General features: G+C 41.2%; 2 protein-coding genes across 3 annotated transcripts; one reads left to right on the forward strand and one right to left on the reverse strand.

Moving 5' to 3' along the window:
* Positions 1-4,442: 4,442 nt before the first annotated feature.
* On the reverse strand, positions 4,443-18,613 carry C8H10orf143 (chromosome 8 C10orf143 homolog). The gene is made up of 4 exons (XM_072869624.1): positions 18,216-18,613; positions 13,392-13,532; positions 13,196-13,261; positions 4,443-9,441 (listed from the first exon to the last, which is right to left on the reverse strand). The coding sequence occupies exons 1-4, from the start codon at positions 18,294-18,296 to the stop codon at positions 9,412-9,414; spliced, it is 318 nt and encodes a 105-aa protein (XP_072725725.1). The 5' UTR covers positions 18,297-18,613; the 3' UTR covers positions 4,443-9,411.
* Positions 18,614-27,252: 8,639 nt separating this feature from the next.
* GLRX3 (glutaredoxin 3) lies at positions 27,253-52,926 on the forward strand. 2 transcript variants are annotated; one of them, XM_072870654.1, is made up of 11 exons: positions 27,253-27,386; positions 33,119-33,227; positions 36,223-36,297; positions 36,924-37,125; positions 44,848-45,020; positions 45,115-45,176; positions 47,898-47,955; positions 49,827-49,879; positions 51,072-51,111; positions 51,192-51,284; positions 52,781-52,926. In XM_072870654.1, the coding sequence occupies exons 1-11, from the start codon at positions 27,316-27,318 to the stop codon at positions 52,829-52,831; spliced, it is 987 nt and encodes a 328-aa protein (XP_072726755.1). In that variant the 5' UTR covers positions 27,253-27,315; the 3' UTR covers positions 52,832-52,926. The 2 variants fall into 2 exon arrangements, with proteins under 2 accessions (XP_072726755.1, XP_072726756.1); XM_072870655.1 differs by lacking the exons at positions 49,827-49,879; positions 51,072-51,111.
* Positions 52,927-71,367: the final 18,441 nt, after the last annotated feature.

The following is a 71,367-nucleotide window of genomic DNA, read 5'->3' on the forward strand; positions in this document are numbered from 1 at the left end:
CGTGCGTTACCGGTTTGCTTCGCCGCTGCAGCAGCAGAGGTGGAAGCAAGGGGGGATCTGGTGCCAGAATGCAAGAGGAGAGGGATTATACACAGTGCAAAGCTTTAGCCCCCCCCCTGTGGATGCTTATGCTAATGCAATTAAGGGGCAGATGTTAATGGCGTGGTTTCAGTCCGGGGGGACGCTTTCACAAGGAGCTGGACAGACAGCCTTGCAGAGCTCGGACAATTTGAAAGGGGAAGAAAGTGCAACGTGAACTGCGTGCTACTGTTCTAATGTTCTGCGGTAGACGGTTTCATTGTAATTGCTCTTAATATTTAACCGTCGTGCCTCCTTGGAACCATTACTGGCCATCACTAGGTGGCAACACAGCTGGCGGAGAGAGATCCCGCGCTGAACGCGCGTAGGGAAACCTCCGGCTGATTTCGCATTGCTGGCTCCCTAGATTAGGGAAAATCTTCTTGCTTCTGTAGGTCTGTATTCCATCTGCAGCCTCCCTGAAACTTCACAGGCCTCTCACTGTGCAATTACAGGAGGATTTTAGTCTGATTATACATTAAAAACTCCCCTCTATAACGAAATCCAAAGATCAGAGACATTTTCTTTTAAGTATTACATTGAAATTTGAACACTCCTGCTGCTTATTACAAAATGTTTCTACAAGGCACTATGGAACTCTTAGACTTTGTATTTGCATTGTTAGAATTTTTTTCTTTTCTCTGTTTAAACATTAAATCCAAGCATTTCACTTCCACCCATTTGTTTCACTGAAATGTATGTTATGGAAGTTTTAATTACGGCCTGAACAGAATGCACAGTCACAAGTCATTGTTATGGATAGCATTAATGGGACTAAGAGAATCAAAACCAAACCAAAAATAAATGACATTTTTGTCCTTCAGATATGTGAGACTGTGAATGCAAATTCTATAGTCTTATTTTTTCTGATCCCCACTATTCTCTAATCTTATCAAATATAGATTCCCATATTCTGAGTCAGTCTGATAAAGCAGCTTGCTATAAACAAGTTGCATTAGATTTTGCAGAGCACATTTTCCTAGTAAATCCTATTTCACAATCTTTTTCTGGTGACATATTAGCCATTCCTTAGTATATAAAATGTCCTTTGAATATTTTAACTACTGTGTTCTAGAACAACACATAGGATAATGCAGTTGTACTGTACGCTATCTTTCTTTAGACACCATGCTTTATTGGAAAGGCAGGATCGTTTTACAGTCCGCTCCTCGTTTACCCTTTCAAGGCAGAGATAAGTAACGCTCCCCAGTAAACATCTCGATTACCAGTACCTGCCTTGATGCAGTGTATCTATCTGCACAGTTAGCTTTTGATATCACTGTTTGTCTGTGAATGGAGGTGCCTCAAGGTTCATAAATCTGTATGCAGTAGTATGGGTTCTCTAACAGCAATTCATTTTAATTATGTGAGACATAAAAAGACCACCTACAGATGAGACAATACAGCTGTAAGATTCTCAAGGTTACTATGGGGAATACTTCATAACTGAAGTATGTTTTCCCAAAGGAATTATACTACCATTTGATTTAATTTTTAATTTTTACATTTTAATCAAAAATAGATCAAATGGTGGCGTTATCTCCTGGGAAACATACTTCAGATACGAAGCAGTCCATGTTCCTTTTAAATATGTAAAGCTGCCATTTATGTATAACTCATGAATGACACCCTGTGTTGCAAGCAAATATCATGCAGTGATTTCTATATTGTTTCAGTAACAACACTATAATCATACACAAATATCACTACACCTGATTCTACAAAGCAAATGGCATTAAATAGCATGGACTTCAGAAGCTAAAACCATATATATCTAGTGCTAAATAAGAGCCACCGCGTATCGAACAGGTGCACATTAACATTGGCAGGGACCACGGCCCACGGGGCAGCCGGACACCGAGCAAGTTGTTGTTGAGGTTTCTGAAAGCTGTTGTTTGAAAACTCGGGCTCAGAAACACGGTTTGGTACGTTATAGCAAAGAACGAAGCCCAGCCTGGTCACGTCTGGATGTCGCCGTTTAGAGACCTCACGCATACGTTGTCACGCAATGGCAAATGGGTTTTTTAAAGTTGGTAAGGACGTATGATTTGACAGAGGATGAGGTTCAGATCAGTTAATGCCTATTTGATCTTCCTGGGATTTTTTTTTTTCTTTTGGGTGTGTTTAAAAAGAAAACACGATGGCCAATGTTTTTCTTGCTCACTTGAGGAGGAGTTGGGAACAACTCAGGAAGACAGAGCAACGGACGAGTCTAGATGCCCCTTGACGCGGGACATTTCCCACTATACCTGTGGATTTTATTTTTCAGTAACAGTCATTTTAGTAAACCATCTGTCCTAGAATCACAGAATGGTTGGGTTGGAAGGGACCTTAAGGATCATCTAGGTCCAAGGGACACCTTCCTGTAGACCAGGTTGCCCAGAGCCCCGTCCAGCCTGGCCCCCGGCAGCGGCAGGGCTTTGTCTCAGAGCAGCACGGACGCTTGCGCATGCGCCGTATTTGTACGCAGTTATCCCGAACGGCAGTTCCATGTGTGATAAAATGTCACGGTGTAACTCTTTAATTTTATAATTACTGCCAGTAATCAAGGCAAAAATAACATTACTAACGTGTGACTAGTAATCTGCTCATACAGGCTATCACATTATGTTCTCAGGAACCACCATAGGGCGTTCTCAGCAGAGATGCTGAAGTTTTAATATGCGTAGTTTTCCCAACTAATGTAGGCATAAACACCATTCATTTTAAATATATGATTTTCAACATACATGTTGTATAGTATACATTTCTTGTCTGCGTGGCTAGACATATACAGACTGCCTTTAAACCCCACATACTAAACCCAAAATTTTGTTCTTCCATCTTTTTTTGGCAGTCAAGATGACAAGTCAATGTGTAATTATTGTCAAATGAATAGTTAAGCGAATGCTAGTACCATAGTCTAAAGCAACTAAACCTAGTACAAAAATGTTACATAACATAGATAATACATTTATTATTTTCATCAATATTACATTTATCCTACCCTTTCACAGTTGCTCTTGCGCTTCTTGCTACTTCAGACATCAAACCAGGATTAATTCTCCTTTCGTCTCGTGCTCCATCTGCTTACCTTTACACAAAATGTATGTGCAATGCTATCCAGCCCAAATCCTGCTCATCTGTAAAGTTACTTTACCCTCAATACATGCAAGAATAGGTGATAAAAGAAGAAAAAACACAAGCAAATAATTGTGCCTTCACCCTCCCTCCCCTTGGGTTCAACATTGCTGTTCCTGAGGAAGTTGTTCCCTCTCCAGGACCGCTGGCCTGTACTGCGTGGCCGAGGTTGGACTTCTCCAAGGCAGACCTTTAAAACCTGTTTTCTCCAGAAAGGAACAAATGCAAGCAAGCAATTAAGTTAATCTGTACTTTATCAAACAAGGTCCATTTTATTTTGTTAAGATTTTTGCAGAAATGGCAAGTTAAGGTAAGGGCTTTAAAGGGCGGCGTGCACCCTGTTCGTGGTTTAACATCCGCGTTGCGACTGGCAGCTCCTCGGGAAGACTTCAGGCAGACGATTGCCCTGTCCCTGGGCTCCTCATTAAGCCTTGCCACAACAGGCGTCGTAGCACAAGGCAATGCACTCTTTGGGGATGGGAAGAGGTGAACAACCAGGCTTAGGTGTACCCCAGAAGCAAGCGGATCCATAAGCGGTCTATGGCAGCAGCTCCTGTAAGGCCCCTACACCTACACCATACCTAATTGGGAGGTTTTACGTTGGACTAAACTTAGTCTGCACACTGAGCAGAAGCTGTCCACAGGAGCAGCCCTTGGTTCAGACTCTCACGGGGAGAACGTGACGTGCAGCTGGAGCAGAGGTCCCAGGGCAGGCTCATTTTGAAAGAAGCCATTTCACGTGCGCTGAAACTGCGCTACCAACTGCAGCAACGCACAGCAAGGGGCAACGGTCGGGGGATTTGCTTCGAAACCGCACTGCTGTGAAGCAAAATGATAGTCTAAATAAAGCAATAGCCTAAGGAGATCGCAGTTTAGATTCATGAAGGTATCTAGACACCTACATTTCTACTGAAATCCACAGGAACTCAGGTCTGATCCTCAGGTGTTCCGACTAGGTGAGGAAAAACAAAATCTGGAGACACAGATGGAGAGGGATCAGTTGAAAAATATTAATGTTTAACTCTATTAAACCGAGCCTGCAGAGGAATTACTCTGTTCCAAAATATTGATTCTGCATGTCATTCATGCATCTAGCCCGTGAGGGGGAAACACTGTGTGGGCTATACCGCACAAATGAAACGGTATATAATATAAACGACAAACACTTTTTATGTACCTTTATACCTCAGTGTCTGCAGAAGGCAATTCAATTATTAATGGAATAACAAAACCAGTCCATTTCATACTGTAGCCAAAGTGGTGTTTAATGCTTCTGCTTTTGTAAGTAACAATTTACAAAATACAAAGCTAAAAATATTAGATTATATCATTTTAACCTGAATTAAAAACAGACCATATGCCTCTTTTACTATATACATGTAAATAAAGTATCAGTCAAGTTTTGTGTACAAACCACAGTGTTAGGAAGTATAAAGAGTATATAATTTTTATCAATAAGACAAAATTTCATAGTTATACAAGGTGAACAAAAGTCTTACAAAAATAATTTTGTGGTTCTACCGCAGATTTGACACAAATCTGCTTTAAAGAAATATTCACTTGCCCAACCTGTACGGCATTCATCTGTACCTATTACAACAGCTTTATGATTCTGACTGACAAGTCCTGAAACAAATCACACACACAGCACACCTATTTTAAAAAATACCACGATTATAAACCTTCAATAGATTAAACAATTTGTTTTCATACTGGCTGATTTATAAACCCGTTCCTTACCCCATTAGAAAGCATGGAGTAAGGAATCACTTCCTAGCCAAAAGATTCGCTTTGAAGTTTACCCAGAAGTATACACATTCTCATTTGTGAAAAAAATCAGACACGATGATGTTTCTAAACATGTCTCGAGTCAGCTGGAGAGGTCAGTTAACCCTCCAGAAGGAGTCAGACCGTCCTGCAAGGAGCGGGGGAAGTGGGCACAGCGACCCGCAGCAGGAGCTGCTTTGCCCCCGAAGCAATGAATGCTTGGATGTAAACGCCAGCTCCCAAGGTGAGCAACCCCAGTTATTTCACTTTGGGAGACTTTACACAGAACGTAACCCAAATGTACACCTACCCAGAATACTTTCTTTATCAGCAGTAGCAGTCCCAGAAACATAAGTAAAACCCGTTCGAGTTTTTGTTAGGACTTCTGGCCTCCCGCAGCCAGGAAGAACGTAGAACGCTAATAAAACGGTGCAGCGCAGTTAGCCTTCTGCCTCCTGCCTTCAACTGCAACTCCCAAAGGTTTCTTCTTTTTTTTTTTTTGTATAGCATAGGCCAACTCAAGAAAAACAGAAAGGAGAGAGCTGCTATTTTTGACAAACACTAGGAAGAGTATCCGTACGCTGTGCAAATGAAGTATGACTATACACACGCACTTGAATTCTAGTCATACAGGAACTACTTCTTAAATATTGATGATGCCAATGCTTAATAAAAAGAGCAAAGTCAAGTTTAACATTCTCCTGATAGCCAATACATTGTTTATATCAACAAATAATATCAAAGAAAAAAATACTGTTGGAAACTATTGACATTTTCCTAATTTGTGACATTTGATGTTCAAGGCTTAGCTATCAGGCAAGAAAGGATGCCCACAACAAAATCAATAAAACCAAAAAACAACAAAACCAATAAAATACTGGGTTTGTGTTTGTAAAAAGTCTTTCCATTCAATACATGTCCTGTTTCTTGGGCTCTTCCCGTGCGTCTGCCAGCTACTAGTGGCTCGAGCAGACAGGATACTGAACTAGGTGTTCCCATTTGCCCCAGTCGGTGCTGCTGCAGGGCAGTAACTAGGGAAGATTATCCTGGACACTGAAACGTTAGGGATGCAAAAATCAAAACACTTATCAACTCTGAAGGAACAGGAAGATACAGCTGGGTTTCCACAGAAATCTTTGCTAAGGAAGAAAGGCATCACATTTCTGTATCAAACCCTTTTTTTCAATACTCACACTCTCATTACAAACTGTGTTATGATACTGCCAAATGGTTTTCATTCCTTTTCTACTCCAATGTATTTTATTGACAACAGCAGAACTACATGAAAGTGGTAACTGGGATGGGCTGAAAATGAGGGGAGTTAGCCTTCCACTAGCTAATCTATTTCTGCACCCCTTTTTGGAGTTCATTCTCAAAACAGATGAAATTGGTAGGGGAACAGAGGGGTTTTTTATTTAAATATTATTATAGAATGGATCTGACATATGCTATATTGTGTTCCTGGAGAATGCAAAAGGCTATCGTTAAAAACAAAGGAAGAAAAAGAACCCTACTTGTGAGCATTTTACTCAAGTTTAGTTTCCATAGCATAGCATTTAGATGTTCAAAATGTACATCTGAATATGTACATGTGAATAACATAACTACTAATCAGTTAGACTTGATATAAATGGCAGCATCACATTTTTTGCAGTGTAAAGAAAGTACCCCAGGCCCATGTTCACACTGCAGGCTACAGAGTAAAAAATAGGATCAAGTTCTCCTATTTTGTTCCGCTGTATAGACGCAATAATCTCCAAGGACTGTCTTGAGAGTCAGGGCGGATAGTGCAATAAAATACCTGCACAGTGTACAGTAACAATGGGAGACTGATATGAAAAAATTACATTAAAATCGAACACTAGTATGACTTCATCGGCCTCTGTAACGCAGCCACGAACTATGACCACTCCTGTGATTTATGTATGATAAGATTTCACAAAAAACAAGTCATGGTTACTCTAAAAGGTGAAAAATTAAGAAGAACATGGCACAAAACCTACGAGGACCATAAGGAAAACCAGTTGGTTCTCCTTTTTACCACATTCCATACGATTAAAATACAGTTAAGTTTAGGGCAAACAGAAGAAGGATATGCACTGGTATCTGTGAATTCTTAACATGATAAAATTTGAGTTATTTAAATGAAAAGCGCCCTTTTGGTTTGATAATCCACAGACATATCCCCCGTGTTTTAAACATGATGGCATACTTCTTTGCTCTAATATATTCTAGCAGAAAACTGTTCCATCGTGGAGTCCAAGTCTACTTTTGATGTTCTCTTCTTCGGATACTCGAAATTTTGACCACACACTGTTCTACTAATCATTACTAGTCATACATTTTACGTGGTGAAACATAACAGGTTTGGAGTCATTTTGCAGAAACAAAACTTTCAGATACCTTTTAGCCTTTTACCTTCAAGCAGCTATTTCAACTTTTACAGCACAGGAACTGATGCTTAGCTGTCTTTTTTTTGGCTGCTATTATTACCAGGATTTTTTAAAAACAAGGGTTGGAAAATGTTGTAAAATGAATTGCCCACAAAATATGCTCTAGTTATCTTGGTAACAAACATGTAATTTCAGTCTTTAGAAAACTTTTTGTATTATTATTTTGCACTAGTTGATAAACTGTGATATCGGTATACAGGAATTTGCTCATCATACTATTGTTTCGAGTGAGGATACGTTCCTTTCGAGCTTGGATAGATACTACTGCTTGCATCAACCTGTACTGGGAGTGGGAGGATTCATGATGAGTTTCAGATCTTCAAGGTAACAGGGACAATACAATTTCTAAAACCACCATGTTTCTCGGAGATTTGATCTTTTAATGGACTGTACTGTTCTTGTGATTGAAGAAAATTTTGAAGTGTCTGAAAAATTTCACACTTTGAAAATATTTATTTTTGATGTAACTAAAATTTATATTGGCTTGGAGGAAACGTACTCTTTCCTAACCAAACAGTCTGTATGCCAATTTAGTGCCACTCTGCTTTATAGACTTCTTTCCTCATCTACTGCTTAACTGAATTCAGTATTTATATGGTATTCATATATTTAGGAAGAGTATCTCCTTAATAACAGTCAACTTGGTGCCAGCTACAACTCCACACACAATAGGGGAAGCATTCTAAGAGTCTGAAAAATCTTTGTCTAAGGATTTTGCAGCCTGACAAACCCCACTGGGAAACTAACCTTTAAAAGCCTGTCACTAGATTTTTGCAACTTCGGAGCTACCATTTTAATTTAAACTGGCTACTGGCTGCTCTCAGAACAGGAGAGGCCAAATGCTGTCATGCCTGCCCTATCTGTTTTGGGTTGAACTCTGCCCCAAAGCTGAGTGGCAGCAGGGCACAGCTACAGCCCAGCAGTTCTCCAGACAGTGGAGATTGCTTTCTTTGTGAACTCTGCCAGGTCACAGCAATTTCCCTCCAAGGCACAGGGTTAACGCACTGCCATTCAGTTCTGAGCTTTCAGGACCCTTCTGCCTAAACCAGAGAAGCTACTGAAGTGTCACACCCAAATAGCACAACTCGCCATCTTAGAGTCTAAAAATCTGAATGTGTTTAAAAATTATACAGTCCTATATACTGGCAAAATGTAGATGAAATTATTTGTGATGAGCCAATAAAAATCATGTTGGATGACAGGTTTAAGACTTGTTAAACAGATTTGTTCTAATATCACAATAACTGGAAAGACAGAGTCAGGGAGTGTTAGATGGTATCTTCACAACTTTGTGAGAACTCCACAGAGCTGAATTACTATTCATCTTCCCTTTACAGAGGCTTGTTCAAATAATACTGCTTTTTCTATTAGATATTTACCTGCCACATTCAGAAACTCCGCTTGTTATAAACAAACTAGAAGTTTAGCGCATAAGATACCTGAATTGGATGCATATTTTGGATTTTAACCTAAGTTTCAATGGGATTTTTACTGGCCTCCACAGCTGAATAGACACCTAAAAATGAAGACATTTCTGTCCTCCCATTTCTGCCTGCGTAGATAGGGCTGAGCTAAAACTGCAAGCCCTGTAAGCCATGTAAATGCAAGGACCGCTTTCCAACAGTATCAGAGAAAGTGCCCAAGAGAGACAGGAAAATCTCTTGTATCAGCATGACCTTTGGCCCAGTCCCAGGTGAAACTGGGCCAAAGGCCAGATCAACTTAATTACTCTCAAACATGAAATCAACCTTTTTTTTTTTACCATAGACTGAGCTACCTTAAAAGCAGAAGCATTTTTTCAAGTGTAAAAACAATGATATCCATAATTGTGCACTGAAAGAGTAACACATACAGCAAACTGCTATATGCTGAATACCACACACAAATCCGCGCCGTGAGCGAATGTACAGATATCCAGCTGTACAGGGTTCACAGGTGCCTCTTCAGAATTTAGAAAGAAAAGCAGTGCTGCTGATCTGCCGTCTCTCAATCTCTAGAAGCCCAGGATATGATTGAAGTGTCCCTGAAATGACAGAATTTCATGTCACTAAAAATTATCTCATCAAAAATTGAAATCTTTTCCTCAGTATATGTTTTCAAACTTTATTTTAAAGGAAACTGACAGTTCCACTAACTGCATGACGAATGTTCCCTTTTTTTTCCTGAAGGACTAGTGGACAACTAAAAAGTCTGGACGGTGAAGGGAATGTTCAGTGTAATCTGTATAAGCAGCATGACTGAGTTATGATACTTGTTTTGCACATGGAAGTTAAAATATACCCATACAGAATACAGACAATTTTACCATCATACTTGTACCTATAACACCACATACCTTATTCTATGTAACCATTAAATGTTTAAAGATTTTGAGGATAGAACAGAAATTTACTTTCTGGTTGGAAACTTTTATTTTAAACTGAAGTCTGCATTTGTTTTTATCACATTGTATTCGTTTAAAGAATGTATTCACAGTAATACTTTTAGAACAGAAGAAGTGTTATCTCTAGTTATCACGTAACACAGAAAAATCTCAAGAATGATGGTGCTGTTCTCCCTGCCCTGAAATCTTACCTAGCTTCCTTCTAGTTAACACCACTTCCTCCTCTTCTTCTGAGTCCCTGCCTAAATAGTCAATAACACCTTAGTCCAAAGAAAGCTTACAAAAAATGCAACTAAAGTAGTACTCTTTTCTCAAATTGTGGTTTAATACATTTCTTATTCCTTCTGAAACATGTGGTAGTCATTAAATGTAGAAAAAGAGGTCTAAAGTTAAGGGAGCAAACCTAACAGTGATAATGCCTTTAAATACACGTTGGAGTTCACAGCACATATGGTAGTGACACAGAAATAAATGTGTTCAGGAAAGCTGATGTTAGTGAATTTCCTCAGATGGCTGATTAGCTCCATAAACATTAGGATTTCTCCATGCAAAATACAATCCTGATAAGACTACCCACAACAATGAAAAATTGTCTCAGCCCTCTCTCTGTCTTGGACTTGTTCCAGTTTGGATGTTTTAATTTATTTGAATTTCCCTACCATCAGTAGAATAAAGTTTCTGATAGGATTTTAACATTATTATTATTATGAAAAAAATTACAACATTCTTTATCTTGCTATCCATCGGCTCCTCCCTTCTGATCCTTTCAGCTGTTCTGAAGGACTTCCATGATGCATGCTAATCACTGTGACAGTCTCTGATTTCCCTGAAGTGAAATTTTAACTGTGAAGAAAGTTATCTGAGCTCTTACTGGCTTACTAGACATTATACTCTGAATATAAGCTTTTTATTATTTTCAGAATGAAAATAGTTTACTAAAATAATTCCTACCAAATTTATTGAACTATAACTGTATTATTTGTTATGTTACTGGCCACAAATAACTGATTATCCGAAGAGAACACAATTAACAAATCTATATGATCAGTTCATCATCCACAGGTAGAGGGGTTATAGATGAATCATGCTGTGAATGCAAGGACACTCACACAGGCCAGCTTATATCAGGGTGGTTATGTTAGCCCAACACGACATGAATTCAGCTACACCGCAACACAATTCTGGCTGCTCTAGTCCTGTCTTTGTGTGGCATTATGTCCAAACTAGCAAACTCTCCAAACAGGAACTGGGAGCCAAAGAGAGTCCCTCCTCTCTGCGAGAGCAAGCTATCAGTGCAAAAGCAGTCATTCGTCTTTTATTCAGATTGTTCCAGCCCCATGACTCAAATAATGGGGAACCGAATATATACACTAACTTCATGATTCCATTACCAAGCATTGTAAGTTACTCCTTAAACTCTAATTTATATCTGACATTTTGCAACACACCTGGGTAAACTTTTCCCCCCACTACAAGGTACGTCATGGAAATGAGAATCATATTTAAAATCGGTCATATTTAAAATCACCCTGCTTTGAGCAAAGCGTTTTCCATTTCAACTCAACAATATGAGGCTAATTTAGCAAGAAGTCTAGCGAATAGCTATATAAGGGCTCCAGATTTTTATAACACTATCTTGAGTTTCTATACTGAAAGAGCGGAAGGACAGTCAAGTAGAAAAATTGTTTAGTTTTGAGATTCCAGTTCCGAGTAAAGTTAGCAAGTTGTTTTCCTTGTTTCTTACAGCTGTAGCTGAAAAATATTTAAAAGTGAACGGAATAGGTCATCCATTATAACCAAATTTCAATACATAAATGTTTATGGAGAAGGTGAATGTTACCCCCCCAAGTTATCCGGTTTTTATCTCAAGTTCATTGCTAGGCCATCGGAAAAAAAACGTCAGGCTTATCTGACTTAAAATAGAAATAGTGTTATTTGGAATGACAATATTTGTACTCATGTTACATAAAAGCAGTCATAATTCTCCAAAATTAAGTGGTCACTGATATAGAAGAATTTTACAAACTCCAATGTTGTCACTGTAATTCTGGAATACAACAAAACTGACTTCCTAATGTGCCAATTTGGGTTTTAATCCCAAGATGTTCTTTTCTTTTGGGGGTTTTAATCCCTGACATGTTCTCCATGCTCCAAAAGACCGTAACACATCTGGAAAGTACAAACTTGGTAATCCACATTATGGGGTCGCAGTGGTTTCTGTATTCCTAAAGTCAGCCTTGGATTTGGTTTCTATTTTATTTTTAAAGATGAGCAGAAAGAAGTTCACAGGGTAAATATATTTTCAGTCACAGCTCCTGACTTATGACAGCAACCTCAGTCTCATAGCATCCAACAGAAACTTTGCCATTAATTCCGTCAAATCAAAGATTTTGCTATACACATTCAGCCTTTCTGCAGAAATGCACGGCATTCCCTCATGCCCCTCCTCATTTTTGGCTCTCTAAGGAACGCTGTGCGATGGTTCAAAAGGATGCAGCGGATGCAAACAAAAGTCAAGGGTAGCTCCCATACATTTAAGAAACTTCCTAAACTTTGGTTAGACAATTTGCATGAAAAATTGAACTGTAGGAATACCATAACCTCCTTCACTGTTACCAGCCGTTATCTCTTGAGGGACCTGGCCTTCTATAAAGGGGAAGAAAAAGAGTGGTTAAGGTCACTGTCATCTGTTAGTGGGAGATTCTAGTGCTGCTGCTGCAGTATTATGGCATACTACACGGTGCCAAATCATAGCTGTGACTACAGCCTACATAAAAAAAAAATACAGGTTTTAAACAGCTGGCTTTGGACGCCAAGAGGAGCCTATTTGAATCAGCTCAGAAGCCAGCACTATTCAGCTGTCCAAATACTTGCACTGTTTTTCAGAAAAGTCAAGTTGTCTGTGCCGAGCCCTGACTGCTACTGGTTCTTTAGCTAGCTCGTTTAAAACTAGCTCTGGTATCTCTACAGTGTGATATTTTTAGGCTATGTCTATTCTTTGGAAAAGAAGTATCCAATTAGGAGAAAAAAATAGGAGGCAGAATGGGATTCCTGAATATTTTATTATGAGCCAGTAAATCAAGGAAGATATAAAAATGGGGTAGAGGAAGTTGTATGTTACTGCTTGCTTCAGTTACTTCCTAAACTCTGCTTTTTGGAGTGAATTTGAAAAATGTGTTTGCAGTCTCCATATTTTCCAACTGCTGCTGGAAACGTATTAGTTTGTGCTCTGTTGCTGTGCCTCAGAAACGCTAAATCAATCTGCCTTCTTTTATTTACATGCTTTATTCCTGAGAAATGTAATTGCGGTTTTTATTAACTTTATGTTTTATGGATCTAATACTTAAGAACAAGTCTATCTTTTATGTCACAGAAAGAAGGTTAATATACTTACAGATTCTCCGGCAATACATCTTGGGCAAGGCTGGGCAGTACCTCTGCTTCCATGGTTTTCAAAAATCTAATGAACAAAAACATATACAAAGCCATCAAAAAAGAAAAGGGGGGCAATTATTTGCAATTTTATTATAAGATGTATTTTAAATGTGTTCTTCTGAAAAAAATAGATGTTGTTGACAGTGTAAACATACCATTGAATTTTGCTTTGTCTTTGTAGCCCAAGGACCACAGTCAGTGGAGATTTTCTGTTTAGAATCCAGCTCCATGGCACAATCAATGAGGCGAGCATCAGCCTCATTTGGAATGGTTTCTAACAGCTTGCATGCTCGCTTCTGAAAGAACCAAAAGCAATATTTACACGTCTTCGCAAGGCATAGCCCACTGAATGCAAGTTTTCAGGATTTTATTGTTTATGACTGATAAGGATCTTGCATTCATTTGGAAGAACAGTAAGTTAGTAACAGACTACCTGAAACTAGGGCAGAAGACCAAAATTTTGTATTTAACACTGCATCTCATGCTGGATGAGCAGGGAAATCTGCAGTTCTCACTAAATGTCTCTGTGCCTCAGTTTCATAAACTGGGGATAAAATGCCACTGGGAAAAGAGCATACTTCACCCTCCATTAGTGTATAATTTAGGATGGCGTTTATCAAAGGAACGGATCAGGGGAAGTTGTGTGAAATGACTAATTACATCAAGGGAACGGAAGGAAAACCCTGAAGCCAAGTCAGACAGCTATGAAGACATCTTTTGTAATGATTTTTGTATCTTTCTCTGAATACTGTCACCTTTTTACAGCTTTCCATTGCTATATAACCAATTAACTTTCCACTCTTGAAGCTCTAACGTGAGCCGTTATCTAGTACTGAATGACACTTGGATGTCCGGCGAATCAAAGGCGCTCCACCTCCGGAGAAAGGGCTGGCCTAACCAGGGATAACTTTCTCACAGGGCCTAGCGACCCAATGCAAGATCAGAGGCCCCCAGAAACACTGCTTTACTACTCTGAGAACCAGGTTAGGAACTGGTAAGGTTAAGATGCAAGTCTGTGGAAGACACCGATTGGAAACTTTAAGAAGAATATCCTTGGCCTGTGACTGCTATCCCATGCAACAGGAGGACTACCTAAATCCCAAGGGCTCCTTGAAATTGTAACAGCAAATTAACAGAATAATGGGAAATTTCAAAACTGACACAGATGTTTCAGGGTCTGACTCTGAATTCCAAAGAGATACACATGCTTTTGAAACTTTTTTCTGATGCCTTTCTGAACAAACTTTGTTTAAGGAATAACAATATTCCATCTCTTTCACAAGCATATGATTTCACAGGCAGAAGACGTGTTGCCACAGAACTAAGAGACTATTGAAGAATGGAAACTAAATTTAAAATTTGAATATGTTATGCAAAAATAAAATGGATCAATACAACAGGAACCTCAGTGGAAAACAGTTGAAACAAGAACACTATCAAAGAATACAGGGTGTTTGGATGGAAAGTAAATAAAGAAGTGAAATATGTATTGTACTAAGAAAGGGAATAATATAATAACAAAAAGTCTGAGAAGGTCCTCTAAAGATAGACCGCCTTCCACTGGGAAAACATTCTCTTCCCTTTGTTGCTGCAGAACTCGTCCTTTATTAAAAGGTACAGCATAGAGGTACAGCAGCATAACTGAAGATGTGTGAGATGAAGGAGAAAAGGGAAAAAATGATTTACTGCCATACATCAGAAGAAATTTGGCTTATTAAAAATAAATTCAAGGTATTGTTTTTTGGGGGGTTAAGATACTTAGCATCACCGACAGGAATTCAGCATACAGAGTAGATGGCTGACAAACTTATCATATGGATGCCAAGACAATTTGTGGAAGTTTCTAGCAGACGCTGGCTTCAGGGAAGACTTCACTCTCTGGAATTCTCTCTCTTAGGAAAGAAATGATCAATACATCAATTCTGCCTGCTCACAGAACACATTTAGTGCAGAATTCAAAGAGCCTGTGATTATTAAGGATCAATGAGCTAGCTATTCAAAAGGCAAGCAAGGATTTCACCAAAATGACTCCTTTTCTTAGGGAACAATCATGCTACGTCCAGCTTGGAAACGTAGTTTAAGACAAGCAACAGCAAATCACATACTGTCCTGCAACAGGCAGAAAACAGGTCTCTCTGCAGAGAGGATATTCTGTAACTTTCTTTTCCAGCTGGAAAGTCCTGGAAAAACACATGCATTTTCACTGATGTTGAAAGGATGAAGGCCTCACAGATGCTGCTTTTCATAAACAGTGAAACTAAACTGGTGCAAAACCTAGGTGCGTCGAAATAACTAACCTAAATGCAATGGAAAACACTTTTAAGAAAGACTACCACTGCCTTTTTTTTTTTTTAATTTAGCTGTAAGATTTGAAAGATCTCCTATAAATTTAATATGTTCATCACAAGCAATTTCTGTTTTGTTCACCACATTTTTCAAAGCCAGGCTAGCTTCTGTTTTGTGTCTCATAAACAGCCGTCCTATAGGTATAAAACAGGTCTCCATCCAAGGACAACGATGGCCATGTGTAGATGCTCCTTGTTATTAGGGCCCCGCTCCCTACTGAAAGAGGTGCAGATGGCTCAGTTTAGGAAAGCAGAAGGAATGTGAGGTCCATGCAGGTCCTTGTCCTGGGAAACTTTGCTCGCAGTCCAGTCCAAACCAGAACACGCCATGTGAATAGTTCTAGCCTTGAAAATCTGTTATTCTTTACTGGCCTCTAAATCCAAATGCCTTAAAACCAGGACAACATAAATGAGCTCAATCCTAAAGCAAATTTCTGAAATACATGCAAATAGCTACATCAATGTACAAAAGGAAATCATATGCACATACATGTAACATCCAGCAGGAGCTGAGGGATAGCAGAAAAAACTGTAGGGCATCTTCCCCAGTTACAACAGCCACTAGCACAGGACAGTGCACGACAGCAGCATCAAATAAGAGGATGGTTAAGACTTCAAAATAGTTGTCTCCTCAAACCCAGGGACCAGTCTGGCCCTGCTTGCTTCATTCAGAAAGCAAAACTAGCAGAGCTGAGTTTTGAGCTCCCCTCCCCGAGTGGCTGATTCAGCGATAACATCTCTGCAAAGGTCGGCTACAGAGTTCGTAATGACTTCAAGCCCCAGTACCAGCAATGGCTTAAAATCAAATGGGACAGAATCCCAAGGAGAAGAGTAACAAATGTTCTGATATTAGACCTAAAATGTGCAAAACTCTGTACAGCGTCACAGCCGTACGAGTTACAAAGTAAAGCACCTCATCTGCATTGCCACTAGGGCACATGGTGTTACCCAAAATCTAAAACAGAAAATATTTGTCAATTATTTGGCTAAACAATCCCAGCACCACAGTGAGCAGGCACTAGAAGGTGGAGAGCACAATCTGGTTAGCATGCATCGCCTCAACAGTCAGAAAGGTCAAGCGTAGGTGTTTCACCTCCTGCCTGTGGCCGAGCACGTGACTGCAGCAGCTCAACTGTTCACTTAAACTCATTAAGGCGTGATGACTCAGTTGTAATCTGGACCGTAACAACTGCTGTTGTAGAAAAAAAAAAATCAACCTCTCAAGTCTTGTCTAGGCTACTCTATGTAGAAAGTGCTCTGAACTTTGATAAGAAAAGTTCTCTTTTAAAACTACCTTGCAGAGCTTGACTCATGTATTCTGCTATCTACAGAGGTGGCAACAGCCATCCTGAGCTGCTCTCTGTCACAGAAGTTTCAGAAGAATTTTATCTGGTGTTCAGACACTTTCATTAGTGGACAAACTGCAATTCATGAACCAGAAGAAAGCTATTATTTGCCTCTCTAACCTCAAAACCAGGAGAAATTCCTTCTTTCCTACGTAACCTTGTCAGTCACAGCAGGAAGTTCACCCAACAGATGTTCCTCTTCCTCTCTGAGAATGGTATTTCTCTGATAAATGAGGTTAGCCCCTAACGACACAAGTTTTTGCTCAAGTCACACATGAACAGGGATGATCAAGTAAGGGGGGGGGGGGGCAGAATGTGACCACCAGTATAAGTTTTTCCTGGAACTCCTGTTAACTTTTGCAAAGTTAACAGCTTGGCACTTACTAGGAAGAAAGATGCTTACAGGGCACTAGACGAGAGACACCTTGTCGGAATGAATCCAACTGGAGAAACACACACACACAAGCTTAGCTGAAACAGGAAACTATTCCAGAAGTGCAACATATAAATGCTAAACACATCGTTCTTGTGGGGCTCATCCTGGAGCCACGACAGCAGAAAATGGATAACATTAATAATGCCACCTGGTAAAAAGGGTATCAGCCATAAAAAAAAAAAAGGAAAGAAAAAAGGGGGAAAAAAAGCTTGTTTAGTGAAATTCCACTGAAAATTATGAGGTGTGCGTGCAGACTCCCTGCCTCCAGGCAGGCCAAGACCTCGACGGCCCTTACACAGCACTAACTTCGAACACCGGTACCAGTCCCCCCCGCGGACGGCCGCACTCCGCGGCGGCGCGACCCGCACGCAGCCCCGTTAACAAGGGGCCGGGGGGGGCCAAGGGGCACCGCTGCCCCCTCCGCATCTCGGCACCCGGGCCCGGGCCCCGGCCGCTCCCGCCCGGCCCCGCTCCGCTCCGGGCCGCCCCCGGCAGGGCACTGCCGCCGCGCCGCCGCCAGGGGGCACCGGCCGCCGCGCCGCCCCCGGCCCCGGCCCAAGGGCCGCCTCACAGCCGCGGGGCCCGCGGCCGCCGCGCCGCCTCACGACGGCCCTGAGGGCAGCGGCTCGGCGCCAGGCAGAGGGCTGGCCGCGGGGCCCGCCGAGCGCGCCGAGGCGGCGCAGGCTGCCTGCCGGGAGCCGCCGCGGCCCGGCCGGGCCGGAGAGGCCGCTCCCGCCGCCGGCGGGAAGTTGGCGGGACGCTCCCCGGGGCCGGGCCGGCCCCGCCCGGCGCCGCCGCCCCCGTCAGGCAGGCCGCCGGCTCCCGCCGCCCCCGCGCGCGGGCGGAACTCACGCGCTCCGGCTCCCCCGGCTCCGGCTCGTGCGCGCGCAGCGGCCCCCGCCGCCCCCGCGCGGGCAGCGGCAGCGCGGCCATGGCGGCCGCCGGTCCCTCCGCGCTGCGCCCGCACCCCGCGGCCCGGGCGGGCTCCGCCGCCTGACAGCCCCGCGGCCGCTCCGGGCGCTGCTGCCCGCGCGGGGCGGGGCCGTGGCCGGGGCTGGGGCCGGCGGGCGGCGCCGCGGGGCGGGAGGCCGCTCCTCTGCCGCGCTTCGCGGGTCTGACGGCGGAGCATGGCGGCGGGCGGCGTCACGCGCGGGTTTTACGCAGCTGCCCCGCATTCACTGTGCGGGCGGCGACGGGGCAGCGCGGCCCCGCGCCCGGCGCCACGGGGCTGCTCCGTCAGGCTCCGCGCGTCTGACGCGCCCTCGGCTCGCTCGGAGGGGCGGGACGATGTGACATCAGCGGGGGCGTCGCGTCAGCACCATCAGTTTTGCCAACTGGCCTCTTATTACCTTCCCGAGTGTTTCTTAAATCGGTAACAGATTTAAGAAAAAGTAAAAGCTGGGCAGCAGTTTCGAGCGGTCTGCAAACATCCGCTAGCCGCGCACACCCCAGTCCTGCACGGGGTAGGAATGGTGTTGAATGCAGGACGGGCTTTATTTTTCGCTTTCGATTTCCTTTAGGTTTTGGTGGCATTAAAGGCAACAAGAAAAGCGTATCCACGACCTTTGTGCCTGTGGCTTCATGGAACTTATAGTCTAATTCCTGTGCCCCCAGGCTGTGGGAATGCCAAGACATCAAAGAACAAAACCCACGCGAAAGGACGGCTGAGGCGGCGCTAGTGTGTGGGCTGGAAATAAGAGAGTTTTGAAGTTGACACAGGAGATGGAAAAAAAAAAAGATACTTCCTAGGGAAGAGCAAAAAGGCTTGCTCCGTCTACGTGCCACCTAAAGCAAGCGTCAGAAAAACCACCATCTAACCTGGTTTTGTCTGTTAAGGGGGCGTCCGTAACCTTTTGATGAACAGTGACAGTTCATCCGTTCAGGTAACGGTGTGATCAAGGCTCTTGCCATCAGTGAGTGGAGCTGATTTTGTAATTAGATCTTTCCCAAAGAACTAAACCCCCTTTGGAGTCCCAGGAAAGATCAGAAGCCAGGTGGAAGTCACAACTAGAAAATGACACGTGCCCAGCATCGAGTGCATTACCAAAGCCAGGGAATAAGAAGTTCACTTCTCAAATACGCCCCACTGTGCTGAGGAGTAAGGACCGAACACAGAATTGACAAGAACACCTTGGCTGGGCTCCTGCTTTTACTGCAGAAGTTGTCCTTCTCTAAAAGAAACATCTAAATGCCGTGTGATGGTGCACCAAAGAACTCTGTATTAGGGAGCAGTTGCAAATTTGAGCAGCACTGAATGTCATGATTTTGACTTTTAGGTTTGGGGACCTAAAATGGGGTACCTCAGCCTTCATACAGACATTTGGGTAAGCGAGTGACCATTGCAGGGACCTGGGCTGGCCCGGTGTCCTCCTGCCCTGGCTGCTACATATTGTTCTCTTGCTCCCTAGTACATGTCACCCCTCCCGTTGGGATGACAGGCGATGAGCTGCCTATCATTATTTCAGATTAAGTCACAGGAAAATACCTGAGTTTCAATATAGCACGTCCAATTTCCAAACAGGATCATTCAGAAGCTTCCAAGGGTCACCCGCAAATTCCCACCCACGACAGCAGAAGACCAAAATAATTCACACAGGCTTGGACCTGAGAGCCGGCCACACAAACTGCACAGCAATCCAGAACGGGCAGATACTCGTTTCAGATTAATTCTGAAAAGATCAACAGAAGATTCTTTTCTAGAGGATGATGCCCTTCTTTAAGGAAGCCAAGGTGTCTTCTGCACCCTCCAGCTCCTACCAAAAGGGAGAAAACAAAATGCAAGGGAGGAGGTGTGACCGAGCAGAATTCAGCAGTGCTCGTCGCTCACTGGCACTGTACGTCACAGGTAAAATCAGAGTCCTTCATTTTCCTTCTGCTGGGTCTTGCGACCAGCACAGGACGATATCCTCAGTCAGGAGGGTGTAATATACTGCTTGTGTTTTCTGCTCTGCTAAATCAAGCTGTTTTGCAGGAGGGAACACGTATTGTCACGCTATCCCTGGCAGTCATTCCTTCTAGAGCTTATTCTTCACTAGGGATCCAGTTGTACTTACAGTATATGCTCTGCCACATTCTTTGAGCCTGAGGGCGTATCACAAAAAAGTAATCCACAGATTCTTTTTTTTTTTTTTAATTTAGCATTTGACATGCCTGATAGAAAAATAACCCTAAATCTGGGTAATCCAGTTTGCAGAATATCTGAAGCACAAGTCATTTCAGAGTTTGAACCAAACCCAAATCCATTCACATCAAATCAGATTTATTTAATTATTTCAAAGCCACCTTCCAATTCCACCCCCAGAGCCTATTTATGTGTCTTGCCAGTATAGCTAGTGTTGTGGACTGGCTTCCCGTTTATATTCACATGTTTAGAACAATAGGATGCACTATAAAACCCATGCATTTTGTGACACATCCATCTAAATGTGTCAGCATATGGCAGGGGATCCTTTCCTGCAGGTGCAAGGTTTGCAAACAGCAGTTGCGTTAGAAAAGTCTCAACTGACGTACAAACTGCGGAGTTAAGTGGTACCTGTGTGAACAGAACGAATATCAGTTCTCTCCCCCCGTGGATATTTTGCTGAATAAGAAAAAGCTTAGCTTGGTAAAGAGTATGATAAAGAGTATGAAAGCTCACTTCAGTAAGTTGCGAAGAATAGCCGTGCGAATCCAAAAGGGTGATCTTGTGATTAATTGCTTATGCTGTGAAGACTGCATGGCCTGAAGTAAAAATGCAAATGCTACAATCACCAGATTTTAAGAGTTCAGTAACAAAGGTAGAAGATATATAATTTACAGACGTTTTCAAGACATCTTGGGAACTAAGAGGCTAGAAACAAAAGACATGCTGATATTTACATGAATACACCTCCAAATGCAATGTCAATTAGGGATTCACCTTGTCTTCTGCAGGTGAGACCTGACAAAAAAACCCCTCCAGCAGAGGAATGGAGATGTACTTTGGTCGTCAGAGGTAGCTTGTTGCCATCCACAGACTATCAGCTATATTTGCACTTGCTAAATTCATAGGCCTTTGCCTCTTGGGACTTTTCTGACTTTTATCTGAAGTAGTTTGCCCTTTTTTTGCAGAGAAATTACTTTGTACCCCCCAAAATCCCATTCTTAGATTTGCTGTTCTTGTATCCTGAGAAACTGAGGACTCACAAGTCTTCTCATGCTTCTCTCCATTTGCTCAATTTTTTCCCTTTCCTCCATCAAGCTCATTTGCTAAATGTTTCTCCATGCTTTCTCCGCTGTTAACTCCATCATTTTGTGTGGTACCAGGTAATTTAAAAGGAGAATAATTTCACAGAATCATTTAGGTTGGAAGAGACCTCTTGAGATGATCTAGTCCAAGTCCCTGCTCAAGCAGGGTCCCTAGAGCAGTTGCCCAGGACCGTGTCCAGTGGGGTTTTGAATATCTCCAAGGATGGAGCCTCCACAGCCTCTTCGGGCAGCCCGCCCCAGTGTTAGGCACCCTCACAGTAAAAAACCTCTTTTCTTGTGTTCATGTTTACCTTTAATAAATAGATTTAGCAGTCACAAACCTGTCACACCTTCCAACCTGTTTCTTCGCACACGTTGTTGAGTGCTGTTAAAGACTCGTGACTGTGGACACTCTGCAATTACATGCGTGTTCGTTCGTTCTTACATCTTTGGTGCAAAGCTAACTAATATCTTCAGGTCTTCAACAGGGACCTTAATTTTACCATTTTCCTAGACAAAAATGTCAGTATTTCCATGTTTGCTGTATTTGATTCCCTGTTAAATTCCCCCTCATTTTGTTTTACTCTGTGTATACAACTCTTACTGACATTTAATCAAGAAAACTAGTGACCTGTCATAGCCTTTTCCCACTGCTATTATACTAAGACCTGACATGTCTTAAAGTGAATTCCTGTCTTGTTTCAGAATATTTGCTCTTTGTTTTGCAGTGTTCGTACTACAGTCTCTTCACCTCCCAAACCTATACGTTCTTCCAGACCAAAGAGTTTTTCATTTTATCTTGTGTCATGCATCCAAAGGTCAAAATAGAATGCTGAATCACATTTTTGCTTATCACAAAAGGTTTTTTTCAGAACCCCATTATGCATTCTTACCATTGTCAGTGCCCTCTTCCTGGCTCCTACCCTCTCATTATTACAAGTTTTCTATGCTCGTCTTCTCAATGTCATTTTCACCCTTTATAATCATATCACACATTGTTATCACATCCAAGCTTTTTTTTCTCTTCATGTTCAAGGCTCTCCGAACCCGCTGGCATAAAAGGGGACAATAAAGACTCCTTCCACAAACCAACAAGAACGGTGTGAACACATGGTTGCACATATGTACTGAATCTCATCTTTGCTTCAGTGGAAGCAGGCTGTCACCCTTGGATATCTCTTGCTACAGGGCTAACAATTCTGCCTTGATTTACAATGATTTTTTAAGGAGGAAGAGAACCTTATGTGTTAATCATATCATCCAGTAGTCACAGTCAAGGCCCCTAGGGAAAAACCAATACTCAAAAATAAAAGAATTTTATCAACAAAAGTAATCTGTTTTAATATAAATTTTAATTTTACTTTGAATGCAACCATTTCCTTTAACCAGGGTTTTTTTCTAGGATCAATCTTAGTTTGTACAGTCTAGTAAATCTCACCGGTTCAGATGCCCAAGAAGCTGGTTTTGAAAGAATCAACAAAAACTATTCTTAATCACTTTGTATAAATAAGATGCCAAATTAGTGCATAATAAGAAGTCTTTTGTAGCAAGGGACAGACTAAATTCCCAAAAGTATAGCTGATGATATATCAGAATAGAGAAAGGATGTAAGCAGATAAAAGAAGAAAAGGTGTTGCTTAGGCGTATTCAAAAGATAATAGTTTTTATTTTACACTGTACATGCACTAATAAATACTATTTCTGTATTGAGACATAGCTTATATATAACCTGAATACTTAGCAACTTCCAGCTACTTTAATTTCTTCAAATTGGAATTACATCGTCTCTCTACTGTTACGTCTTCGTCTAAGCACAGCTCAGGAAAACAGTATTAAGCAGCAGGAACTTTTCTGCCACACATAAAGTTGTGGGTTCAGGGACTGGCTAGAACAAGAATTATGTTAAAACACATCAATATTTTACGGGGAATTCCCAGCTTGAATATAACAGAGTAAAACCTGTGTCTGTAAGGAATATGCATTTCAGTACTTCAGCACTAGAACATGGTAATTAGCAGATGTAAACCAAGCCACAATTCTTTTGTAAACTGACTTACTCAGGCAGGAAAATCCGAGTAGCACTCGGGAGTGACCGCCCACGCCACCGCGTTGTGCTGTGTCTTCAGGTTTTCTTTCATCCCAATTTGGATATCGCCTCTGCAGTCAAGTTCTTTGCAACTTGAGGTGAGCAGTAGATCAGCTGGGCACTATGGGAGGCTTGCCAGATTAATTTGGCCCGCTGCCTGTTGTTCAATCTGGAGTCATTGAAGCCCTGGGTTTCCCTGGGACCGTGCTGCCAAATACTCCATATGGGATGCCCAGAAATATAGCCTAATGTTAGGGAGATTTAGTTCTCCTGCGTCTCAGTGGGCCTATACATTTTTAACAGCAATCCTTGTTTTTACCTTCCAAATGAACCTTGAAAAGGTCTTGTGAACCTTATTGAAGAATGAGGTTTTAAATTATGTGATATAGCTGTAGTTGACATAGGCTACAGAGGAAGACATTTATTTCCAGAAGTTACATCTGTCCTACAGCTGATGTAGGGCGAGTCATTCCTCAAGTGTTTGAGCTTTGGCCCGCAGACTAGAGAGTATTTACACCCTCCATCCCGTATTGCGTTGACCTGAACAGCGTATAGGCTGTGATCGGCGCTGAATTCCTTCGCAGCGAGAAAGTAGCTCCATTTGTTGAAAAAGGGTCAGGCAATGGGACCAACAATATGGCCAATAAATAATAAAACAAGAGTTAATCAGACTATAACAGCATGTTTTCTTATTGCAAAAATTACAGTCTGTTCCACAGATGCAAGCCTGTCTTTAATACAGCAGAAAAGCTTAGACCGAACAGAATGCACATTTTGTGTGGTACTAGGGAACTCAAAAGGCAAAAGAATTTACCGTTAAAAAATAGACTTGTTTGTGGAATTACGTATTTTAGTCTTATTAATGGCACAGCGCTGTGTCCTATGCCACTCTACACAGTCTAATCCTTTTCGTTCATCATGAAAGAGCTGCAGGTGGAGGTTAGGTGCTATTTGCTCCATGTTCTAGATTATTTAATGTGGGATTTTTTTAGTGATCTGAAATCTAAAATAAAATTGGGCAATCTGTGGGACTTATCTAACAGAAGAATTCAGAATTTAAGCAAAATTATTTTCTTTGAAATGAGTATTTTATGGGGAGAAATTACTGGTTTTTCCTTTTTTGTGACTGAAAGGAACAGTACTTTTTTAAAAGCTCTGAAACTCAGCAAAATATGGTATAAAATCCCAAATATGCTTTCCCCAAAGATTTTCTATTCTTACAAATTTCTGATTATGCCACAGGTTTTCTGTCAGGTTAAAATGTCAGAGAAAATGTATCGAATTAGACTTTCTTCCCTCCATTCATCTCCACTCAAGAGAGGTGTAGCAATCAGTAAGCAGAGCTGAGGTTCTCATAATTCTTATCACTCCTGTGAAATCTTTTTTAATTGCTGCTTTTATCAGTTAAGATGAACCTGTAACTGTTAAGATGAACAAATTGAGGTGATCTCGCTTCATGATTCATACACTTTGTTTAGAATTTTGTTAAAATACCTGATTTATTCCAAAAGTTTGTTTCTAAACTATTTTTTCTCTCTGCTAATGTAGTCAATTAATAAGCATTGAACAGATAAACAGTGAAGAAGACTTTATCACAATTTTCAAATACATCCTCCACTTGCTGCTCTTCAAAAGAAATTGAAAAACAACCGTATTGTTGAACAATGAAGATTTAGGGCGGCCTGAGAACAATCTTAAAGTTGAATCTTTTTATTTGGCCTGTTACTCTACTATGGTGTCAGACGCCGACTTCAGGTCTTTCCCTTGGGTGGCCATTTGTGCAACGTGGCAGCCCATGTACTTTATGTCAACTAGAATTTGTTTATAGAAAGAATGTAATTTTACATGTTTTTTTTTCTTTGTTTTCTTCAAAAGTATTTACAGGCTTTTGTTTTCTCAGAAATATTCTTTGAGAAAAGACAGTAACTCAATGGAGAGATTAATATTTTATTTTGGATTAATTTCTGTTGTGCTTTTTGAGATTTCAGATAAAATGTTGTTGATGATTAATGCGTCAAAATTTTACATTAAATTTATAAGAACAGTAAACATTCCTCAGGATGCTTTATGACCATCTTTTTAACAGCACAGAGATCAGACAGTATTTTGGATTAAATTTTTTCTTCTCTTTCCGCATCAAAAGGATGTAAGTATTATTAGACAAAACAAAATAAAATATTCACTCTTCTTATCCTGTTCCATTTCTTCACAATGTGATTCCCCATCACCAGTGGTAATCCTGGTTCCAGTGGCATGAGTTGTAACAGCTGCATATTTATGGGCAGTGAGCTCGAGGAGTGAAAATCTAATTTCAGGTTGACTTTATATCTGATTCTTTCCGATAGACTATCTTGGCAAATATGAAGGAAAATGGTAATAGGTCGGTCCTGAACAGCAACCTCATACGCATGGTAAGAACTAAAACCAACCTGCTCTGTTGTACCTTTTGTTTCTTTTTTAAGAGCACAGTTTAAATGACCTGCTATCACTTTATGGTGTGAGCGTTCCTGTGTCCAGCTCCTTGGAAAAAATACTCCTTGATGCTGCTTTTGAAGCAAAAGATTACGTTGCACAAAGAGAGTACGCTGCCTGCCTGCCCCTTCCACACGCCCAGTCCGTTCTAGAGCTGACTGTGGGCGCAAGCCTTTGCGTCCTCTTATGTCCAGATTAGTCTTTTTCCAGCTTTATGTTCTACTACATGAAGGCTTACATACTATAAACTTCTGTGTTCCTTTATTCCGTCCGTCACATTGGTTTGTAATCTTTAAGTCTCTTCTTCACTAGAAACAGAAGGCGCATTATTTTGGTAATAAAGTTATTTTTTTGATGGCGAAGACAAACCTGCGGTCTTGTTTGAATTGGTAGATTCTAGAAAACGAACAAAATTATTCAAGATACGGATGTTCTAAATGACATTAAAACCTTTTATGGATACTTTCATCCAGAATTAAAGCGGTCAGGTTTGGTTATGTTATAATGAGCAGGGACCTTTTATGAGTATCAGTTATCTCCATATTTAGATAGCGCACTGGCTAAGCTTTTTGATTTTACTTAAAAATGTATCGAAGACATGCAAAATATGGGACCGTTTTCCTCACTCACAACTGATAAAGCACTTCGAGGTTTTACTTTCAGCTGATGCTACCGGTTGTAGATTATGGCCGTGCAGAGCCATTAACAACTGCAGCAGCTGTGGATAAGGAAACACCAGCCTCATTAACAAAACGCCTTCATTACTGTATACGCGTGTGTTATCTTGAGATTTTGCCTCGTGAATTCACACCCTATTTCTCGGTAGCACCGGAGGCTGCGAAGGGGCAGGGAAGCGGCATCCACAAACCACAGCCTGCAAAATAACCTCCTTTCAGCGGGCTGGGTATCCACCAGACGGAGTAAAACTGAGTAGCAAGTCCCTCGTTGCCGGGTTCTGCGGTCACCGGGGATGGCCGGCCTCAGGGACGGCTGCCCGGCCCGCCCAGGGCTGACCCGCCCGGCCCAGCATGGCTGCCGCTTCCCCCCCGGCGGCGCGGGCCGCCACGGCGCCTGCGCGGGCAGGCGGCGCATGCGCTGGAGGCGCGGCCGCTGTGGCACATGCGTGGGCCCGCCCCCACGTGACCCGGCGCCTCTCCCCCTTCCTACGGCGACGGCGGCGGTCTGGCCATGGCGGCGGGGGAGGTGGCGGCGGCGGGCTCTGCTGAGCAGTTCCAGCAGCTGCTGCAGCAGAAGGACGGGTGAGGCGGGGCGCCGGTGGGGACGGGGTGCGGTCTAGCCGGGCGCTGAGGGAGCGGGGCCCGCCGCTGGAGAGACGCTGCTCCCCGCGCCGGGGGCGGCCTGACTGGAAGGGCTGGCCTCGCCGCCTGGAGTGCCGCCTTACCGCTGCGCCGCTCCCCGAGAGAGCGTGGGCTTCCCGGCGAGTAACTGCAGCGGGTCCCGAAGCGTCAGGCCCTGTGGGAAAAGGGCGCTTTTGGAGGTGTCCCGGTCTCCCCCAGAACGTGGCTCCGCGGTCGCTTGGCGCGTTTGGCCCGAGCTCCGTGAAAGGCCGGTGTCTGCTGAGGGAAACAGGCCCGGTGCTGCCTCGGTGCTGAATAAAACCTCCGCGGGAAGATTAAAAAAACCCCAAACAAACCCACAGAGATTGAAGAAAAGGACTTCGGGTTTGTTTTTTGACAGATTATTTTTTAAGCACCCGTTTTCTCAGGCACAGCTTGTGAGTCTCTAGGAAAGCGCAGGCCTTCAGACGGGGAGGACTGCTGCAGCTGCAAAATCTTCTGTAGGGGACGGGGAGCCTGAATGGGGAGATCGGGAGGAAAATGATGCAAAACAGAACTTTCGTGCAACCTGAGAATTTTTTTTCCCCTGAACCGTAGGGTGTCAACAAAACCATTTAATTATTGTGCAATGTTTTCAATGAAAACAGTAGCATTAGGTTGTTTCTTGAGAAACAACACGAAACTAAGTTGTTCATCTCTCATGCAACAGGGCTGGCTTCTCATTAATCTGCTTTTATGCTCTAGTAACGAGTAACAGGGCATTGGTAGCTCTCAGCATGGACCACTGATTCTCTGTAGCCACTGGGCTGGGGCTCTTGGTCTGGAGTTGGGAGTCTCGGGCACTGATCGTTTGGGGGAAAACTCTGCGCATTTTGCTTTGATAGGAAAGAGTTGCAATAACTACTACGGCAATTAAAGATGAGCAGGTACTCGCATGCCTTACTGGAGTGAGACAGGTTTGGTTATTATGAGCTTAGCTTGTTTGTCATGTTGAATCAAAGGTGTAGTAACTATTATTATATCTTTTAATCCACTAGCTGAGTATGTATTTAACTAGGTCTTGTAAGGCACGTTAAAATAAGGTGCTGTGTCAAAAACATTTCCATGTCATTTAAATGCTGCATTAACAAGTGGCCTTTAAATGAATAAGGAGAGAAAACTGATTAAACGAGTGGTTTAAAAAGGATGATGAAATTATCAGCATCACGTTCTTAAAGCCAACATAAGGAAACATGGAAAAGTTTTGATTATGGGGAAAAAGAAACTAGATTCTTTGAAACTTGCTGCGTGACTTTCAGTTTTCTTTTCTGGAATTATTCTTCAACTGAATTCTTGTGTGGGGACATCCCAGAGGAAAGTCAGACTCACTGAGATGTATTGCAATGAAAATGGCTTCAGGAACGAACACAGTATTTTGAAGTTATTTTCAACAAACCCCTCAGTAATTCTCTTATTTCCTTTATCCGTGGAACATGATGCAGTTTTCTCTTTAATGGACTTGATAATTTTATGCACATTTTTTTTGGTCTGAACATTAATTGTTAGTACTGATAACTCTTTTCCTCTGCTTCATTTCAAAATATTTGGCTTTGGTTTTTGTTACTACTAAGAAACCAAACCAACCTGGACTCACAGAGCATAACAAGGTCCTCAAATCATAGATTTTTTTTTAATGATCTCCCTCTTTCTGGATGATACTAGAACTTAAAAAATATATATTGGCTGACTTAAGGTAGCTTCTATATTTAGATTATCAATTGAATTTGAAAATTAAGGGTGTAAAAACAAACTAGTTTTAAACATTCACTTAATAAAGTGGGAAAAGAGAAAGTTTCTTCAAGGAAGTATTTTTCTCTTGAAAGATAAAGCTTAAGACAAAAAATGTGCTGAATTTTTAAGGCTAGGCCTAATGCTATTTTACTGCTATTTTTTTTTTTTAAATGGACTTCCTGATTTTTCCAAACTAATAGAATTACCACTAATCAGCTGTAACTGCCAGCATTATATGTTGACACTTAATTTCATAGGAGTTCTTGTTCCAGAAAATGCATCTTTCTGACATCAAGTTATTAGTAAGCTTTGTATTATGGAATAAGCGTAAATTTCAAGGTTTAATTTTTTTCAAAATGCATCTAGATTTTGCAGTCGTAAAAGATGAACTGAGCCAATGTCTTCAAAATTATTGAACCACTTCTGTTACTGCTCTGTAATCTATTGTTTTACTTAGACTAGGTTTTATAAGCTGATTCTTCTAAAACAAAGTAACTCAGGCTGCCTGTCAGAAAGATTATAAATACTTACAAGATACTTGTATCGTGGCCCAAAAGGAGGGTGACCTATGGAGTCATTGTTTTCTGGATATCCCTATCAGAGAATGTCTTGCTATTTTGGTTCTACAGTCAACAGACTCTTTGTTTTAAAGGTGTACTTTCTGAGTCTGTCTCAACCTTTTTTTTTTTTTTTTAAATACTCTATGGAAACAAGACTTTGGGCTTTTTATTTCTCTGCAGAAAATGTGTGATATGTCCTTCTGATTTTTCTTCTGCTACTAAACTTTTTTAAAAGTTATATTAAAGAAAGTTAATTTTGTTTTTGGGCCCTCAGCTTTTCCTCCAAAATGTGAAATATGAAATGATACAGGAAGAGAAACTTTGGGACTTGTCATAAGCTTTTTGTTACAATCCTCTTTTCTATAAAATAGTAGAGTTTTTAGAAATATCTTGATTGAATGTGATTCCAAACAAAGCATTTCTTATGGGCTTCATTTTGCTAACTCTGTTTTCTTCCTTTCTGAATGTTTTGAATTACTCTTGCTATTTTTCAAGTTTAATTTAAAGTGTTCAGATATCAAGAGGGCAGTCTAATTGCAAAATTAGACTCATTCTGTGAATGAACGTGTAAAAAAAAAAAAACAAACCCCAAAACCCTTGGTGCAAATTAAAGTATGTTCTTCATGAAGATAAAAATTAAGTGCATTGCAGCTATGTGTTGGTAAGGGAAGAGTAGGCTCTGATGGAATGAGGATTAAATAACCATGTGATTCTTCCTCCTCAAATGTCAGCTCATGACAAGTAATGTGGTCAGATGTGTCCCGCTCTGCGTACTAAATTAAATTGAGCACTTGTGAAATACTTCATGGTAGCAGGGGAAGGGTATGCATTCCTGTGTGCAGTTAGTGGAAGGAAAGGGCATCAAGGTATTTATTAGGGCTTTGGCCTGATGCGTAGCCACTATACTACTTTTATGTTATCTGTTCTCCTTTCTTCTGCTGTTTGTTTTTAGCCAGTGGAAGTATTCTCTTGTCCTACTTGTAGCCTAACAGATGTAAAAATTATTTTTTTAAATGTACAGGCATTGTGCAGTTGCATTGACAGCTTCACAACTTTATTCTCTGTAATTGTAAAAGCTGTAGTAGATCTAAGTAGATTAGGCTGTTTTGTCATAAAACTTGATTTAAAAAAAAAAGTATTTTTGTCCATCCTTGATCCATTTTTAACAACTTCTCTGAGCTCTTAGCGGTGTCAGTAAACAGAGCATACGTTAAGAATGATATTGGAAGAGGTCTCAAAATTGGTATTTCAAATGAAGGATGTGATGAACAAGTACAGGAAAACCAATCCTGCAGCAAAAACTTCTGATGATTCTCTGCATCAGAGCTTGGTCTGTCTTCTGAAATATTGAACTGCTGCTGCTTTTTTAATTTAAAACTTTCTGTCTGTTGTGACTGGGTGTTCTCATACCAAATGACTCCCCCCTGTCTCCTAACCTACCTAATTATTTTCACCTCATTACTGTGTGGCAAAAAAGTTGGTTGCAGCATGATGTGAAGTGCTTGTCCCCATTGGCTCCAAAGTCTTAATTAAAACGTGTCTGTGTGACCTGACAGCTGTAGTAATGTTCAGAAGACCTGTTTGCTATGAGGACGGGTAAAGCTCTTGCACGAGCTACCTGTGCTGTAATCCGCCTCTTCGTTTGCTCTGTAGCTGGGCCCCACAAAAAGCCCACATTGCTATACAAGTTTACATGCTGAAACAGAGTTTTGTGGTTAAGATTTTACTCTGAGCAGTGACGTGTGGTCTCAGGTTTCTCAAGGAGTCCATATCAAATCCCATTTGTAAGTAAAGAGTAAATCACTTAAATGAGCCTTTACTGGGGTTTAAATGCTAGTGTCAGTTGTGAGCAGTGAAATCAGTTCAGAGAAGCATACAGCTATTTTCTTGTAATTAGAGAGAGATGGTTTGCCTTTAGGATCATTGCTGTTGGTGACTCGTGTACAAGAGTGTTGGAAGAATTTATACAGATGACAGCCCTGGAGAAGATGTCTTGAACTGTTCCTGAGCTCAGGTCTAAATTTGCAAGGCTGGCACTTGCAGAAGAATAGAACTGCCTTGTTGTTCCATAATTTAAGTTTTTACTAGCCTGTAAACTTTGCCAGTTTTAATTGGCTTTCAAAGCAGAACCACGGTCTGACTGGTGGCATGATGAAAAAAAAGAGGCTATCCTATTATATTTCTACCAAAATTTTCTAGAATTGCTTTGGAAGATCAAGTTTATGAATTTTAAAGTTCTGTGTCTGAATTGAGTTTGGCGCTGTATTCAGAGTATGTGGTCAGGTAACACAGCTGTTAACTGGTCCAATATGAATGTCGTGCTGCCCGCATAGCTATTAAGATTTATAATGAACTTCCATTATTTAGTAATAAAAGACACTAAATGGCTTCTGTGGTATGGTTGACTTGATTTCTATATCTCTTTCTAAGTAGATTAAAAGTAGTACATTGTATGTCTTTTATTCTTTATCCCTTATTATCTGGTGGCTTTGACTTCAGCAAACCTGGAAAATTGAATTGAAAATTAGATGCAAATATCTTGTCACTGTTGTCATCAAAGCGTGTTGGTTTAAGCTTGTGAGAACTACCTTGTGGTACCCAGTTTGATGGGATTTCTGTTCACACATGTGACTTCTCATCTTTAAATGCTGTGTATAATCAATACCAACATTCAAGGGAAGCTGGAAGAGGAATAAGGAGTTGAAGCTAATAAAAGCAGAAAATAACATTGCAGCACAAAAGTACTGTATTTTTAGAAAAGTCCCAGTAGACTTGAAAAGTTACTACCTTATTTCCTGGATAAGTAGTAAAGAGGCAGTAGTGGCACTGAGAGGAGAAAAGCAATGGTGCAGCCTCTAGCATGAAGCTGCTGAGCTCTGGAGCGCCTAGAGCTTCTGAAGGTAGAAAGCTGGCCTGGGAAGAGATGCGGGATGCCCAAGAGTGATTCTGAGTGCTTGGCCTACAGGTGCTTCAAAATCTGCATCCTGTGGTGTATGACTTGACCTTTAGTGTTTCTGCTTGTTCTTCTTCCTGTCTGATGTTTGTATGGAATGACCTTTTACTGTCAAAATGCAGGATGATGTTTTTCTTTGTATTGCGTTGCCTTAACAGTGCTGGTTGGGTTTTGGAGTGTTTCCTGAAAAAGCATTAAAGTCCTCCTCTGTGCAAGTCATGGAAAACCTTCCTGGTTTCACTTGTTTGGTTTTCTTTTTCCTCAGGAAGATGGCGTGGGTGGTGGGTTTTTTTTGTTTATTCGTTTTTTGTTTGTTTGTGGGGTTTTTTTTGCATGGCATGTCAAACTTTTATATTGCATGATTCTTTTTTAAAAATAAATGTTGTTACTGTTGTTTGGTTTTTTTATAGGTCCCTTGTAGTTGTCCACTTTTGGGCACCATGGGCTCCTCAGTGTGCTCAGATGAATGAGGTTATGGCGGCACTAGCAAAGGAACACATGCAGGTTACATTTGTGAAGGTAAGTCAGACAGTTGAGCTTGTTTTAAACAGAGGAGAGCCATTATTACAAAGTATGAGTAAAGTGTTACAAAATATGGGTAAAGTTGTTTTTGAAGTTCCTTTATGGCTTTATGTTTAAGGATGTGAGTTGAACATATGCAAGAGATTCATCAAAAATCTGTGGGATGAAAGTTCTGGGTTCATCTTTCCAAACTTGATATTGCAAGCTTAAATAACACCTTCATTTTATTGTGTGGTTTAAAGAAAAAAAAAAAAGAAAGAAAGAAAAAAAATCAATCTACTAAGATACAATGAAGGATTTTTTTCAGTAGCTACTCCACTAACAAGTAGGCTTTTAAATTTCTCTGCGCCTGCAATGTCTCAGTCCTTCAGTTCTGTAGATAGCTGTATTTTTAAAGCATGATTTTTATCCCTGGGTTTGTGATTAATTTGGCAGCACTGTTCTTTTCAAGTGTGCTGGAGATTTCATTTGTTCCCGTGATGTTATTGGTTAGCTAAATAGATCCCAGAAGTTGTAGAGGTTTTCTGTCTGATACTAAAGATGAACAGTAATCTTCATGAACTTGAAAGGCAGATAAATTTCAGTCTGTGCAATGTTGTCACTCTAAGATGACAGTCATATAGTGCTGGATGGTATGAACACAAATGAGATGCTATATTTTTGTGAGATTGTCTGCACATCCTAGTAAGAGAACCAGTGTGGAGGAAAAAATGAATGCACTTCATCAACATGCCGTTCATTTTAAAACAACTTTCTCTTGTTAATGAGACACTATTGTGATTATGAGGGCAGGGAGTAATGGAGCAGCCAGCTGTGTGTGAGTATTTTAATTTGATTTCTTGCAGCCTTTAGGTTTTGTGTTTTTTTTTCATGATTCCTCTCTCAGTTAGTATTTCTCTCTGTAGAACAGAAGGACAGAACTATTTTAATGGTAGTATTTTATTACTTAGCGCTTCAAAAGACTGATTTTCAACATTTTGAAGATTCAAAATGCTTTATATAGAGTTGCTTTTAGTAGGTCCAAGAAAGTTTGAAAACTCTGTTGCCTCTTTATTATTCATATTCATCTATTGCTTATTTATAACTCTTATTATTCATCTGTAATTTATTTTTTAACAAGGTTCCGAAGTGATCAAGTGTTGCAAAGACTAAGACAATGGCACCTCCCCCCCCCCCCCCAGCATTACTTAGAGAAAATAAGCTAGTGAAAGACTTGGGTGAATTTTCTTGATATGTTTTTGGCTGGGTTTTTTTTTTTTGGGGGGGGGGGTGTCTCCTCATGGGGAATGTATTTGATTTTGGAAGTTCTTTGTGGGGTTTTGGTGCGTGTTCCAGAATAGCCAGTCTGCCTTTTAATTGGCAAAAACCTGTTAACTCATCAGATAGTTATAGATGACTGACCAAGACTAGTATACCGCCTTGCAAATCATAAATGGTTACGTTCTAGAGTAGAGCTAAGTAATAATGAAATGAACTTCAAAACTGTCGATAAATCTTGAAGTCTTTCTAACTGCAGTTTCTCATTTTAGTTGTTGCATAGCCTAACTCGAAGATCCTTGGCTTGGTTAAAGTGAAAGTGTGTTTAGATCCAGAAACAGTTAGAAACAATGTTTTGGAAAGTTGTACCAATAAGAGCAAGTTACTGAAATATGAAATTAAATCTGTTCTGTATGTGTGAACCTCACCAGAGTGGAACATAAGTATCCAAGTAGGTAGGAAATTTTACTGGAAAAGAAAACTAATATTATAGGTAGAAATCATTTAATCATTTGCCACTTGAAAGAGAATAGATAATTGGAATCTACTTACAGTGTTCTATTTATAGCTTTACTGTCTTGGTTGATCCTGTTGGAGCATTGATTTACAGAAATAGAAGTGAAGCTTGGACTGCCAGTTTTGACTTACTCTGCTGGGTTGCTTCGGTATTTAGTGAGTTCATTAAGAGCCTATATAGTTGGAGCAAATCAAGGCGTGCTGTAATACTAAAATATTCAGAGGTTCACTACATTTCGGTTAATAGTGAGAACAATCGCAGTATTTTCTGAAATACGTAAGGATAGACGGGGTGGGCCGGAGCAAACTGTTAAGTAGCTCTCTTGGTGCTTGTTCATACACTGTATGGTTTGTGGAATAAGAATTTGAAAGGCTTTTTCTTCTGTACACTGGATTGCATGTTTCTGTTTGAAACGTTTAGATCCATTACTGCTTTTTTTTAACCGTTAACTCTGCAGTTGTTACAGAGCTAGTGTCTTAAACGACCTTGTACTAGATCTTCTGTCACTCAAGTAAGCTTTTAGCCTATGCACAGAAAATCACAAATTTGAGTTAATTAAAAGATATGTTTTCTTGGCAAATTACTACATGATATAATTTCAAGGTATGTATTTGAATGCTGAATAAAATTAGAACCAATCATCTCAATAAGCTTGCCACTCAGTAGCTATGCAGGAGTTAAAAATAAAATTTGGTAGACATCAATAGCTTATTGAAGAAACACTCCTTTTTTTCTTCATAATTTGCAGAAGGCTGCAAATGTCAGTCATGATGTACTGCCCCTTGAAATTAGTCAATAGAGCAAACAGCAAGAATTGCTATGGGCAGAAAATAAGCACTGTAATCATGACATAACTGGGGTCAATGATTTATGGATTTCAATATAGTAGTAGCTGCATATGATTGAAAATTTACTAGGTCACTAGTGCACCAAAAATTTTATTCGCAGCCTCTGGGCATCTTTTGAAATGTGCAACAAAATAAAAACCTCTGAACCTGTTTTGACACTGTGTAGGCTCAGTGGATGACACGCCAACCCAGTGAGTCTCATTTAAATGCAAATGTGTCACGAACTTCTGCATCAAATCCTTTTTAAATGTATAAAATGCCTAGAAGAACATTCTAGACAGGATTGACATCCACAGTCAAACTTTAAAGAAGATTATGAAAATAATTTTTTCTCGTTCTTTTTCTTTTGTTTTGTTTTTTGGTTTTTTAGCTGGAAGCTGAAGCTGTGCCTGAAGTATCTGAAAAATATGGAATTAGTTCTGTTCCAACGTTCTTATTCTTTAAGGTAAGAGGAAACGGATTTAAGAGAAAATGGATTGCATGTGGACTCTTAATATGTATACTTTTTTAATACTGCTACCGGAAGAGCAGAACCTTAAGAACTTTCTCAGTGAAGAAACTCTTATGTATCTGATTTAAGTCTATCCAGTGGAACCTGGATATCTACAAAAGTAGATAGAAATGATTCTTACACTTTATATGTAATATTTCAGAGCTTCCTTAATTGCTTTGGGATTTTACATAGTTTTTATTTTAGTTGTCATACCTTGTATTGGGTAAAAAAATTTCCAGTAATGTTTCCTTGTCTAGCTATAGTTCTACAGCATGGCAAAAACCCAAGTAAATAATCTTTTGGTCGAAATAAGTGTTTAGGTCATGTTTGCCTGTGACAATAAAATTCAAGATATTTTCTTTAATAAATTCTTCTAATAGCAAATCTGCTAGCATTAACAGTAGCCAGCCATCAGAATGGTATGTGTCTTGGAACTAAAGACTGGCTAAAAGATCAATACACTAATCCACCCTGCATCTGAAAATCTATACTTTATATGGTGGTTTTGCTATTTTTTTATTACGGTACAAATTCTGAATTTAATCCTTTAACATGAGCCTGTGTTTTGGTTTCCTTAGAATTCTCAGAAGATTGACAGATTAGATGGCGCACATGCCCCAGAGCTGACCAAAAAAGTGCAGCGCCATGCATCCAGCAGTTCTGTTTCTGCTGGCTCTAATGACAGTGCAAAAGAAGATCTGAATGTGCGTCTGAAGAAACTCATCAATGCTGCCCCTTGCATGCTGTTTATGAAAGGGTCTCCAAAAGAACCTCGCTGTGGTAAGGGTTTTCTGAAGTTCGTGTTCAATGTGGCAACACTTGCTTTGGGCTGGTTGTCAGGTTTACTCAGTTTTGGGGACATACATCCCAACAGCGTCTTGTACACCTAGAAACATTAATGAAATGTTAATTTTCATATTGCTTATCTGCAGCTAGAGACTTGCTACTCCCTTAGTTAAATTTTGGAAATGGAATCACAGAGATTCGGGGCTTTCTAAAGAATATGTGATGTGCAATGCTATGCTTGAACTAGGACACTTTTCCTGAGGTAGCTCAGTGTTTATTCATGACATATGTTGTGCATCGTTACACATGTTGAAAATGTAAAATAGTCTGAAGAGAACATTTCAATTCAAGGAATAACAAGCATTGACTAACATCCGGGATTACTGTTGCCATTTGGAAAAAGAAAATAAAACTATGCTATAGCTGGTGAAATTGAAAGACCAGTAGCATGCGTTTCTGCTACAGTGGAAATGCCTTTTCTTAAACCTAGCGCTCTTAACCCTTGCTCACTGTTTAGAGTGCTTGGTTCCTAGCTAACTTGAAGTGTTGGTCTATACAGAAAGCACGTGAACAGATGTTAAAACCCCAAATTTTTCAGTACTATGAAGCTAGCATCCTTCTGCTCACGTAGTCTCGAAGTTGCATTGCAGAACTGATTTTGTAGAGCCTTCTGTGGTGAGCTGCAGGAGGTAAACAGAAGAGTAACACTGATGCAGGATAGAGATCGCTTGACCAAACAGCACTCTCGGCAACTCCTGTTTGGGTATGGCTCCCTCTTGTTCGGTGTAGCTCTGGGGGCATCGTTTTGGCAATTAACAACACAACACTTTCCAGGTTGTCTGCTGTGAGTGTAATCCTTGCCTGCCCTGTTGAAGTTTATCTTCAATTGTCAGTCTGCTTCTAACCCGCCAATCTTTTTCTACTGATATCTTACAGAAGTGAACATTTAGCTGCTAGCTTCTGTGCTGCTGTTTTCACATCCATTTGTTCCCTAAGGCCCGTACTCCATCCTGAAAAAACAAGGAGCAAAACGCAGTGTGGAAAAACAACCATTCCTCATCTCCAGAGCTTCACTTGGAATGGGAAGACTGAAAAGGTCTTATTCTGGGGATGGTGGCAATAAAATATAATTATAAAATTCTAAAACTGAGGGGAGGGAAAGGCAACGGGGGAAAAAGTTGCATTGACTTCTTTTACCTCCTTTCTCTCCCCAAATTGGTCTAGAGATCAAATGTTGCAACTGCTACAGTTACTTCTTTGCAGAAGCTGACACCCAGATGAGTAAGATGGGTTTCCTTTCCCTAGCAAACATGTATCCTGTGGGGTAGATCATAGCAACTACGTTGCTGGGCCAAAGAGATGAAGGAATTGTGAAAGATAATTGGAGAGTAAGAAAAGAATTAGCAATAGCTAGCTCCTTACAGCCAAGCTTCTGAAGAAAGGCCTGTGGCATATAATTATGGAATCAATAAAGAGATGCTAACTGCTCAAGAAGTTAAATTGTCATGCAAAAACTCAGTTATTTGTGTCTAAAAACAAATAATGAAAATACCTGTTTTGTCCATCTGTGCATGAATTACAGTAGCATGTGCAGGCTTGAAAGATTACTCATAAATGTTTCTATATCGTGGCAGAGATGCATGTGAACTAAATGTGTTTAAAACACTTTGAGGAGGGAAATGAGGACTCATGGAACTATTCTTTTTGACCCCTTTCTGGTAAGGGCTCAGCAGGTGCAGCCTGGAGAGAGCAGTGCTTCTCGTGTTTGGTCAGGAGTCCACGAGTGCTTGGTTCGAACTCTTGGCGTGGTGTGGTGATTTATTGATGCTGTATTCACATAACTGCCAAATATCCTTGTGGTGTGCATGTGCTGCTAATATTCCGGCTGTGGAAGATCTCACCACGGTTTTGAGTATTAAATTCAGTTAACATTTTCAAGTGCAGACATCCCCCATGTAGCTGCTTCTTGTGCTTTCTGTTGGAGTGTGTCCAGGAAGTTTCCAAAAGAAACTGAGTGGAGAACTGTGTAAAGGGAAATGGATGAAATAGTATAAAAGGACCTAAAAGAAACTGATTTTACACATTCTGTCCATTTATCTTAATCTGGAAGGATTCAAATTGTCGTATCACCATGTACTGTTAAAATAGGGGAAGGATAACGATATGGAACACATTGATTTGGTGAAGTGAGAATAACGCAGATTTGTGACACGTGACTTGCCAAACAGCCTCTGCTATTTTGCATTGTATCTGTGAAGGCATTCTATCACAGGAGAGCCATTTATGTAGTTCTATATAGTTCTAGTTATTGAAATTGAGGATTGGGTCCATAGAGTAAATAAAGAGTCTTTTCATTAACTTCAGGTCATTTTGGGTCAGGACTGGTGCTTGACAAATGAGGGAGCTGCACAGAGTGGTAACAGTGGTGAAGCTGCTGAGTGGGCCTGTCTGGGTTGAATTATGAAGAGAAGGTTTGGACTGATGTAAGTGTACATTGGGCAGGAAAGGAAGAGAGTCTGTCTGTCAAGCACTGTTAATTGGAGGGAGTTTAATATAGTGCATGCTGCCCTTTTCGAGAAGGAAGACTTGTATGTAAAAGTCATGAAACAATATTTGAAAGAGAAGTAGTGGTTAAAGCGTGCCAAACATGTGTCAGCCTGGGCCATGCGCTGTAGAGGGTAATCCTGCCCTGGCAGAGTGAGAGGAGTCTTGCAACTTGGGCCAGGCTACTTTGGGTTAATGAAGAACTTGCTTACGGCTTGTGTGCGGCTTTTCTTATTGCCCCTGCCCTCTGTACCTAAGTACTTTCAGCTGCTTTTAAAATATTTGCATGCCATTTTACAATCTGCTTTTTCAGATGTTGCTGTAAAAGAGTTCTAGAAATATGGGGGGAAGCGCAAGATCCTGTATGTACTGAGGTTTCCCGTACTGTACTGGGCGTCTACTGTGTTGATATCTGCACACTCTATTGCTCTCCTTTTTCCCTTTCTAATTTGAAGGCTGCTGTTTCATTTCAATGCACTAGTAGGTCCCAAATCACTTCAGTAGAAATAGTTTCAGAAATAACCACAAATTGCAGAACTTCCACGTTCATTGTGCTCTTGTGTATTAGCTTGGGATTCTAGCAGTTTGTGCATAGGCATTTGCTCCTATGAAGAGCTGATGAAGTTCCATCTGTTTATGTATAGATAATTCTGTATCTGTATTGCATAACAATACGGTTATAGGTGCGTGAAAGTTGCATATTGTCATAGGAATCTGTAGATAATTTTGTAGGAATGGAAACTCTGGCTTATTCTGAAGTAGGCTTGTGAAGTCTACCCATATGCAATAGAGCGCTGCTCTGATGAGCTGATATTTATGGGTACATTTGGGCTGTCTACAGTTTAGGTCATTCAGATATATGTGCTTTAAGTTTAACTGTGTTGGATGCTAATGTGGCTGTTAGTGAACCTGCTGTGCTTGTGCTGTGAGTTGTTTGGCAGGTGCATGGCAAGCTGTAAGAGTAGAGCATGGTGCTTGCTGTGTCCGTGGTGAGCTCAGGTGGTGTGCAGGCAGTGGTGAGGCTCCTCTGAGCTGCTTGTGTGCCCAGGTTCTCCATTACGCCCGAGTCAGCCTCTGCGTCCGCGTGATCAGTTGACGGCACAGGCACACCGTTTCTCCTTTGGATTTCTGTGGGTGTTCAGTAGAGAACTGGCTTTCTAAAGGGCATGGAGCAGAACGCTGGGCAGATTTTAAAGTTATGCAGAGAAAAGAGCCTTTACTGTTTCTCATATGTTTGAATTTTTGAGGGGAGGGAATTCTGAGGCTATTTTAAAAAACCCACAAAAAACTCAAACCAAAAAAGACATTGAGGCATCAAGGTTAGGGATAGTTAGGAACTTCATAAACTCAATATGGAAAGCAACTTAAGAGTATAGCACAAGTTCATTTGCGTGTCTTAATATGCTAAAGTAGATATTTCTTCAAGCTTTTACTTCTTACAGTTGATCCCTGGTACCCCATGAAAAGTGCACAGGAGGTACTTACCTAAATAGAGGTATGTATTAGAATTGGAAGTATTAAAATGTAATGCAACACATGTGCTGGTTTTGGCTAGGACAGAGTTCATTTTTGTCATCGTAGCTAGTCTGGGGCCGTGTTTTGGATTTGTGCTGGAAAGTGTTGATAACACAGGGATGTTTTCGTTCCTGCTGAGCAGTGCTTACATGTAGTCAAGGCCTGTTCTGCTCCTCACCCCACCCCACCAGCAAGTGGGCTGGGGGGGGCACAAGGAGTTGGGAGGGGACACGGCTGGGACAGCTGACCCCAGTGACCAAAGGGCTATTCCATACCATACGACATCATGCTCAGTATATAAAGCTAGGGAAGAAGGAGGAAGGGGGGGGACGTTCGGAGTGATGATGTTTGTCTTCCCAAGTCCCCGTTAGGCGTGATGGAGCCCTGCTTTCCTGGAGATGGCTGAACACCTGCCTGCCCATGGGAAGAAGTGAAGGAATTCCTTGCTTTGCTTTGCTTGTGTGCGCGGCTTTTGCTTTCCCTATGAAACTGTCTTCATCTCAACCCACGAGTGTTCTCCCTTTTACTCTTCTGATTCTCTCCCCCATCCCACGCAGGGGAGTGAGCGAGCGGCTGGGTGGGGCTGATTTGCTGGCTGAGGTTAAACCATGACAACATGAAATCATCTGAACTTAGAGCTCTTAATTTTGCAGTTAAATACCATGCCTGGTTTAGACTGCTGTGGTAGTTTCTAGCAGTAGTTGGGAGATGTTAGTAAGTTGGGTCCATTAAACTTCCTAGAATAGACAAAGTCTTTTTCAAAGTGAAGGTAATTTAACATTTTGTCAAAGATGATACGGATCTGTTATAACAGTAGTAGGAGTAATAAAAATAGAATTAAATAAAAGGAGCCATGCTTGTTCAAAGGTGAAGATATTTTTGAATTGTATCTATTTTGATACAAATAATAGGCTTGCACTTGAGCCCTTAGTGCAGTTGGCAAGTAGAGGGAACCCTATCCAGCAGTGTATTTTGGGGGGATCTTGTTGTTCGTAACTTCTTCATTGGAAAAGCCAGCTAAGCATAGTGTAAAGTAAGGTTTGTCCCCTCGGCTATGTGTTTACTGGCAATTGCATGTGGTTGCTATGTACATTGTGTTATTTCAGCGAATTCATTTGGACCATGGTAGTATTTGTTTATTTGCTTCATCAATACTGTAATTTATTTAGGGTGTTTTTATTGGTGTAGAATCTGGAGTGGCATTTGTGATTGTCTAGATAACCGCTTAAAACATTTTGTTTAATCATTCCTTGGAATGCATGTATGGCATTTCTTTAGAAATTCAACCTAAATCTTTTGTTACGAAAGTAAAGCTGTTCTGGCACTTTATCCCTAAGCATAACACTTCCAGACTACTGCCATAACCCTTCAAAATGAAACACAACCAATCAATCTTTCTAGTTTGCATGTAATTGCCTACAGCTAAAATAAAGCTTTTTTCCCCCCCAGTTCCTTACAGTAGAAATGAGTTAATATATTGGCGATGGAATAACCGTCAGCAATCAGCCTTTAGCTGTTTACTAATGAACTCCCAGTTGTATGAAAAATTTCAGAATCTGTGTTTTACTTCAGGCTGTACATGAACTTAACACTTCAGTTGTAGAAAGAAAAGCAACTTAGATGCCATACATATAAATACTGTTACTTCATATCTCAATAAATTGCAGATCACGAAAACTGCAGAAAGCTGTAGTAAAAATCCATATTTCAAAAACTAATAGGTGGTCTTGCAAGCTGAAATCAAAGGTTATTCTTCTATGGCACTTTGATTCTTTTTCCCATTTAAAGCTTCTGTATTTTTTTTATTCCTTTATTAAAGCCTTTAAGCATTGTCTCTCTTTTTTTTTTTTTTAATATTTGTATAGAGGTTTTCATTTGTCTGCGCAGCATTTGTTGGAATTCTTTGAGGTAATGGTAGGATTGCAAGGGCATTTGAATCCAAAACAGGATCAGTTGGCAAAGATATAAACCACGTGTTGTTATCACATTGATTTATGGACAAATTCTCACGGATCCTTTTTGCAAACCATGTGATAGTGTTGTCTAGGAGGCTTCTGCTTCCTTAGAAAGGATGTGCATCCAAGCAACAGTGGCAGGTGTTGAAATACTTTAGGATAAAGACCACATGTTGGAAATGAAGCAAAATTGCAAGATCTTTCAATGCGTTGCAATGTACTTAGCGTTTTTTCCCAATTAGCATCATTTTTGTAGCAGAGCAATAGGTTGTGGAGGGACAGTGGAGTTGCGAATCAAGATTCGATCATGAGTCCTAAAGATCAAGTCGTTGGCTTCCTTGTGTGGTAAAGTACAGCAGACCTCTTCTCATCTGTTTTCTTACGGAGTAAATATCTGCAGTACACTGTGAAGCACCCAGTAGGCTGACGTCCGCTCTGGAGGAGCGTTTGTGCTCCTGTGTCAGTGGAAGTGTTAAGTGGATGAAGGTGCCTTTGAACATCAGTCTAAGGTTTCCTTTCAGGTTACCCCACAAAGAATGGACTTGTTGATGTAAAGGGCACAGCCTAGGTGTGGGTGGGGGGTGCGTGTGTGTTGTTTTTTAAAGTGATTTTGAGGAGTTTCTGTAGAGACTAATGATTTAAAAAAATTTTTTTTCTTCTTTTAAGAAAAATCAATGTAATGTTTCAATTTAATGTTTCACTTTAATGAGAATGGTGAATTGAAAATAGAGGAGAAGGAGAATTGTTTGAAAGTGAAATTTTGTGTGGTTTTCCCTCTAGTATAAGAAGATTTAGGTGATTATAGACTGTAAATTCTATAATATTAAAATTTTCATACATACAACTTTTTACAAATAATGTGATGATTTTCTTAGGAAAAAGATGCTTAGTTACAGAAGGGAGAAACTTTTCTTCTCAGGTTGGCCACATAATAAACTTAAAAATCTGGATCTTTACATGGTAATATTCAGTGCTTAATATCCTGCTGAGAGAGTGTTGTCAGAGTAGGACATAATGAAGATCTGTCATAAAGGAAAACAAAACATGGTAGGAAAGTGTCACAAGGGTAGTAAAATAGTATTAAGACATGCTCTTAAAGCAAAAGTAGTAGAAAACATTACAAAAGCCAAGTTTCTAAGTTACGCTAGTGACACAGTAGCGGGTTTAAATCCTGGTGCCCACTTTGTGTGTCAACTTCATCCACATTTGGTGTGGGAGAAGTTCAGTAGTAGCTGGAGGAAGAAATGACAGGGGTAGAGAAAGCCATGTGCAATTAGAGGAATGAGAAGAAGGCTACTGAAGATGCTGTTGTGGTCATTGGGAAGCTTTTATTCTTTGTGAATGCTCAGTGAAGAAGGGCTGGAAAAGGCAGAATAAGGGAACGCATTTAACTTTGCTTGAATTGTATGTGGGAAGAGCAGAGACGCTTATGTGAAGGTTACTTACTGTGTAGCTCTCTAAATAGAGAAGCACCAGACTTACCAAGCTGTCCATATACTTTGGTTGTGTAATCCCAGGAATAAATACATTTTTTTGCCCCTTTACAATATTTGATGATATTGACAGAGCAAAGGATAACACACTACAGCTGTTTTGAACTTACTACCTAGAAGAATTGCATTTTTTAAATTAATAAGGTTTAGTACAGATGTGGGAATGCTTTGTTTAAAGTTCTATGTAATTCCTCTTTTTGTGTTTGCAGGTTTCAGCAAACAAATCGTGGAGATACTGAACAAACATGGTATTTCATTTAGCAGTTTTGATATTTTTTCTGATGAAGAAGTTCGTCAGGGGCTGAAAACATATTCTAATTGGCCAACTTACCCGCAGTTGTATGTAGCTGGAGAGCTTATAGGTGGACTTGATATTGTCAAGGTTAGAAACGGAGAAATTCTTCATCTTGTTAGTTGTCAGAAGCATGCTTTTCTTGCTTTTTACATCTGATTTTTCTTCTCCCCAATCTCCCTAGGAACTCGAGGCATCTGGAGAACTGGACACAGTCTGTCCGAAGGCACAGAAGTTGGAGGACAGGTGTGGTGTATTATGTCATTATTTTAAGAGTGCCAATTTTTGAGGTTTCCTGTATGCTCATTTATACTGGGGGAACCCCCTATACAAATTGCTGTTCTTTGACTTTATCAGAAGTCCATCAAGATTTTCTTTAATTACAGAACTCCTGCAGTTGTTTAATATGTTCTGTTTTCTATACAGTAAGCATCACTTAATATAAAGCTATAGCGTTATATATGTATTAAGCTATACTGTTCCAATAGGCTTTACTTATTATATTTGTAGTTTGTTAACTTTTAATTATAGCAGGAATATATATATTCCTTCTTGTCTCTCTTTTAAGAATTGATTCTTTAAAGATAACTGGGAAAATAATCTTTTAAACATTAGTAGCTTTCGTTAGCTTCATTTGGCATAGACTTCATAACTATGATGTCACTGGAGAAAATATCTAAGCTTGTCCCCTTGTTTTTCTTGATTACTCACGTCCTTCAGTTCCTGTTTTCTTTCACCTTGGCAACATGAATATATGCTGCTGCAGGAGAAGTGTGTTGCTTCCTGAATCAGATGTAATACTAGAAGCCAATTTGCCCTCCTTTAACCTTCCCATTTGAAGATTCACTCTTGTTTGAAATTCTGACGTGCCCCAGGCAGTCAAGCTCCAGATATCTGACAAGTCATTCTGTTTGGGAAGTTGCTAGTAGATGTGGCTTTTTTTCCTGGTTTTTATGTGAATAGTGCCATTAAGACATGCAAACGACCTTTACCTGGTGGTTTGGCCAGGCTGGTTTACCAAGAAGGTGGCCTGTACTGTGAAGGCAAATATGTTTGCATGGATTCCCTCTTGCTGTCTGAAGATGGTAAGAGCAAGTTTTACAGTGCTCTAGATGTGACTGGTTCTGGTTCTGTCACCTTCTAAGCACAGCGGAGAAATAATTTAATGCAAACCATTTCGATATGGTGATAAAGTATACCTACTTTTACACCTGTGTATTAATTAATTTTTAATTTGTTCTGCGGCTGAGGTTTACCTTTACTCTAGTAGGGTAACTTGTAAATTGTTTCACCAAGGCCACAGAAACAAATCACTACCTGTTGCAGTTTGAGATTAAATTATAGGTGAAGATGAGGTTGTCTCAGTATGGCCTTTTAAAAACTTATTTTAGAAAGCTTCCTTTAATCTACTCCTTCCTTTTTGCAAACTTGCATAAGCTGCAACTTTATTGAATTTATACGTAGTTTTTTGCTTTGCTTAATCTTTTTGGGGAAAGAAGGTAATGGGAAATATCCTCTGCTTACTTAATGTGTTTTAATAGATTAAAATTGTTGGTATAGCTAAATGTCTTCCTAAAGAAGCAGCAACAGCATCTTTTGAACAGGTGTGTGAAGTTGTTATCAGTTTCATCAAATTTTGATGTAGAAGTGGCCTGAAGGCAAACTGGCTAAAAATTCACCAGACAAGTCACAAATAGCTTCTTGTTGCCTAGTTTGTTCTTCATCTTTTAGTAGGTGCTTGTTTCTTGGGTTAACACATGACATTTAGCTGAGGTCTGTCTTCTGGTGACAACTGGGAAGTTCTTTTTCCATGGCACAGATTAGTTTTTCTTCGTAGCTAACCTCATACTTAACTTCTGAGCAACTGACATATTTTTCAAACTATATTCAGTCCATCAGTCACCCTAAGAAAAACCCTATGAGGTAGTTACTCAAACATGTTAAGACTTAATAAAATGAAGGCATATCAGTAGTAGAATCTATTGAATGCTAAATTATGTTCCTTTACTCAATCTCTTCCCGTCAATTAACTGCATCTTCTTCGCTTGAAAATACCCTTGAAAATGGGCTCTGGAAATCAGCTTGGTTTCACAAAACAGATCTGGCAGCTGGGGAACCAGCTCAGATTACTGTAGCTGTTAGTTTTGCTGTTGCTTTTTAACCTGGAGACAACTTGGTTGGAAAAATTGTTTTGAGGTTTACATGTGCAAAGGCTGTAGGTCACCAACAAAACTTTGTTTAGTTTTATTTTGCAAAGACCCTGGATTCTTTTTGCGTTGCGCGTCATGCAAAGCGATCTTTTACAGAAAATGATCACCTGTTACGCATTTTATAGAGGGTAGTTTGCCCTTAGCAGGAAACTGTTGGATAGGAGTCTTTGCTAACTTTTCCCATCAGTTGTCACAGAAAGCCTTTCCTAAAAGGAGAGGGAAAGCTGGGGAGTGTCTGAGAGTTGTGCGGGTAGACCAGAAGTGGACAGGGCACAATGGGGCAAAACAGACCTATTCTTGAATTTCGGTAGTGGTTAGTCCCTAGTCCGTAAGTCCATAGATCTTATGACTGATGGACAATAGATATGGCTCTTACTCTGCAAAAATTCTCACATGGAGAAGGAGAAACTCTAAGTATTATATTCAGTATGAGAAAAAGCAATATGTCACTAAATATAGACATTGTATTTAAAATATCCTAAAATGATGTTTCTCCTTAAACTCGTTTCTGCTTGATACTTAGAGATCAATCTAGAAAAGTAAATTGTTGCTCTAAAAGTAACAGGATGGTTCAGATTCACTCACTAGCATTACTGTAAGCAATGTAAATGAGTAGAGTTGCTTATAATAATGCTTTAAATGCATTTGGTAAAGCTGTAAGTTGCTATCTTTCCACTTTTGCATTTTGTTTTCCTGTTGAAACAAAGCTTGGGATAATAACCAAGCTGTTTTATGTCTCTCTTTGTGCCTTCTGTAGGCTTAAAATCTTGATAAACAAAGCTCCTGTGATGCTTTTTATGAAGGGAAGCAAACAGGTAAGATTAATCTGTCGCAGAATAGATTATATTTAAACAGTTTTTTAAACAGTGACAATTACCTTTTTCCCCTTGCTTTCCCTGCTTAATTAAAATTAATGGTGCTGGGAAGTTAGTTATTTGTCTTTTTATTTGGCGCTTCTGTAAGCCATAGACGAGCAGTCCCTATTTTACCTGATGGATATATATTGCTAAAATACTGATAGCTGTGTTACAGTAAAATCAGGGTATGTGATGCCCTGCAGTGATGTCCGTCAATTGATCTACAATTGGGGAACGAATGGAAGAACGGTGCATGTCCTTTTGGTCTTAGTTATTGATTGTCTCTGCAGATAATGGATTTTCTCCTGAGGTTCTGAGTGCTTGCCCCTGATGGCTGTCCTACTTGAGGCGTACACTTGAGTGTTGCCCAGAACTTTATCTCTTATCACATGTTTCTTGAAATTTCCCTCTGTTGACCTAGTTGGATTGGGTGTCCTAGCCTTTTTAATTTCTCTGACTTTATTATGCTTTCACAACTGCATTTAAAAAAAGCTGCTAGTTGTTTTTAAGGCTGAAGTATAATGCCACATACCATAAATGATCCACTGTCTTTCTCACGTGTATGGAATGGTCTATGCTTGGTGTCTTTAAGCTGGACTTAATTATCTTGCTCACTGAAATAAAGATAGTGACTGAAGACAGACAACTGCTAACAGTTAGGATTAAAATAATAACAAATGACTAAACCAAAAGGTCAGTCTATTGCTTTGTGTTGCATACTCAAAGTAACCAGGGGATAAAATATTCCCTTTTGAACAGCAAGGCACTGCAATTCTTCCTGTCAAAATTACTTGAACGGCACCTAACTCAGACTTTTCATTGGAGTGGTGTACCCTAAACAATAATTGTAGTTAGTGATTGCATGTTATGAGAGTTGTTTATACGGTACTTTTTTAAAGGGGAGCTCGTTCATGTGACTTGTCTTTGCATTTCATTTTCTTGTTTGTTCCCTGAGCCTTCTCAGTGTATTAACAACAGATACTTTTAAGAGTGTTATAGGCTGTTTTACTAAGCCATTTCATAGCCACTGGAACCCTGTGGGTTACTGAAACAGTGGTGATGAGCTAGTTGGGCTTAGGTCTTCTAAACAGATGCACTTCTATCTCCTTTAAAACCTGTGTCTTGCCTACAGAAAGCAAGAGTTTGGGCAGGTTGCTTAACGTGTTTTGATTTTGCTTGAGCTACTGGTGGAGTGAAATCAGCAATAAGAAGGGATAGTCTGGATTAAATATTCAGTGTCTAAGAAATGATGAATGTTCTATGTCCTTATACTGTCAATATGAAGTGTTTGCAGTAGATACTTTCAATTATTCATTTCAGTTGGGAGTTGCTGTACATGCAACCTATTTATCGGTTGACCATAGGTTGCTACTCTCTCCAGAATAGTAAGTAAAGGGTAGCGTATGTCTCAAAAGAAAACACATCTATTTTACAAATGCATATAAGACACTTATACCCGTCATACCTATAGCTTTGGCTTTTTGAACATTCAGAAAGTAATCAAGCCTAACTAGTTTTCAAGATATTATTGCCAAACCTGGAAGACAGATTCACCTTGTATCATTTCACCCCACAACTGAGGAAAGTGTTTAATATTCTCAATGTTTTCATTTATTTCAGCAAAGTATATAAAGAAAGAGACATTCAGTACTATTTAAAGCTCAAAGAGTACGAAGAAGAATGAAAAAGGGATTAGCAGTATTGCTCATCCAGTAAGGTCATCACTAGCAATAAATTGGTAGTAGCTTTAGTGTAGCTTGGGGACTTGGAATTTTGTGGATTGAATATAGCAGATATATCTTTTAACATACGTGTGTTTTGCATTCTAGATGGCAAAATGTGGATTCAGCAAGCAAATTATAGAAATAATGAATAGTACTGGGTACGTAAGTGGGGGTGTTTTAATTGAATTTGGGAAGCCAGTTCTGTTTTAAAAACTACATTATATAAATAAAGAATTTGGAAGATATTAGTGAAGACTTCCCCAAGCATGAGTTTTTTAAAGAGTATTTTAAAGTATCTTTATGTAAAAGCCCATAGTGTAAGTCACTACTACACTCATTTGATACCAGGTCAAATGTGGTGTGTCAGATACTACGCTGCTTTAGCACTACTACATAGTGGTTGTCTTGCTCAGATTGAGCAAGAAAAAATTGCAACAGTGAATTTTTTCTTTTTTTGCTGTGATTGTTGACATGAAAGAAATCCGTCCACTCTGATAAGCAACTCGTCTTAGAGAAGTGCCTTTTGATCTGTTTCCTTAATCTTGGAGCCTCTCAAGTGATCTAGCCTCAGTTTTCCTCCTTAAAGCCCTTCTTTCTGTAGTGAGAGAGATTAGTATCATCTTCCTTTGAATAAACTCCCGTGTCATTTGTACTGCTAGTTAGAGGTTAAGCTGTTGTCTTGATTACTAGATGTTAGAAGGGGCTTTTTGAGATAATAGATAACTATATATCAATATACAACTTGGAAATAAATAGCAGTTACTCAAATCATTGTTCCTTATCACTGGCCCTAGTCCACTTGCAGGAATCCACATACTTGCTGGTTATTGAAGAGTGCCAGTTCTCAGAATACTAGGAATTACATACCAAACCTCATACGTGAATCAACCAGAAATCAAATTTACACAGGCATTTTATTTTTGTGTTTTTACGCAAGTAGTATGTGAAAATGGTGAAATAGCTGCAGCTGGTTGATTCCTTAATAGAAACCTCCAAAGTGTGTGTGGGGGTTTTTGTGTGGGTTTGTTTTTTTTTAAGCTAATAGTGAATGGAATTACTTTGAACACATTTTGGCCAATTAGAGCCTAAACTACACAGATTAATTTTTTAGTACGTTATGCTGTCATCTGTGCATTATAAGGAGTTTCCCATGAAACTAGGCATTTTTTACATTGCAGTTCTGGGTGCATAAGGCACTGACTTTTTTCCTCCTATTACCTGTTAATGTGATTGTGATTTGGAAGCTAGCTTGTAAACATACCCATTTTGAATTTTTGAGAGTCTTACATTGCAAAACTCCACAGTAGATGATTTTGTTGTCTTTTGTGTTTTTTTTTTTTTTTTCCCTAGCGTTGATTATGAGACATTTGACATACTGGAAGATGAAGAGGTAACAGCTTCTCCATCATTGAGAATTTCATTGTTGCTTTTACTAAAGTTGAAGTTTACATTTAAGATTATTTTTCTTAGGTGCGGCAAGGATTAAAAACCTATTCAAACTGGCCAACATATCCTCAATTATATGTGAAAGGTGAACTTGTTGGAGGGGTGGATATTGTTAAGGTAAGAATGGGAGAATCTTGTTGGAGATGTAAATTGACTGTTTGTTTCAAACTGTAGGAATGTTTTCTGCCCATAACATACAGAAATTCCTGTGTAGTGGCCCTAGATCTTGAAACCGAATGACTTGCTTGCTTTTACTGTGACTTCTATTAGCTCAACACACAGTTGAAAGGAGCTCTAAATCTCTAGCATTCTCATATGCCAAGATTTAGCAGTGAAATGTATTTTCTTGACAGCAGTCAGTTACTGTTACTGTAAAGACCATTTTTACCCCGTGGGTGCATTTTTACAGGTTTCTCTTCCTAGTTTTACTTCTGACATTGCTTTTCTCAAATAAGGTGGGCGAGACATTTTTTTTCCTAGCAAACAGTCTCATTCCTGGAAGAAAGTAAGGTTTATTGTAGTTGTTTGAACAGACCCTGAAGCAACAAAAATAGATCTGCATCTCTTACTGTGGTTTTTGATTTTTGTAACAGAGCAGGCACAGTGTTCTAAACCCCAAATACTCTTGAGCCCATTCTTGTCTGAATGTTTTATAGCCAATTCCTCAGACATTGTAACTCCTGGGAAGATACAATCAATAAATCTCATTTAGTTCTAAAAATACTGGTATTACTTAAATTATATAGATTACTTTAATTTTATTTATTTAACAAGCGGGCGGGTTATTTCAGTGATCAGTAAGTATAGTCTCAGGCATTGCGGAGATGCTGCAAAATACTTCTCTCGCTGGTATTTAAATGTAATTTGTCTATTGGCATTGCTGGACTGTGTTCAGTTCACACTAACTTGTATGGGTAGACGAATGTTGTCAGTATTTCAAAATGCATTCCGTAATATATCATAATATGTAATAAAATTGAGGCAGTTGTTTCTCTTGAGAGGTGGGAAAAGAATATATACTCCACAACACATTATTTTAAAACTATTTCCTGGTGTTATCTAGCTCTTTGGTAAGTTAACAGCCTTATAATTTGAATTTAAATCATCAAGATAATATCGGCAAGCACCTCTTACAAATCTCTTACTGTCTTGTTTGTTTTAATGTGTGGTAGTAACAAAATCTATCAATGGATAGTCTTTTTCTTTCTTTTTTCTTTCTTTTTTCTTTTTTTCTTTCTTTTTTCTTTCTAGAATTTTTTCTTTTTGTGGGAGGCATTTTGGACGTTGTAAAATTTTGCATATGCCTAAAATATATCTTGCATTGCATCTAGAAGGAGATATACCAGAGGATTTACCTGGTAAAGTTGATAACAAACAATTCTTTTAAAGGTGTATCTCTTCACTAAATAAGTTTCCTCTCTTACTAAATAGGCACAAACCAGAATTTAAATACGTTATGAACTTCAGTGTCTTGGTCAAGAGGGACCTCTAGTGGCATTCCCTTAATAGCCAGCGAATCGATTTCCTTATCCGTGAACTGTCCCTATTGAAATCTTGGTAGCATGATCGCAAAATATACATAGAGAATAATTGCTGTATATATTTCTTTACAGGAACTAAAAGAAAGCGGTGAATTGTTGCCTATTCTGAAGGGAGAAAATTAATGGAAAAGGACATCGATGGGAACAGAAATACTTTGAACAATTACTCATTTGTAGATTATATTGGAGCAATATACAATTTAGCCCCGTGGAACTGACCAGGAGTAAATAAATAAGTACTGTATGTATTTCACAAGACCACGCTACATATGAAAATGTGTTTCCATTGAAGATACAAAAATGTCAAGATCTTCAAATTCAATTAAAATATAATGCTAAAGAACTTTGGGTTTGTTATTACACTCTTTCTGTGTATTCATTGCATCTAGATGTTTAAGAATTGAGTAATGACACCATTATCCATTGCAGTACTATATAGGACTAAGTTGCATCTTTTTTGGGGGGGGGCTCAGCTCTCCTTAGGAGAATATTAATGGGTATACCTCTGTGGTATGGAGCATAATCATTTCCTGTCCCTGTTAATAACTGTTTTCATGTCTAGCGAGCGAGAAAAATACTATTGAAACCGTAATCCAGTGCACCATTAGGAAGTTGTTATTAATGAGTTTCAGCTGTATACTATGCATCTTCATTATCTAAGTAGGTACAGTAACTGTTAATTTCAGATGTTCAACCTATTTCAACATAGCTTTTTGGACATTTTTAAATTATGGTGGAAATGAGCCAATAAACACAGTGATTAGGCCAGTCTTCTGGTGTATTGTCAGTACTCCTTCAGTTAGATGGAAAGGTTTACTCTCTGGGCTATGACTTTGGCAATTTAAATCATTGTGTTAATATATGAATCCTTCACTTCTGTATTCAGAGGATTTAATTTGTTTTTAATCCTTCTTTCAATACCTGTAATGCTCTGAAACGTAATGGGCTCTAATAATGGGCTGACCATCAAACCAGCTACAGCGCAGGTGTACTTGCAAGTATGTGCAGGAGGGTATTTCTCTTCAAGAGAAATATTTTTTGCTTTCAGGTCTTTTGAGTTCTTCGCATCTGTGCTGAGACTAATGAGGTTTTTATTTTGGAAGGTGTTTTTGTGCCTGTGAAATACTGAAATATTTCTGGTTAATTACGTATAGGCTGCTGTGTGTGACAGCAGTATCAGCTGCTACGGACTTCTAGCTGTGAAATACTGGTTTAAACTGTTTTGAGTGCATTGGCTATACACAGTAAAGAGGACAAGACACCGTATTCTTAGAGAGGTCTAGAACCTGGGAGGAGCAAGCTCCCCTTATGAAGCACTGGCGAGCAGAAAAGTGCCTGAACCTCACCAGTAATACATTTTGAGCAGAGAGGTATTGCTGAAAGCCTTCTTGCTGGTTTTTGTGTCGGTTGTGCTTGCAGAGAAACACCTGTGCCTGCTCAAGATGCATGGCCAGAAACTCTTCTGAGGAGTTGCCTGCTTGTCAGGAGGGTCAGGACTGACTGCGTGCTCTTCCAAAGGTGCCTGGAAGAAAAGAGGCCTGATGAGTTAGGGGGTGTGAAGTTTTAGGCAGCAGCTGAGAAGTAAGGTTTTGGAAGCAAGTCTGGGGCTTTGTTGCTTAAATTCTAAATATAATCTAAATGCACTGGAACCTGACGCAAGACTCTTATTGGACTTGGTCCCAAACTAGTAAAGGTTGGCTGCAGAGAAAAAGATACTTATACGTGCTACAGAATTCTTAGTGATTGATATTTAATTCAAGCAAAGTATTAATTTTCTAGGAATAATTTTAGTAATTACTATAAAATAGCATATGTTTATAACTTTGAAAACAATTTTAATCGCTATAAAAAAATCTTTTCCCTCTCATGAAAACAACCCTTAATTAATCTCTCAAAGTGAATTGCAAATGCATCCAGACAGTTGTCAGTAGTAATTGTAACCTACTTCATATATATATATATAAAAAAAAAAGGAAATTCTTTCAAAAGGTAACATCTGTGTGGTCAAATTAGGAATTAGAAGCTTTAATTCAAACAAGAATAAATACAAAATGCTATTTCTTCTGCAATAGTTTTCCTTCAAAATTCACTATAGTGGAATTTAATTTCTCAAGGTTTATAGAGTCCTGCTAATATCTTTACGGAAGTGCAAAAGACCACCAGTGAATAAGAGTTGTTTCTCTAACAGTTTATATTGATATATTCCAGTGCTACCCTTCTTACACCAGTACGGAATGTATTCTTGAAGTGAAGCTACTGTGCCGCTGTTCGTCTTTGGTGACAGTTCTCTTAACTTTTCACGGTGCTGAACTGAGGGTCTCCAGCTTTGGTAATTAGCAACATTTGGTATATTTAGTACTCATTCTTTTGTCAGAATTCATTGTAAACCCACTCTGTGTAAGTTAAAATGGCGCTGTGGTGTTTCTTTGGACTAAACCAGACTTTCTGGGAACAAGCACTTTTTTAAAAGTGGTTTGAGCTTTTCTAACCCGTTCTGCCTCTGGCTGTGAGCATAGCCTGTGGCCGGATTCGGAGCGCTTGGGGGATGCCCATGCAGCGCCGGGGAGCACGGCGCAGGGAGGCCCCTCCAGATCGGGGTGTTTAACATAGCAACTGGGAACGTCAACCTCCAGCAGTTGAATGGTGCGAATAGGGCATCACCTCTGAATTTCACGCTGGTGCTGGTAAAATGCTTTGTAAAGTGGCATATTTCTGCACAGGGCTTGCGCTGCTGTGTGGTGTAGGTACGCCCCTGCAGCTGTGTAATTTAAGAATTTGTACTGAGTCTGTATATGGGCTTTACTGTCCCCTAGCTGTACTTTTGGTTAGGGTTTGTTTGTGTCTAAGGAGCTCAGAACTGTTAGCTCCGAGCTGCCTTGGCAAAGGGAAGAATGTGTGGGTGGAGGCTGCCTCTCCGTGGTAGGAGAGCGTACATTGCACAGGCGCGGCCGGCCTGCAATCCCCTCCTGGCTCAACAAGAGAGAGTCGGGACATCTGCAACTGCATAAAACACGCTTGGAAACAATTTCAGCCATATGGCCAAAACCTCAATTCAAGGGACTGCTGGGGAGCGTGGCTTGTACGCTGCTGCTGCCTTGCAGGGATAACTCTCGCCCTTCTGTAGGAATACGTGATCCCTGTCTCTGGAATAGACTGCTGCTACTGGGGGGGGAAGTTTAGCTTTACGTGGAATGGAAGAGACAGTGGGTGTGTAGTTTATCAGCACTCGCAATGAGATGAAGATGAGGTAGATGGATTCATCAAGGGATGAAGTAGCCAAGGGATGGTAAGTGCTGGTGGAAGGTACGAGGTGGAGACCTGTAGCCAGTGGAAGTGCTGCTGCTTATTTCAGCTTTCTGCATGCACGCTCACACACACAGAATGCGTTTCTTGGTCCTTTTCCCAAAGACCCTCCTCTTACCTACTAAGAGAAAAGTACAGACTGCGTTCCTTAACTTTTTCTGTAAATTAGAAAGATTGATTTGGGCAATACTGTTAGGTGGTATTCCCAGACCTCTGAAGTTGAATGTGGGGATACCTGGGGTTGCTGTGCTGGGAGACATCCAAGGAAAAATGCGTGGTTTGCACAGAAGGGGAAGAAGGCAATGAAGTGTTGGAGCTGTGGTCTGCCAGGTGAAGGGGTAAGTGAGGGCTTGAGCTTTTATGGCTGCTGAAGATGGCATGTTACTGTTTACCGTGCAGAAGTATTGACATCGGTGTTTGGGTACAGTTAACATAAAGTAACTTATATTCTGCTTATTTGTATTTTTCTTTTGCTTTCTTTTCCTTGCTTGTCCCGAGATTTCAGTTAGATTCTTTTTTTTTCCTGTACTTTAATTATTGGGGTATAAGGAAAAGAAAATTAACCATGAGGATGGTCAAACGGGAACAGGCTGCCTCGAGAGGTTGGGGCTCTCCATCCTGAGAGGTGTTCAGGACTCACCTAGATTAATCTCAGAGAAACCTGCTCTGATTTGATCCGCTTTTAGCAACAGGTTAGACTGGATGACATGCAGAGCTCTGTCTGAACCTGAATTAGTCTCTGCTTTTAAATGACACAGTAGTGAAGTGTTCGTGGATGGTGAATAGAGTGCAGAACAGCACCTACGGCTCCCTTTGAGCGGCCAAAATGAGAGTCCTGCCGCAGCGATTAACTGCTGTGTGGTATTAACTGTATTTAATACCTTCGCCTAACCAGATAATTGCCACCCCCGTCACCTCCTCTGTGCCTGAATAAGAAATACTTTGAAAACCCTATGAAATATTCCGTTTTTTAAAGCCATGTGCCATATAGCTGAGATAGGTAATGCAGTATCGTTTTTTAAATTACAAGTTAATCTGGCAATATGTGAACATTGGGTAAAGGCTGCTGACAGTCCAAGGAGAAATTTGATGCAGTTAATGATTTTAATTAGGGGAGTGTTTCTTGGAAAGTCATCAGAAAGATACAGTGTCTCCTTTCGTAGGACTGAGGCAGAAGTGGAGGAAAGCAGAGATTTTTTTTTTTTTTTCTTCAAGCTGTAGTTGCAGGCAGCTGATTCGGATGAGGCTATCGAGCTGTTCAAAAGCAATCAAAGAACATGGGTTTAAAGAGCCTGGTTTTGGCTCGTGCCTGACCGTGACGTCCCTCACCTTCCCGAAGCGAGTGTCCCGCTCTGCCGCAGCACGAGTGAAGAGCGTCTCGACTTCTGTCCAGCTTTGCTCGGTGGAAGTCGCTGTCTTCCTTTTCTTCTGGCCATATTTGCTCTGTCCTGATGTGTACGGTCAGGGGGAGCAGAGTCCCTTCCCAAGTAGGGAAACACTTGGAAATGGGCTAATAAAATTCAGGGGAGAGGAGACAGAGACGTTGGTACAGTCCTTACCTCCTCCTTTGCCGGAAAACTTGCATCCCGCTGTTAATTCAGGGTCTGTAAGTCCTTCGGCCACGTGGTAAGCGTCCACTGTTCTCTGTTGCAGTGTAGTTGTGACCTGGGTGTGTGTGAAGTATTTCCCCCCCGTACAAGAACTGTTTATACCTGCTTCGTGCTAGTATTTCTACTGACTATTGCTTGGGTACAGAAACGTTTAAAAACTTGAATAAAGGGGTTCCTGGTGCGTACTGGAGGAAGAAAAGACCGCTCCTTTCTGCATGTGCTGAAGACCTCGGGTGTAACAGGACCAATGCTTTGGTGGGACTCTGAGCTTCTAGTTTCCTAAAAGCTTGACCAGGGAGGGATGACATCCAGCATGTGAAATTCTGCCTTGGGCTTATTAAAAGAAGTACCGGCAGTGCCCCCTCATGCTGGGTCCCACCAGACACTGTCCCTGCAAGGGCTCTTTGCCCAGCGCCTCGGTGTGCCTGATGGGCAGCCTGGGTTCAGGTGGGCTCCTGGGCCTTGGCATGCGTGGCCGAGATGCAGAACAAGCTTTGGCTGGTTGCTCTGGTCACGGTAACCTCAGGCAAAAGCGAGGTGTGAGCGAGAGGTGAAGGCATTGCTAGCACTCCTCGTCTGAGAGGAGCAGAGGCTGGTAGGACATGGTTCATGGCTCATCAGAGCAGATGAGCAGGTCGCTGTGCTTCGTAGCCTTTTACTCTCAAAATGTTTCTCCTGCTGACCCATTTCCCATCTTACTTCCTACCTTAAACTGAGATCTGTTTAAGCTCCGGTCTTCCTTAGAAGATGTGAAGGTAGGGGGAAGGATGGATCACAGACTGTCGCAGCCTTTTCTCTTCAAATCTACAAAGGCATCCTGTAGAAATGGAAGAGGAAGGTGCAGCCTGAGTTCGCGTGGTGAAAGGCTGCAGGCTGACCAGTTCTCACTCGTTAGGTTCTCCTACATGAAAGAAAAACACGTTTCCAAGGGAAGCTGCTTCCTCCGCGTCCTGCATGAACACTGAACGTAAGGTGAGGCAGCAGTGGGTCTGGTTGTGTGGTCGGCTTTCCACAGTCCCTAGTGGGCTATGCCAGAGTCCCCAGGTCTGGCTTACAGTGGCACAAGCGCTAAAGCTGACCCCAGCGAGGTGTGAGGACGGGGCACGTGCTGGCCCTGGGGCAAGCAGAGCCACGCTCCCCACGGCCGCCCCACGCTGGAGCTGGGGATCGGGCCCGGACTGCCCCTGCGGGCTGGGGGGCTGAGGGCACGGGGGGTTGGTTCGTCCCCCACCGCCTTTGCGCGGGTCTTCCCATGTGCTGCTGCGTCCGTGGTAAATACAGTAACTTCTACAGGCGCTAGGTAGTTTCTTGAGATGAATTTTCAAAAAGCCACAAACTTTTGCCTCTTCCAAGTTGGCTCATGGAATAGAGGCTATGGCAGTACAGTGCCTTTCCTTGCCAGTGCTGTGCCTAGTGTAGAATTACTGCGGTATCATTTTTTCACAATAGTCAAGATTTACCCTGAAGACAAAAATCTCTAGAAGTAACTGCCGCATGCTGCTGCTTTTGTGACCTGACGGAGGGTGTACCTTCAGCCAGCGCGTTCTTCTGCAGCATAATCATCTGGAGATGAATAGTTAAAACTAGTAAAACAGTAAAATAGTTAAATGTAATTCAGACATCGATGTGCTTCCTCAGTGCTCCGGAAGGAAAGCCGCCTTGTCTGTCTCTAAGACCACTTTATAAAGGTGAATCTTTAGCCACGAATGCAAGCACTGCCCAGCCTGGTCAGTATATTGAAAAAGCATGGACTTTGGGTAAAAAAAAACCAACCCAGCCCTAAGGCTTTCTGCTACCTGAGTGCTGGTGGCCGAGGAGCTCCGGGAGCCGGGGGTCGTGCGGGGCTGCGTTGGGATCTCCGCGGCCGGGCAGGGCGGCGAGGGGGGAATGGCGAAGCGGACCGTGGGGGGCTGCCGAGGCACAGCTTGAGGGTGCTTGCTGCTCGGGACCCGGCGGCTGCCGGCACCGGGAGCGTGTTCACCCTGCGGGTGATCTGCGCTGCTGGCAGGTTCACAGAGAGCTCTCTCGGATGTCGCTTTATTGTTGTTTGGTTTTTTTTTTAAAGTTTAAAGGTAAAACCATAGGTAGCTGTTTAGAAAGGCAAACTTGGACTCTTCAGCTTTTTTTAAGCTTATATGTTGGGTAGTAATAATAATACAGACTGCCCGCGCCTATGGGTAAATCCCCAAATGGCTTTTCTCAGGGAGCACTGCACAGTGCCCAGTTATGTTAGAAATAAAGATGTAAATGACTAATGAGACAGTCCTAGCTCAGGGGTGGTGGCAGACGAAGCAGCAATGTGCGGCGGGGTATGGAGGGACGCGGTGGGGAAAGCTGGGGGCAAGGGGGACAGAGGGACGTCTGCAGGGCTGGCAGACAGCTGGCGTGGCTGAGGGGGCCAGGCGCAATGGAAGCCGAGGTAGGGAGTGAAACTGGGGCCTCTGCTGAGCCTCCCGAGGAGGGATGTCCCAGACTGAGCGTGGCCTGGGTGAGCGGTGACACCAGCCCCCGTGGAAGCGGCGTCACAGCTGGTGGGGTGGCTCTGAAAGCTGGGCTCATGGCTGCCTCTGAAGGAAGGACAGGCAGACAAGGTTTCCTTGCAACTTGGAAGATTTGGTTGAAATTAAGAATCTTAATGTTAGGCTGACTGAAGCTGTCGTGAAGACTGAAACTCTTAAATACGCCAAGGGATGTTCAGGCTCCCAGCAGAATCAGTCTGACATTTCTGCCCGCTCAGCGCCTGGGATAATCCCTCAGCTGAGCTGGCTTAACCCCGGCCCGTGGTTTTTGGAATGCCAGTCTGCCTGCCCAGCACTGTGCTCTGAGAACTTGGTTTTGTACACAAACCTATCGTATCCAAACCCACTGCTGCTTACAGTGCAACTTTAAGTGTAATTAAGCGACGGCAACAGAATTAATGGCATTACGTGCGAGTCGGGATGGAAGATCTGGTCCTCAGCCGGTTTGGGCTGGAGATGCTGTGTTGTATTTTTATCCACGATGTGACTTCCAGGTTCAAGGTACGATATCCTCTGTTAGCCGTCTCCGGAGGGAGACCCGTGATCCTCAACGCCCACGCAGCTGCCGGGGGAAGGGGCAACTCCTAATACGTGATGAGAGAGAGCAGCCACAGCATGGCCGCGCTGCCAAAACCGGCTGAAAAGCCAATGCCTGGCACCGTTCCCACTTGGTGTAAATTCTAGCTCCTTTCCCGTTACTGTATTATTAAATGCGATTGTTTGTACGCGTGTGAGGGATTTAGGCAGGGGACTGAAGAGCTCTGTGTAGTAAAGTCTACTCCATATTCTTGCTTGATTTCATTGCTTTTCAGCCTGGACTCTAAGCCTCCAGGTGGATAGCGAAGCAAGCATGGGAAAGCACGGGCAGGAAAGTCCAGTTATTTTGCTAGGACAACTTAAAAATCTATAGCAATTATTATCCACTGGCTTTTTTCCCCTCTCCTGTTCCCCAGGACTGTATGTGTGTAACACTAGATGGAGCCTTCTGTGCGCTGGAGGAGCAGAGGAGTTTGCAGAGTTCAGAGCAGCATTCCTCACTTCCAGCAGTGTCTTGTAAAATGTGTTAATGCAAGTATCGCTGGCGACGAGGATGCCGTTTAACGGGAAAAACGCGGTGGGAAATTCTTTCTTACACCTACAGAGGGCAAAAATGATGTGGTGTTTCCCTTTGCATGAAAAATACATCAGAACTGAGAATTAGAATGGTTATAGCATTAAAGATTATGTATGCATCATTTTTAGAAGTAGTTTTTAAAGTATGTGTAGAGGAAGGGTTATGTTTGTGGCTTTGAGAACATGTGCCTGCATCTAGATACACTTAGAATTGTTTCTGTCCTTCAAATGTCTGGCTTTCCACAACCGTTTGCAGCTATCTTTCTTAGGAAAATTATTCAAACTATGATGAGTTTTGACACTTTCTTAATAAGGTGATTATGAGTTTGTATTACGGCTTTGGCGGTAGCGCTCTGTAGGGCACTGGCTGCCGATCTTTCTGAATGACGCAGCGGTGGTGGTGGTTGCATTGGGGAGCTCTTTCCAGTGTTATTCCTACAGAAGCAGAGCGGTGTCAGCATTCTGTGCACATATGCAGCCTCTGAAAGCAACCAAGAAAGTAGATTACAGAATACTAGTTTCCAAGAAGACGAAATTGCAACATCATTGTGAAACAAACTGTCATCTTAATTATTCTTTGCAAATTTTAGACTGCGTATAAACAACTAGTACATCTTGCTGACATCCAGAATGACTGTAGGCTACTGAGAAAATGCAAATATAAAACAAATTGTGGGCAAATTACATATGTTTGCACTGAGAATGATAACTGAAAGAGAAGTTCTTGTAGAAAACTCTCACAGAGACGTGCACGGTGCCATGCAAAGGATAGATCCTCTGAACCAAAAGATTGCCGACGATTTTCAAACCTTGCAGAAAGGGATCCGTGATGGGTTAATGACCTAGTTCTGCAAATATTTATGCATGCTGCTCTAACTTTGTGCTCAGCTGAATAGTTCCCGATGAATTTACTAGAATCACTTCATTATAGCCTCTTTAGTGGAAAAATGGGAAGGTAATTAAAACTTGCATACTCCTACATGTAAGGACATATTTTTAAAATGCTTATAGTTAAGCAAATAGGCATACGCTTCTTAATATTTTAGAAAAATTTAGGCATGTTTAGAATTAAAGTTCTTTCCTACCTTCATATGCCTTGCTCACGCACTGCGTAGGACGCTAGTTTAATCGCATTATTGCGGTAAGGGGCGGAAGAAGGGAGGGTGCCGTTGGCTTTCCAGGCAGTCTGTGGAATGGGCTGATAGTCTCTTTTCAGTGAGAAATAATCACTGCTCACCAACCGAGCGAAAAAGGCTTTATAAGGTTTTGGCTGATGGATTCAATCTAGTAAAGTAACACAAGTGGGTTGAAAACAACAACAGAATCATCCGCAGTATAATATTTTGTCTTCTAAATTAAATGCGGTATCAACAGGATGTTAAATTCTCAGTGAATTTCTGTAAGTAATTCAGAACAATGATATTTCTCCTAAACCACCTGAATTAACCTGTGCCTTTTTAAGTTTGCGTTGCATGGTATCAGTCAGCAGATATGCAGGCCCCTTTCATTAGGTAGCTTTCCCTTAATTTTCAGGTGAACATGACTTTCTTATGCTGCTCAGAGTTTGTCGGTGGCCTTTTAAAAGATTACAACAACCAATTGAAAAAGTAATCTGTCAAAGCTGACATTCATCCTCTGTGCCCCAAATTGCTACCGCTTTCTACTTCGGCCGCGTATCGGTGTGCTGCGTAGCAAAGCGAAGAGGTGTTAGCGGGGCCAGCTCATAAACTTTATTTTATCTTTGTATTAAAACCACCGTTACCTGTGGTTCTGGTAGTGATATGGGGTGTGGTGTTGATAATGGAAATGTTGCCGTCTCCATCTCGATGCTGATAATGCTGCGATGCACCGTGCAGGGAGAGCAAGGGAATAGTCGTAGAGCTGGTATTTGGCTGTGCTCACCTGGGGCTGCAGTGAGAGCAGTTTTAAGCCATCTACAAGCTGCAGAGGGGGAGTTCCTTGAGGAATCTTCATTTGTTGTTTGGGAGATCCTTGCTTCAAATCCCTCGTTGTCGGGGGGGCCGGGCCGTGGGTCCAAGGCAGCGCTCAGCTGGCTGCAGGCGGCTCCGAGGTAGCAGTCGCTTATTGATGCTTCGGGGCATGGGGAGGTAGAGCGGGATGTGGTAATCCTGGCCAGAGCGCGATGCAAATGGAGCGGCATTACTGTAAGGATAAAGCACAGATCTGGCTACCTGACCCCCAGTACCTGTACTGGCTTATTCACAACCTGCTTGGACCCCTCTCTACAGCACTGAGTTGTGAGCTGCGTGGCTTTTGACTCCAGTGTGTATTTGGGGATCTGAGTCCTCTCTTTAGACACCTTCTTCCGAACAAAATGCGTGGCATGCTCTGTCTTATCTGCGATGGTCAAGTTTTCTTCCTCCTATGTGTACTGAGGCACTCTGATAATATTTTGAAGGCGAGCGTGCACGTGTTTTGAAGAGACCAGGCACCCTATGGGTATTAATAACAACAGCTCGTTGGCCTGGCTACGTGCATGCGTGCTTTTTTGCAGTGTTTCTTTCTTAAGAATGAAGATTTATTGAGGATGAACTGACCTGCTCTGCCCCCAGCACCTAAGAGGCTCTTGCTGCAAATTGCCTCCCTGGGTGAATGCCCATTCTTGCACTAATTCCCACTAGTTTCTTGGCATATTTTTGTTCCCACTGTTTGTTCCCACCTGGGAGGTGGCTTCTTCCCTTGATCTAAGGCTTGGTGAGCAGCAATGAATCTCGGGTCAAAATACAGTATTTTGTCATCAAGTGGTCCTTGCACTTTCTATGCCTATGAATAATGTTCTGCCTTTATTTAATCAGAGTGATGCCACTAATGCAGATAAAGGAGAAAATGCCATGAGCTCTAAATGCTGAAAATGTAGGTGATTTCCAAGGACAACTTTTGGATACGCTGCAAGACGCTTGTGGGGACCAGAGAGCACCAAGCGGGCCAAAAGGTTGGAGATGTGGAAGGGATGATGGACTATTCTAAGGATTTTGTGATATTTCAAAACAGTTCTGTTTCTGCTAGCTTTATTTTGTCATCTTATTAAAAAAATCTTAATGGTAACAGGCTGGGAAGATGTTTTGTATCATGGTTTTTGTGTCTCTAGAGTTTTTTCTTTACACTGTTCATTTTGATTATGCCTGGACCTTAGCAGGCATATGGCATTATATCAGATCTAGCATGAGGTGATTTCTTACAGGACTGTTGGCCGCTCTTCTTGTGTCTACGACTATCTGGCGATTCCGGGCGCTCTGATATCTCCATGCCGTTTCCCCACCGCTGCGTTTGGGGAGCAGAGCCGGCATTGCTCTGTGTGCGTTTGTGCACTGGTGCCTGCTCCTTCCCAGCCTCCCCTCCTTGCCATTGACCTAAAACAATTTTGTCAGGCGCTCTTGCTGCCTTGCTATTCACCACCTCTTGCAGGCTGTTAATGAGTATATTGAAAAACACCAGCCCGAAGACTGATCCCTAGGGCACTACACTATTAACCTTTCTCTATGCTGAGAATTGGCCGTTTATTTCTATTCTCTTTCCTATCTCTTAACTTGTTTTAATCCATGACAAGATTTTATCGTTCATCCGGTGGTAACCGTGTTTCCTCTACAGCCTCTAGCTGGGTAGGAACTTTATCAAATGCCTTTGGAGTACATGAACGGGTCGTATCTCCCAGTCCTCCTTCAGATTACCTCTCTCTTGCCCTCTGAAAGGCTCCCAACAAGCCAAGGAGATGCAGATCCCCGTCGTTGCCGGTTTTGGGGTATCATTGGAGAATTCTGTATTCTGGAAGTGCCGGCAAGGTACCGCTTTTAAGGCATTGCTGGGAAATTTGTGGATATGAAGATACCTAAAAGTCAGCTTCTCGCTTGTTCTCATTCTGAATGTCCATATTTAAAAGTACCTCATGGCTTCTGACCGTCTTGATTTTAACTTAAGCGGAGGAAACAGAGTAGTCCTACGGGAATGATGAACTTTCTGTGGCTGGGTCTTGATGGCTGTGGTCACGGATGGGGAGTCTGTCGTGGCAGGCACAGAACGAAGGGACCCTGCATCTCGTGCCGCAGCAATGCAAGAAACCAAAGTCGAGAGAGTGAATGCTTCACGTTCTACTTGTAAATCAACGTGTTATCAGAGTGACCGAGACCATGGTCTGTCCTACCTTTTTTATTCAGTAAGAAACCACCTGCGTGCTCCGTGCAGCCTGTCTCCTGGGTTTACCTTCTTGCGTATGCTCGGGCTGTGAGGAGATAAAGGGGTTACGAACTGGCGGCGATCTTGTGTCTGAAACCTCATCTGTGGTGTCAACAGCGTTCAGGGGATGAAATACTGTGTGTGCCTTACTTCCATCCAGGGGGTTGCATTACACTGTTTTCTTGGCTAGGTTAAGTTATACATGTAGAATTTCAGAGAGTGTTCTGCCTGCCTTTTTTTTTTTCTTTAATTTCCAGCTTTTCACATGCTCTACCAGCTTGTGTTATTCGTCCAGGGTTTTTGCTTAGTTCTGGTATGATACAAAATCCTGTTCATTTATTAAGGATGCAGAGGAACTGAAGAAATCGCATCCAGTAATCGGTTCATATCTCTTGGGATTAAAAATACATGGGTTGCCCTGGAATTGTGAGCCGTCTGTATGGGGGCAACAACGGGTGTGGAGATTCCTCACAAGAAAACTTGTGAAGGGCGAAGTGACTTAGAATAAAATGGGGAAACAAGGGCTGCTGTTCCCTGTTAAAATGCTTTGGAAAAGGAAGTATAGAAAGCCTTTTCATGACGTGATGGATACAGGGAAAGGGAAAGAGGAGCAAGTATGGGAGTGTGTGTGTGGAGGCTACGTATGGGGGGTGATGGAAGTCCCAATTTACCTTAGTCATAAGCAGCGTGGCAAAGCACTGCTGAAATCACTGAAGGTTACAAACTGGTAGATCATTGCTTGCTTTCCAATATCCAACATATCTGATAATAAAGTTCCTTTATTTTATAAAATGCCTTATTTTGATTTAATTGTTTCAAGAATTTAAAGCACAACAAAAGAGAAGTTGGCTTGTGGATGGGGAAGGATTACTGTAATGTCTCTTAGTTCAACAGATGAATTACTTCTCCCTATGAAACAAGTCGCAAGTTTAGAGCGTGACAAAAGCTCCTTCACTGCTTAGCAAGGCATTCAGGATCATGGCAGTGCTTTGGGAAGTCCCATCTGAAACTCCTGAAACGTGGAAGATGGCTGAAAGAATTGAGTAGAAATTTTGGCAACATTCCTGGGTTTGAACTGTGCAGGAATAATCTAAAACTAGTACATGACTTTAGACGGTGTGCCGGTGCTGTGCTCTATCTACCTGAGGGTGGGAGCACGAATGTGTGATGCATTTTTTTGGTCTTCATTTGGAGTGTTTCCAAGGCGCTAAGACAAAACAAAGCGGTAGCGTTGTGTGCAGAGGTGTCCATTTGTCTTTCTGAGAGAGGACAGCTTGCAAAGCTATTTTAGTCTTGCAATGGTTGATGTGCCATTAGGGTAAATAGCTAGTATGACAAGCATCTACCAGCTTTTTGACATCTTTTTTTGTCCTCATCTCGCTATGATAATGTAGCTGTTCAGTGAAGATGGCGCAAAGACAGAACGTGGTGAATAAGCTGTTGGTTTTGTTCAGGAGGACAGCCAAATAACTGAGCAGACCTCATTAGTTTCAGATCAAATGCAACACAATTTCATCCCCTGAAATAGTAATTTTCAAAAAATGTTTTGTCTTAAAAGGCGTCTTTTTTTTTTCCTCACTTAACTTGTATCTAGAATTCATTTCCAGTCACTTTGAGAACAAACACTAACATTTCTGTCTTTCAGGAAATGTTTTCGAATTCTTTAGCTAAAAACTATTTGAAAATCTAATTTGAATTTTTAAACAGGTTTGCCTGCCCCAAATGACTTTTGCCAAATGAAAGTTCTTCACCTGAAAAGTTTTTCCCAGCTCCAGGGAAGAACTGGATCTGCACGTCGAAGCGTCGGATGAGCAGTGTGCCGTAAGCGGGGAGCGCGCGTCTGTGAACGGTGGGACGTGGCTTTCTGAAGTAGAACAGGGAAATAGAAAACCAACACCATGGGGGGGAAAAAATGTGGTTTCCCGTTAGTGAAACCTTCACTTTAATTTTTAAAACATAAATAAAACACAATGGGCATTTGGGAGAAGCAAAATGTGAAACAGGAACATCAGATTTAAATACAGAGAATCACTGTCGTGCATTACCAGGATGCTTATTTCATCTGTTCTTCTGAAATCTCAGATTAAATCATGTTTTTCTGTCTGTGCATAGTGTATCTATTTAATGAGACACTTAGGTACTATAGACCCTAATGCGCAATGGTAATTTCTGTATTACCTTAGATTTTTCAGTGCTTTTAGTTGGAAAACTGGTATTTTAGTACCTTGATATCTCAAGTCAAAAAGATGTTGCTCTGTATCGTTTGGTTTTCCTCTAAGTTACAGACATCTGGATTTCACTAATCCACTACTTGGCTGAAATTTGGTGGAGTCATCTGCACTTGCAGATCCGTACAACACTGCAGCCATACCTAGGACTTTCATTTGAAGCACAGGAATTAATTCAGATTTTAGATTATTTGGAATACTTAAAAAAACCCAAACAAACAAACAAAAAAACCCCCCAAAACCAATTTGGTGCACATGCAACAAAATAATTGTGATCTAATTACAGCACTGGAGCCTGTGTCACTGCCTGGCACTTTGTGCCTTGTGCAGGGAGAAGGGCTGACGCGTTGGCACGGAGGGTCTCTGCATTTAGGTAGTAGATGTCAGTGCTTTGGCCAACCACAAAAACAAAATAGCAGACAACAACAAAAATCCCCTTATGCACTGTGCTCAGAAAGTTCAGGAAATGACTGGCTTAAGGAAATATGATTTCAGCCTTCAGAGCTCTCTTCTGGCAATGTGTGTTTCCTGTAAATAGAAAGTTATTTCTGCTAGGGGCAGAATTTTTCTCTTTTTGATGCTGAAAGCTCATTAAAATCTGATGTTAAACAATTAATGTTCCTAGGGACAAATTGTTTCATGTACTAGGACTTCATCTAGCCAGAGGAAAAAACAATATCCCGGAAAATTACAGGGCCCATGATAAGCTTCATGCTTGCAAAATGCTCGGTGACATTCATTTCAAGCCCCAATATTTTTACAGAATCTGTCAGAATCTGTATGTAGATCTACCATTTGCCTGCTGATGGATGATCGTGGAAAACAGTGCGTTTTCTCATAGTTTACTCTGGGCTTTGATGGATGAAGAATTAGGAGTAAGCATGTTTATCCACAGAACTAGTATTAAAATTGGATATTCAGGAATCTTAATGTTTGTTATGGAAACAGTCTCCTTTTAAAATCTGGGGACGTGTTGCTCTGCTCTTTGCCCTGGATGCTGCCACCACCTTCCTGCTGTGATTTACGGAGCAGCGTGTCCTCTGTGCCGACTGATAACAGACCCCAAAGGTCTCTCCGTATCTTCTGGGGTCACCAGAGCCCTTTAAGCTTATACATTTAACATGCTTGGGAAACAAACAAAAAAAGATTGTTTTCCTTGGTGTTTAGCAGGAAACCCACTAGAAGAAGTCAGACTAGACTGTGCGTGTTGCCTTTGCTTGATGGGGCCCTGCAAATTCTGTTTCATTCCTGTATAGGAACGCTGCGGGCAGAGGGGTTTTCCACGTGTAGCCCCTTAGGAGAGAAGGGCAGGGCCAGTTTCCTCCGCTCCTCGAGAGCCGGGAGCTGGCGTCACCCTCTTGTGCTGTTCGCTGTGTCAAAACAGATAGGGAAGGCAAAGGACGCTTTGTTTGCATTTTTGAAACCTGGCATTACTGTTGTTCATTAAGCAAAGTCAAAGTCTTATTTCCGTGCTCCAAACAAGCATAGTAGGAAGAATTTATGAAAAGCCCAGTTTAAATATACTAGAAGTATGGAAAGCATCCCAGCCAGCGAGGTCCAGCTCGGGGGCAATGCCCCGTCTGCATCTCGCGTGAGGATGGCATCCGCCGTCCGTCCCTCTCCAGCACGGCCTTCGCGGTTTCACTCTTTTCCCGAATTTCACGCCCAGACAGAATGTAATTGTGTGGCGAGAGCTTTTATCTTTTCATCTGAAAGCAAAATCTAGAGACTTCTGGGGAGTTTATGAAACTGTATTTAATGGCTTTAAACAGGACAAAACCCTCTACTTACTGGCTATTTGCTGAATTTAGCCCTAAAAATTAAAAAGAATGGAACCAGAGAATTTAATGAAAATCCTATTTTAGATTGAACTATATTTTTCCCAGTACATCTTAATAAAAGCAGTAAGAATAATAAGAAAATTACTTAGGCAAAACCCCACTTCCTAGTTCTTGAATTTGGCATCATTATTACCTTCAATTTGTGGGTAAGGATATTTTTCATGCAAAACCCCAAGCCTTTTACTCTTTAACCTTATGCTCCTAATGACTGCTCCTGATCTGAAGTCAGTTTACTGCTGGTTTTTGGGTTGGTTTTTTTTTGACACAAACTGTAGCTATGAAACTTGCAATGCCAGAAGGAGACTGAAACTCCTGTTTCACTAAATATTCTGTATTCTAACAAATAGCCCTGGTGACAGGAGCTGACACGGACACGTACCAGAGCAGTTCCCCCTTTTCATTCAATCTCTAAATTTCATGAGACAGCATTGATATTTTTTTTTTCTCCCCAAGTTATTAAGATCTCCTTGCATCGAAATGAAAATGTATCACATTTGGGATAATTTTGTTTCTTTGCAAGGCATAATGAGCTTCTCAACAGCAGGAAGTAATCCGTCGTTAACTGCTGGCTTTGGGGCTGCCGCGCATCCCGCACCGCCGGTGGCACAAATAGCGCTGGGCCCCTGGCAGGGACCTGCGGAGGGGTTGCTTCTGCGGGAGCAGGTTTCCTGCAGCGAGAGGAAGGGGGAAAGCTCTGGGAAACTTTCCGGCTAAAGACATTTACGTGGCTGGGAGCAGGGACCAGCATCGAGTGCTGCTGCTGGAAACGTGGTCAAAAGATTTCTGATCTCTGAAGTGCACTATCCCAATTCTTTTGGAAAACTGGCTTTTATAAGTACTGTGTAAAGACCTGATTTTTCAATAAAGGAATTTTTTTTCCCCACCAAAGTGTTATCTTACCAAGCAGATGTAGAAGTACCAAAACGGGAACGTAAGGATGTACGTCCCTTGCTGCTGGACTGGATTCCTGGGCCCTTTATCCTTCCCACAGCAGCAGCTGTAGCCAGATGTTTCTAGAGGAAAATGTAAGCAACTTCTGGACTCATCCTTGCTCACTTTTCTAAAATTGATTACATGTTCTGGGAACAAAAGTTTTTTATTACATCCAACTTTTTATTTACTTACTTTCCTCAAAAGTGTAAACCATAATTAGGATGTATCCTTATGTCACAAAAGGGTTTTTTTCCCCTCTTACGAACAGTATTTTAAGTTACAGCATCTACCAGCCTTTTTCTTCCCAAGAGCTTTGCAAAATCCTGGTCATTATCTCTGTAATAAGATTTCTGGCCCTTTAGTCATCCAGAATGGGATGTGACAAAATCAAGTTGTCAGTCTGGACTGATCTTAGTGGTGAGAAGAAAATACCATGCTTAGACCTGAGGGTTTCTTTGTGTCTCTTGAGGTCTACAAAGATAACGATGCTTTACTACAAGATTTTAAAGGGCCACATGAATACATTGGTACAGTAACCCCCTCTGTCCTTCTGTGCTGTATTCTACCTCGTTCTTCCTTTTCTTTGGAAAATGCTTGATGGGAATGAGTTAAATGAGAGAGCATCTTCTAATCCTCAGCAGGCCAATGTCTCCTCATCTTCCATATCTTTTGAGGTTCCTCAGTCCAGGAGGTCTCTTATGCTACTTACATTAATGGCAATGCTTTCAAACAGTCCTAGTCTTCTACATATCTATGGGCTTTTAATCGGTAAGTTTATTCTAGACTATAAAAGGTTACTGGGCTGTTTACTGCAGAGTCATCTACTGGAGGTGGTTTTTTTGGGCATCTCCTTCGGTGAATCAGTTGGAAATAGCCTGAGAGCAAATCCTAATGGCTGTCTCACTAATGCTTTTCTACTGA

The sequence above is a fragment of the Ciconia boyciana genome, chromosome 8 (assembly GCF_034638445.1).
Source record: "Ciconia boyciana chromosome 8, ASM3463844v1, whole genome shotgun sequence".
Classification (NCBI taxonomy): Eukaryota; Metazoa; Chordata; class Aves; order Ciconiiformes; family Ciconiidae; genus Ciconia; species Ciconia boyciana.

What these genes read in the sequence shown, in the direction of transcription:
- GLRX3 (XM_072870654.1), top strand. Translation starts at nt 27,316, where the DNA reads ATGGCGGCGGGGGAGGTGGCGGCGGCGGGCTCTGCTGAGCAGTTCCAG. An exon ending in GCACAGAAGTTGGAGGACAG is followed by an intron (nt 45,177 to 47,897) that starts GTGTGGTGTATT and finishes TGCCTTCTGTAG; the next exon opens with GCTTAAAATCTTGATAAACA. An exon ending in ACATACTGGAAGATGAAGAG is followed by an intron (nt 51,112 to 51,191) that starts GTAACAGCTTCT and finishes TATTTTTCTTAG; the next exon opens with GTGCGGCAAGGATTAAAAAC.
- C8H10orf143 (XM_072869624.1), bottom strand. Translation starts at nt 18,296, where the DNA reads ATGGCCGCGCTGCCGCTGCCCGCGCGGGGGCGGCGGGGGCCGCTGCGC. An exon ending in AGACAAAGCAAAATTCAATG is followed by an intron (nt 13,262 to 13,391) that starts GTATGTTTACAC and finishes TTTGTTCATTAG; the next exon opens with ATTTTTGAAAACCATGGAAG. An exon ending in GATGTATTGCCGGAGAATCT is followed by an intron (nt 9,442 to 13,195) that starts GTAAGTATATTA and finishes CTGTCATTTCAG; the next exon opens with GGACACTTCAATCATATCCT.